The sequence below is a fragment of the Fundulus heteroclitus genome, chromosome 18, assembly GCF_011125445.2.
Source record: "Fundulus heteroclitus isolate FHET01 chromosome 18, MU-UCD_Fhet_4.1, whole genome shotgun sequence".
Lineage (NCBI taxonomy): Eukaryota > Metazoa > Chordata > Actinopteri > Cyprinodontiformes > Fundulidae > Fundulus > Fundulus heteroclitus.
Genome location: NC_046378.1, coordinates 11,024,450 through 11,096,538, shown reverse-complemented (window position 1 = coordinate 11,096,538; position 72,089 = coordinate 11,024,450). Strand labels below are relative to the sequence as shown.

The 72,089-nt window shown below is 41.6% G+C and overlaps 2 protein-coding genes and 1 long non-coding RNA gene across 4 annotated transcripts in view; 2 read left to right on the top strand and 1 right to left on the bottom strand.

The window, feature by feature from the left end:
* Window positions 1–8,011, top strand: part of LOC118566807 — a 10,061-nt gene extending 2,050 nt beyond the window's left edge. Inside the window, exons 4-5 of the long non-coding RNA XR_004933302.1 lie at window positions 6,239–6,360; window positions 7,910–8,011. This is a non-coding gene — a long non-coding RNA (uncharacterized LOC118566807). The remainder of the gene's footprint in view (window positions 1–6,238; window positions 6,361–7,909) is intronic.
* A 15,197-nt stretch (window positions 8,012–23,208) lies between these two features.
* On the bottom strand, window positions 23,209–50,629 carry LOC105915877 (tumor necrosis factor receptor superfamily member 19). 2 transcript variants are annotated; one of them, XM_036149692.1, is made up of 10 exons: window positions 50,438–50,629; window positions 49,524–49,615; window positions 48,270–48,383; window positions 40,621–40,799; window positions 40,409–40,494; window positions 29,661–29,825; window positions 26,800–26,928; window positions 26,617–26,719; window positions 24,740–25,011; window positions 23,209–23,644 (listed from the first exon to the last, which is right to left on the bottom strand). In XM_036149692.1, exons 2-10 carry the CDS (start codon window positions 49,590–49,592, stop codon window positions 23,640–23,642), a joined length of 1,122 nt encoding a protein of 373 aa, XP_036005585.1. In that variant the 5' UTR covers window positions 49,593–49,615; window positions 50,438–50,629; the 3' UTR covers window positions 23,209–23,639. The 2 variants fall into 2 exon arrangements, with proteins under 2 accessions (XP_036005585.1, XP_036005584.1); XM_036149691.1 differs by lacking the exon at window positions 50,438–50,629 and adding an exon at window positions 50,216–50,273.
* A 6,055-nt stretch (window positions 50,630–56,684) lies between these two features.
* LOC118566757 (sacsin-like) overlaps window positions 56,685–72,089 on the top strand; it is a 19,934-nt gene continuing 4,529 nt past the window's right edge. Inside the window, exons 1-9 of the mRNA XM_036150125.1 lie at window positions 56,685–56,743; window positions 56,841–56,905; window positions 57,137–57,245; window positions 61,545–61,695; window positions 63,676–63,766; window positions 63,845–63,930; window positions 66,182–66,293; window positions 66,536–66,682; window positions 69,657–71,142. Of these exons, the coding sequence (XP_036006018.1) occupies window positions 57,223–57,245; window positions 61,545–61,695; window positions 63,676–63,766; window positions 63,845–63,930; window positions 66,182–66,293; window positions 66,536–66,682; window positions 69,657–71,142 (2,096 nt within the window). The 5' untranslated portion in view covers window positions 56,685–56,743; window positions 56,841–56,905; window positions 57,137–57,222. The remainder of the gene's footprint in view (window positions 56,744–56,840; window positions 56,906–57,136; window positions 57,246–61,544; window positions 61,696–63,675; window positions 63,767–63,844; window positions 63,931–66,181; window positions 66,294–66,535; window positions 66,683–69,656; window positions 71,143–72,089) is intronic.

Here is a 72,089-nt window from a genome sequence, read left to right as displayed (position 1 = left end):
CGCTGCTGAAATCACAGAGCACACTCGAGTCTTTCTATGAGCTCTCCTATGGGAAGTATTTTAATGAAAAAAAAAAAAAAAACGACTCCGTTTCCCCAATTCTGCAGCTGTGGGTGAAGGGACGAAGCCAAGAGGCAAAAAGGAATAAAATAAAAGTCATAACTCAGCTGGCGATGGTCCTCATACAGAATTCCCTTGGAGCTATAATTATATGGGGTGCCATCACGAATAGAGATGGCAGAAAAGCTGAATATTCCCTCATAGCGTCAGCGCCCGGGCCTGCGCTTCTCCTCTCAGCGCTGCTGCTTGCTAGTCAGCCTGCAGCTCCTTCCCAGATGGTAGTTTTAGACCGATTGGTCCTTTTTTTTTTACCTTTTGCAAATCGCAGCGAGAAACTTTGTGCAGAGCTGGATCTTGATTCACGTTGCAGCATCTCTCAGTCAGCTCAAGGCAAAGCGGATTTATTTAAACTCTATAATGACTGTTTAGAGCCTGATTTGTTTGTAAAGCTTTTTTCACCTTCTTTTTGATCTAAACATCAGGCTTCCCTTTGACGTGTGTAGTTTTAGAGCGCACGGCCCTCGGTTCCTGCCCGGCCGCAGACCACAGGCCCAGAGAGCGAGACGCCTCTTTTGCCGTTCTTTGTGCGCTTCTTCCTATTTTCAACCGTGATCCTGCGGTTTTAAAAGCGCTAATTACACAACAGCACAGGTCTTGCCCGCTCTTTTGTGGAGTTATGGAGCTGGGATGTAGCGTGATGAAGAAAACACAAGCAGAGCGTGGAAAGGCCGTGCCGTGTCTTTTATCTCCGTACAAGAAGTGAAAAGCCTGCAGTTGCTTTGTGCCTTTTGAAAGTGGGGATCAGAAAGGATATGGCGCTGACGCGTCACCCACATGCCATCTCTTAGAAATGTTGATGCTAATCACCCCTTTGTGATGCAAAGAGATTAAAAACCAAAGAGCAGTTCAGAAGTCTAAAAATCATTTGTGGGGGGAATAGTGTGATGGTTGCTTAAAGGATCTTCAGAAAACACTTAATAACAGCAAACAGCTCTTCAATGGCTGCTCATTTCTAACTAAGACGTGTCACCACCTATTGTTAGGATAAGTGGGTTATACTGCTTTAAAACGTGACTGAAGGTAAGCAGCAGGGTAGTTGTTCTTTTTTCCTACTTTCAGTTGATTTAATTTCAGTTTTTTATTATTTTATTTATCAAGTAAAACACATTTTTCCTAAGGTTTCTATGAGCGCGCATTCATACCCTTGCACTTTTTCACATTTTGTCTTGATACAACCACTAGGGCTGGGCGATAATTCAATAACAATATATATTGACCGATAGACGTATAGCAATGATAGGGTGAAAAAAAGTGTCAATAAAAAGTTCAATAGAATAATAGTTTTCTTTCCTTTTGCATTTTAGCCATGTAGGTTCATTTTACAGTCATTACATCCTCCCAACCAATCACAACGCAGACCCAGGAACCAAGCCCCGCCCCCTTCAAAGACTTCAGAAAGCACGGGTTCTTTTTTTATTGTTTAAAAACTTGCGGTTTTGGTAAAAAGTTGGCTGAATAAAGGGTTGAGTTTGAATTCAGCGTTTGTGTGCTCTGTATCTAATAATAGGTCGCTAAGCAACAGCATAAAATGGCCAGGGCTACACTTAAAATATATGTTTTCAATTTGTTGATAATTATTGATATCAACCAATATGATTTCTATCTGCTTTTTTTTTTTATATCGTCGAGCCCTAACAACCACAAGCTTCTGTGTATTTCACCGGCACGTTTTACGTGAGAGAACAACACAAAGTAGCGTCGCTGTGAAATTGTAGGGAAATGTTACAGGGATTTCAAATTTAATTTTTCCAAATCAAAATCTGAGTGTTGCATAATTGTCTTCAGACCCCTTTACTCTGACACCCCTGCAACTGATTTCATACGGTGCAATCAATTGCCATCAGAATTCACCTTATTAGTAAATGGAGTCCGTCCATGTTTAATTTAATCTCAACATAACTACTACGGTTCTGTGAAGGCCTCGGCCGTCTGTAAGAGATTAGCAGGAAGACCAAGAAACACACCAGGCGGGTCAGCTGTGACATTGTGGAGAAGTTTAAAGTAAGGTTAGGGTTAACCTAAGCTTTAAACAACACTTGTTTCACTTTATTATCAGAAAAATTGAAAGACTATGACACCACTGTAAACCCACCATGGTGCTCTACTACAACTGAGAAGCCAGGGCACAAAAAAAATGAATCAGAGTAGCTGCCTGAACGTCTATGCTAACTCATTTACTTGTGCTGCAGTGGAAGGGCGTATATCAAACTAGTCACATATTTAAATGCCGCAGTCCAAGTCGAGACCAAAACTCCCATAAAAAAACCTGTGTCAAGGCTTAAAAGGTCAAAACACTCTTTATCCCGTATGTCTGCGTATGGCCTCAGAGGAACTGGATCGGATCCCTTCCACTTCGCAGTTATGCACTTCATTGTCTTTATCTGTAATGCAAAATACGTTGAAGTTTGTTCTTGAAATGGGACAAAATGAGAAAAGTTTAAAAGAGCTTGAAAACCTTCGCGAAGCACTTTGCATTTTCCATTTCATGTAAATTAGACGTCAAACGCCTTTAGCAGGCCTCCTGATCTGTGTGATCCACGCTGCTGTATAAATGCTCTACACAGCAAACCTTTCCACGCTACAACGTTATGTGAGCCGTGACGCCTCTCAAGAGTGCTCTTCCCTTTTTTATTAAAGTCCCCTCAGCCCAGAAGAGTCATGTCAGCGTGACACTTTAGAGCCTGAGTACTTTCCCCGCTGCCGGATCGCTCAGAGAAGACCAATCTTCAAAGCCGTTTGACCACAGATGGAGATTTTCAGCCAACTCTTTGGTTTAAACTCTCAAACAGCCGGTTCATAGCTGAGGACACTTTTTACTCAAGTATTCACAGATACTGCCGGCAAACGCTGCAGTCAGCTAAAAGCTCTCATTTCCCTCTTGGCAAATAAAAACTGTTTACAAATAAATTATTATTGATTAGGAAAGAAACTAAATATGGAAAAGTGTGTAAAATATTGTTAATGTTTTAAACCCCGTTTCCTTTTTCTTTTGTGGATTGGTGCGGGGAAATAAAAGTCCCTTTATTAATTATAAGATGGCAAGTTTAAACACACTTTAGAGTGTTTCCTTGCCTATAATACCTAATTTGTATGGGCCAGTATGAGATTTTCCAAGTTTTATATCCTGGAATAAAAATGCATTTCTTAGCAGCTTTGAGGAAAGCAAAATTCATTTCCTGCTGCTAATTATTAGGTTTTGAAATATTATAATATTATAATAATAATGCGATCTTTAAAGTTTTTTATGATTTTGAAACATAACCTTCAGCAATGAAATGGAACATAAACGCGTTAAACTTCATCATATATTATAGTGTTTATACCTTTTTTCATTGTGCTTTACGGTAGCATAAGTGAAATAAGCTGACAGTAGCTGGTTAATTAGTCAGGCTCTCTGCAGTCGGCTGCTTCACGGATAAACTGCTCTCAGCTTATTAATTGTTGATTTAAAACATTGTTACTTTAATAAAAGGAATGAATGGGGCACCCAGAGTTTCCACTTTATGACTGTTTGGGAAACTGGAAACTTTGCAACCCTTTAATCTGTCTTTCCAGTAAGCGAATACATAAACGGATACATACAATTAGTATTGCAGCCCTCGATTTGCGCCACTGCGTAACAACAGGTGGCGAAGCAGCAGCAGCGCTGTTATGCCTTTTAGCTGGAGAAAATAACAGCTCTTTGCCATTTAGCTGCAGGAAGAGAACAGTGGAAACTTTTTTTCCTGCTTTGAATCAGTAGGTTTAAAGCCTGATACCAGTGTCTGACCCATGCCTGATGCATATATCATAGTCCCATTGGAGTCAGAAAGATCCTAAATGTGAAAAATGTTGCCATCGGCTTTGGTCAGAGGCTTCTTTGTAGCATCCATCTCCACCCAGAACTTCACAATAAGTGCCTCTAACATCCTAATTTTATGAGTTTATGTACTGTATGTTTTATGACAACTTATTTATTTAGTATATTAAAGATTTAGGGACTGCTGGTAAAATCACTAATCTCGCTGTGTTCATTCTTATGAATTCATAATATGTCTATCCCCAGTGACAGAATAATCTTTCTAAGCTTTTTTTTTTTGTAGATAAACTTTTTTTTGTGTTTCTCAAATCATTAAAGTTACTGAAGAAGCTTCACCGCACCACGTGAATACATTCAACCAGAAAAGAATATCATCCCTCTGTCATCTTTGTTCCAGTTTCTGTGCTCTCATATCGAAATCCTTTGTTGGCCGGTCAGACGCTCGTAATCCAAGAATATAAAATCCTTAAGAAACATCCACTTCTATTACAAAAGCGTTCAGTCTATCATTGCGTTAACTGTGGCAGTGAATGTTCCTTGCTGGCTCTTTGAATGCCTGCCAGCTGAATTCCCCAGAGAGCACGGATCATAAAAACCTTGCCTTTATAGATATGGCGAGGGGCCCCTTCAGGCATCCGCAGGGCCAACAAGAAAGGAGCAGGAAGGGGCTTTCTGCCTTTTTAGGAATTTCCACGTTTGTCCTTTTTATCCAAGGACCTTGTAAGCTGTAATTCATTTTCTTCTTTTAGGTAGCGTTCTGCTTTTTCATTTTTTTTATTTAATGCGTAAAGTAATAGTACCTGAAGCTTCTAAAACTAAATGGGCATCTGTCATGTTTGATTTCACCCTTTAGGTTGATGGCGTTGGTGTCATATTTAGCAGCAGATATTCCTTCATTGTTCGGCAGCTTCAGACCTAATATCCCGTCGGCTTCTCTGTACAAACTAAATTGAAGATACTTTGGGGTCTTCTGGTCGTGTTTGGTGTCGGGGTTTCCCACTTTTAGTTTACTTTAGTCACGTTTGCTGTGGCGAAGTCAAACAGAGTGACATAAATTAGCCACGACCTGTCTCTGTCTTTTTAAAACTGATCCACTTCAGGAAGTGCAATGCAGCTACAGACTAATAGGATTTGTGGTTTTCTCAAACAAGCTTGGAAGATACAGCATGTACTATATTTATTGGCACCCCTTGTATAGATGTGGATAAAAGCATAAAACACCATAATCTTTTGGGTCTCCATCCAGTCTTATTTATCAGTTTAACCTTTTTAATAATTGCCATATAGAACATGTCTTAATGCATTTCCTGATTTATTTGATTTACGGTTCTTTAAAGAGAACTAAAAATGGCCCCTTCCATATCATATTTATACCCCACAGAAACAAGTGATTCATTACAAATTAACAATTTCCCCAGACAATTAAAATAAATGTTGAAAACTAGCAATAGTTTGAGGTATCAGCAGGTGTAGCAACAGCAGAGAGTTTTTCCTCCGCTGACTAAATTCAAGGTGGTATTTTTCTACAAATCAGGGTGAGACAATGCTGCTTCAGCAAAAGATTTGATTTCATGCTTTTTACACACTTCTGTGCTCTGAATGTATTTGTTGCCTATAAATATATTTGAGGATGACACAATTGTGCTGCGCATTGAAAATTGGGGGTTGCCATCAGTTATGAGTCAGACACTGACAGAAATGTTTTCAGACACAAATGTTCTCCGTTTAATTGCTCCCTCAGGGGCGTGATGTGTGGCGCATGTATTCCTCTTAAATGGTTCACATTTATCATCTCCACCTGCAGGATCATATCTCCCACAGGGCAATTTTAGTTTTTTTTTTTTTTTTTTGATCTGGTCCTTCTGGCAACTCATCAGTGTAATTCAATTTGAGTTAAAACTCTAAAAATATGCTGTGGTATTATTAAAGGAAATCATACATTATCTTCATAATGTATAAGCAGTACTTGGTTCTGACTATAGCAAATAGCGCACACAATATATATATATATATATATATATATATATATATATATATATATATATATATATATATATATATATAATATATATCTATATATATATATATATATATATATATATATATATATATATATAATATACTCTTGCATTGGGTATTTTTGTCAGGATGACATGTAGTTGTATCTTTTTTTTATCCTGAGATTAACTGTTGTGAAATCACTTATGCTATTAATCTTACTTTTTGCTTGATGGCTAATGTTCATAAGCGGTTTATCTTGCCATAACAGTAGCTGCAGCCAAAATGACCTAATTATTTACTTTGGCTGCTCTGTTTCAGGCGTGGCAGCTGAGATTCAGCCACCTGATTGGTTATGGGGCCAAGTACTACTCGTACCTCATGTCGCGGGCCGTGGCCTCCATGGTGTGGAAGCAGTGCTTTGTTCAGGATCCATTAAACAGGTGAGCCTGTGATTATCATGCAGCTGGAAGACCCTGAAAACTGAAGGTTTTTCCTGTTTGTGTATTTTGCACAAGGAGTTAGGAATGTCCTGACCCATGTCATTTGAGAATAGGCATCTCCCAATACCACAAGTCCCCATTCAATGCTTGATTAAAATGTTAAAAAACAAATTATATCTTGGTTCATCCAGAGAAACTATAATGTTCTGAGAAATAAGTCATCTAAAGTTAGCACTGGTTTTCATTTGGTTTCTCAAATGGATCAAAGTCCCAACCCCCTTCCCCCCGGTTTTGAAATGGCAAATTTATGTGGTATAAAAAAAAGAGGACCTGATAAATCATTTCATGTATATTTCCACCTTGAATGGGTTTAATCCTGAGCAATTCAACTGAACAACAGCGTACAGCTGTAAAATAGTCCTAATAACCTGGTAGCATAGGTGTTTAAATTGGTCTGTCAGGCTGAGAGAACGTCTCTGGTCCACAGTCCTCTTCTGGTGACTCCACAGAAAATAAGCTGTGACTGGATACTTGACATCGGATCAGAACATCCCTACAGTAAATTAAAACTAATCACGTATTTAATTTCAAGAAAATAAATCTCTCCGTATCCATCACAGATATGAAATAGTATGGATTTACTTTCTAACAAACCTCATGAGATCAGATATAAACGGTTTAATCAAACCTAAATACCAGGAGCAGAACAGTGAGGGGAAAAAGTAGCTTTAAGTAGTTAATGATCCTATTATTAATTGGGCTGTAAGAGCTTAATAAATCATTAACAAGCAGATAAAGAAAAACAAATTAACTACTTTGTTGCCATGTCAACTCGTACTTCAAATCTTTAGCTTTACTTTGTATAGGTTGATATTTACCAGATTATTACGATTTTTTTTTTATATAATGGGAGTCTTATTGGAAAGGAGCAACAAATTCACGTAACCAACATAAGACTAATATGCGTTTTATTTCTGCTTGATTTTATTAAAAAAAAACAGTGATTGTGTTTTTTTCTGTAGAGTTACAGACCTTGCTCAGCTGCGCTTTAGTTACGTTACGGTCAGCACTTTATTAAAAAGCGCCTGTGCTTTAGAAAGTGAAATAATGGATGCAGGCTCAGTGTTAAGCTGTGTGATGTCTGCGGCTCTGAGACCGATTCTCTCCTCCGGGTTCTGGTTAAGTCTCCAGCCGATGCTGAAGGGGATATGAGGGACATGAAGCTGGAACCAGCAAGCCCCCTGCTGGGAGTCACACATCCACACCTGAATCCAGCAGCTGAACCTGAACAAAGCACAACAGCATTTTGAAAGCCAGACCCTCTGATGTATCTCCAGTTTTTATTTTTGTTTTTTGCTGCATTTTCTTTTTAGGCTTGTTTTTGGCTCGCCCTGTTTTCTGTCACCTCTGTGTCTGTAGCCGGTATCCAGTGGGACCTTAGCCTCGTGCTGCTGCAGCAGTGTTAAAGATCCTAAGGTGCTGACATGTGAGAATAAAGCTCTCCGTAACCATTTCTCCTTCTTCCTCTTTTCCTCACCGTCTCCGTCAGGGACATGGGCGAGCGTTACCGACGGGAGATGCTGGCCCACGGAGGAGCCAAAGAGCCCATGCTGATGGTGGAAGGCAAGTTCATGTTTTTTTTACATAAACACAGAGGGAATGAATCCCCTTTTTAGCTGCCAGGAGTGTTTCAGTCTCATCAATCACATTTAAGCTTCTGCAACATCTCACAAAAGTGATTTCACTGTATCCTGTCTGGGATGAATGTCTAGCTCCTTGTGGCAAGAGTAAATTAAGGCGTGTCTGACGTCTTCACCAATATGCCAGTGAATCTATTTTTAACGCCTAATCTAATCAAATCGGCAGCTCTTTGGGCTTCTTGCTTTGTCTCGTCTCCTTTAAAGCAGAAAAACCACCTTGAAAGCGTACGGGTAGCTGCATCCAGCTGCAGTCTTTTCAGGTGTTCACAGCTGCTGTGGTTTAACACCGTCTGTTCCTCCATGGCATGCATTTAAAAGTTAAACACACATCACATGGTTTCTTATCTTTGTTTACGAGAGCTCTGTTGTCCCACAGACAAAGCCAGCACTCCTCTGTGATATTAGATATAAAGTCTGCTCTCCCAGCCTCCTGTATTTGTTCCCAGACCAAAGCAAAAGGGGAAGGAGAGACGGAAACTGCTGATTATGGGTTTTAGTGTCTGTGTTCTCAACCCTACTGACTTTGCAGGGCTGACAACACAGCGAATGAGTGTTTGACTTCTTTAGATAAACTACGTTGGTTTGGAGCTTGTGAATAATATTTAACTGGGGTTTAGGTGCCTGTCCTGCAACGATGCTCCACTGTATTCCTTAAAAACTTTTTTTTTGTGCTTGAACAAACATGTGGCTGCAGGCACCAAGATTAGAGCTTGTCATTCAGTAAATGAGCAGTGTTTTAAATTCCCATATCACAATAAACCGTTCTTAACAGGTTAGTAATGCGTCACTTGTGCGCTTTTGTCCTAGAAGTGAAAGTTATTTATAGATTTATAGAAGTTTTTTTTCCTTTTTTTTCTAATCACACCCAAAAGTTGAGAATTTCCTGTTTTCTATTTGTTTTTGGAGACTAGACCAAGCCTCACAGATAAGGCGCCGTTGTGAGCTGCTAATGGGTAAAATCAGGGACGGATTATCAGCTTTACATTTCCTGGGCACAAATTAAGCAACGGCCCTTTAGGTGACATGAAAGCCAATCTTCATGCTCAGTACAAACGCTAAAGTCCACTATTTAAACGTCAGCGCATAACTCTGACAACACGTCTGAGCTCCAGTCTAACGTATCTGTATTTGTGCACATATCAGCCAATCAGACTGAGGCTCTGAATCTTGAAGCTGATTTATTTTTTTTTCTCTCCAACAAGCCAACAGATCTTTGTGTTGCTCATTACTCTGCGTTTTTATAGCAATTAAGTGCTTTAAAACATCTCTGCATATATTACAATTATAGAAACGGCATGAAAAATCCCTGGAAACAAATGTTTTGTTAAATATTTGTCAATTTTCCAAATGTGAAATTTCAAAGCTAAGGAAGCCGGTTGTCTCTGCAACCATACCGACACCCGTTAATCACTTTGTTTTTTCGCCTGAGCTGAGTTTACTGTCTGTGCATCATCGTCTCTCTGAGGTTATAGGATTGTTCTCATTCTTGGATAGTTTTCTTCATGGTTTTATGAATGTGTGTGTGAGCTTTGCTGAAAGGAGCAGTTTTCTTTTCCTTTGATGTTTCTAAGCAGGAACAAAAGTAACAAACAGTGGCTTGTAATATCAACCCACTGTTTGTTACTGCATTTGGCAGTATACAATAAATATGTTTCTCAGAGTACTCCAACATCTCTGTGATGTTTTAAAAACGAATGAAAAGTCTTAAATGTACTAATCTAAGTTTAAGGCCTTAAAAAGTCATGAAAACATATTTTTCCATACTAGATCTTAAATTACATGTCTTAGCCTAGTTTTCTAAATCAGGGAACGAGCAAGTTTGGCCTTCCTCTTAGACTCAGTTTAATTTTTGTTGAAAAATGTTGTCCGTGTGTTAGCGAAAGAAAATATAAACGTATAAATGTTTTATTTTTACATTTTCCTCTACCAGCAAGTTTTTATTCATAGATTTTTGCCCTGAAAACAGGAATTTCACACCAGGTGATACCAAAAAAGTCTAATCAATCACCCCAACCCCTGTGGTCACCCCTACGATTTGCTGTCAGATTTAGTAAGGCCTGCTTTACATACAGGTTGACGCCCTGTGTGCAGCGTGGGTAAAACGGCATCTTTATCCCTCTGGCCTGCTTTTCTTTCCATAAATCACTGTAAAAAGAAGACTGTTAAAATGTCTGCAGTGGAAATAACTATGGTAAAAACACACATTTTGTTTTACCCACAGAATCTAAAAGATATTAAACATTTGGATCGCTAGATGGTGAATCCAGATTCAGATGTTTTATGTCCCTCGAACCATAAAGTAATCAAATAATTCAGTCATTCTTGTCTGGAAAAATTATTAAACTGAAGCAAAACAACCCTGCATTTCTCATTCAGCCATCACATTATTTTCATGTTGCGTAAATCTTTAATGCCTTGGAGCTTCTTGATTTATTCAACATCATCATGAGAGCTGAAGTCAGGGTCATATAAAACCATATCAGTGCACACGCTGAAATATTTCCATTTTTATTGTTGATTGGCTCTTACACAGTCTGAAGAAGCATGCAATTGTTCTGGATAGGGAATAAAAAGACAACAGGATACATCATGCAGCTCATTCTCTAATGGACGAACCTGGCCAGCCAAAGTGTAGAGCTCTCCGTTCTGCACATTATCAACATGGGTCTGCTCCCATCGAATCCGTTTGGGGAAAGGAGGGAGATTCAGCAGAACTCTCCGAGCTGATTGGATGAAGTGCCCGCCTACCAAAGATTGGTTTTAGCCAATCACAGTATCAAGTAGCAGGCACCATGAGAAACCATAAGAAGGTAAGCCAGCCAAGGAGCTTCTTGCTGTTCTTCTTTCAAAGGTGAGATAGAAGAGGAACCGTAGCCCACCTAGCAGTGGGACCCAAATGCCGGTCACTATGTGGATGCCTCCTGCCCCAGAACTAGGTGACTCCCATAGAAAGCTGCTGAAAATGAAAACCCATTTTCATCTTTTGCGCTCGCACCCTCGTGTGTTGATCAAGCTCTGCACTGGAGGCAACAATCAGAGCAGCGGTTTCCTTGCAAATGAGACCACGTGAGAATGACTGCAGACTTTTCTTTGGCGGTAACCATCGCTGCTTTTTTAGCAATTAGCCTTCTAATTAGCGTGATAGCGCTACTTGTGCAGATGATCTGGTTAGATTAAAACAAAGTTGGCACACAGGTTTGAGGCCGTCAAAACATTTCCTTCTGCCAAAAGTTGCGATTGCACAGTTTAGTTTGCTGAATTTGAAACAGTTTGTTTTCACAAAACTTGTTTTATTTCTCTTTTCTTTTTCTTTGAGAAAGGGCATATCTTAAGGAAAAAAAAAATGCTTCGCTGTGCAGTGTTTGTCATCACCCTTGTCTTGCTTGTTTTCTGGACCTGTCTGAAGTGAGCGTTTGGAGGAAACGCTTCCTGAACTTCAAAGCTGTAATTACAGAGTCCGTGGGCCTCTGGTTTGCCTCCAGGCCTGACAGAGGCAACTGCTTTTCGCACCTCAACATGTTTTCCACTGGCTGCAGCTACAGCAGCAACGGGCGATGTGTTTTGAAGTGTGGGATCGTATAATCCTGTTAGATCTTGGTAACCTAGAAGATGTGGATAATGCAATTACAGGGAAGATGACACCACAGAGGACTTCAGGCTATGTGCCGGGTTATTGCTTGCTCTAGGATTATTCGCATGTTAAAGCAGAAATGTAACATTATGACTGCTCCAGGTTGTAGGTGTAGGTGACCTACTAAAGAAACCAGTAAGTCACGAACAGCCAAGCCTTCGGAGCAGGGATGAACTAATATTAGACATTTTAACTGGAATAGATTAATATTAAACTTTTTATGAAGTCTTTTTTACCTCAGACTATTTACGGCTGTTATATAGCAACCTATAACTATATGAAACTCTTTAATACTGAAGAGCCCTGCTCTTTATTTAAGCATGTAGGTCATTAAAGTCCTACTAGTTTTTTTTCATTGTTTTTTTTTCTAGGCGTAACGATGAGTTGATGAGTTTTTCCATCAGTAGCTGCAGGCACAAAGCAATTTTGAAGCATTTGTGCAGAATTTCTGTCCCCAGAGCTGTCATTACCGAGACCCAGGCCTGCTAGAGGCTACAAAGTTCTTTAATTTACAGATAGCCATCGTCCCACAGCCCTTTCTGTAAATAAACAAGCTTTTGGATTGTAATGTAAGTTTAATCTCCAAGGGTGCTTTAGGACAGGGTTGTAGCCTGTTTGTGGATCAAATGGCTGCAGACTGGAAAATTTTGCTCTCCACACTGTCTTGTAATTTGGTGATTAGGCCAAATCTTTCATTGCAAGAACCCCCTGAGGAAATGACCAAGTTTTTCAACTACCAACATCTTGACAGACATTTATGCACAGTATTGCAACACAACTTGGACCGTGTTGTCAGATGCCATCCTTACCCAGTAGTACCCTATGATTGTTTGAAGGGTAAAGTATAATGACAGTGGGTCAAAAAAGTAAAAAGTATTCACTGTTTTATGAGTTAAAAGACGTATATTGATAATAACAATCGATTGCGCAATCGAGCAAGTCCAGTTTTGTAGGAATAAGCAACAAAACGGGGACAATCTGGGACAACTTTTCTCTGCCAATGGCACAACAAGATGTGGAGCCGTCGCCCCACATCTTGCTGGAAGAGCAGCAGCTCAGCCTTTTTATGTCAAAGAAAAAGAGGAAACGTCCCTCGATGAAGCCTTGTTACCTCCGGAGGATGGTGCACGAGCTTGAGGCACATGTTTAGTCTTGTGCATGTCGAGGGTTTCTCATGGGGAAAAAAAATGTTTATTCAAACTAAACTGTTCTTCTCATGGTTTGAATTTGGGCACAATCAGGTATAGTTGAAGCATCTTTCAGCATTCAGTCTTCTTCTTTTTACATCTGCCACCAATGAAAGTTAATTTGATTTACCAGAAATAAAGTCCCAGTCTGTCCCAGATGGAATGTCTTGACATTTGATTGTTTTAGCTTAGCCAGACTTTGCAGAGAAGTTGCACATCAAAAATATCTCATTGTAGCAAGGTATCAATCAGGAGTAATTTCTCAGCTTTATGGACATTAGCACAGTAAAGGCAGACGGCAATAATTAGAGAAAATTATTAGAGAAGGCAAGTGTGGCTTTACTAAACCTGGATGTTTCTCCAAAGTTGATGAAAAGACAAGATAGACGCTGGTCTGGAAGCTCTGCATAGAAAGTAACACTGAACGGGCTGCAGGAAAACACAAACTCTTTGTGTTCCACATTTTCCTTTGTTCTCCATATATCTGGACTGAAGAGTAAGATTCTCATCTCCAACAGTGGTGAGACCCACTACAGAGAGGAGGTCCACAATCTCATACAGTGGTGCTCCAGGAACAACCTGATCCTGAACACCAGCAAAACCAGGCAGGTGAACAGCTTGACCTCACAGGCTGAGTAAAAACTGCATCTTTGATGAAATCTTGGCTCCAAAATAAGCACAGTCTGCTGTGTGTGTACCCGGGGACCGTACCCCATCTGAAATTAGGACTAGGCCCTTAAAAAACGCTTCCTGAGAAGAAGAGATACTGTCCTTTAATTAAGCCGATGAAGTGGTTTCCCTTCTACCCTGAGCGTAGTATGCAATATTTCCATACATACAATTTCCATAACGTACAAAGCTTATACAATACACCCTATGTATCGTAGTCCAGCAGCATCCCAGCTAAGCCGTGTGCAAATTACCTTAGCATCTGGGTACAGTGTAAACAATTAATGGCTGCGTCAGAGGCTGTGCAACGATGTAGACATGATGTAGACAATTATCCTAGCATCTCAGAACAGTGTCAACACTAAATGGTTGAATCACAACAAGTTCAAGTTGTATGATTTAAACAGACGTTATGTTTGTTGGAAGCAGCTAAAATGAAATGTGACAAATTCGCAAAGGAGATTATAAAATGAAAATTTTCAAACTTCTATACAAATAAAAACTGTAAAAAGTGTGGCGTGCATTCACATTCAGCAACCTTTACTCTACTATCACTAAATTAAATCCAGTTCAACCAATTATGTTCGTAAGTAACCTAATTAGTGCATAAAGACCACCATTATTACCTCAATAATGGACTTCAGGAGGTCCAGGAAGACCGAACATGCTCCTCTCTGCATACAGGGGGAGGTGGTGGAGTGTGTGGACAGGATTTTATGGGCATCCACATCTTCTCTGACTTCTGGTCCGTAAACACCCCCATGCTTATTGCTCCTTAAAAGAGACCGGACCAAAACGAGTTTCTCTCAGACACACCTGAGAACAGGCTGTGAGGCAACAACAAACCTGAACGAACAAGAAAAACATTTCATCTCTGCTTTGTACAGAACACAACTGAATGATTTCAATGTGAAAAGGAAGAACTGAAAAGCTTGATATGTCCCCTTTCCAGTCTCTCTTCTAACTTTTCTCTCTTTTGATTAGTTTCTGATTATCAAGAGATCTGTGTGCTTTATCAACCTATTTTCTTTACTGTTGATGCTTATTTGCTCTATATTAAATTTATTTTGTTACCGTTTGTCATGTAAATAGCTAATTCCAGGGTATCTGAGTACTAGTAAAGGCAAAGACCAACAAACTTGTTCCAGACATTGAGAACCACGAGAGTAGAAGATTTGACATGTTCAGATTAGCATTAATTGATCATGCAATGTTTGTTTTTCATTTCTTTGCAGTCAAAAAAAAAGCCTTTTTACACAAAGGACAAGGTATTTGTTGCTAAATACAGAGGAGAGCTGGCGATTTGATCATTCTTACACCAGTTTTTACACATTATGAAGGAAAAGGGTTAATATTGCAGTTTTCACTCAGCAAGGGCTCTTAAAGCCCTCTGAGGAAAACAACTCCACCGCCAGTTTCTCTAAAGAGATGTGTCCTTTAGCAGCTGCTGTTTTACCCAGACTCCGTCGGCCAAGCTGGCGTACGACGCTGGCCCTTAGATGACTGTAACGGGTAGAAGCCCTGTTCATCAATGGCAGCGTCAGAGCCATTATGAAAGGAAATGGAAACTCTTAAAAACGAGATGACTCACATGGCAAAGCCTCCGTCCTAAAGCTTTCGCAACAATGGACACAAAGCACAGATTATGTTTAGTTTGGCTCTGGTTTTCTCTCGGTGCCTGGTCAAGAGTCAGTATAGCATTCTGCCAGCGGAAACACTATCTGGCATGCTAAAACACTGTTAGAGTATCTGGCCTTCAGCTGCTGGTGAAGAGCAGAAGTTGCTGGATGGATGACCGACTGTGTGAATCTGCAGATTTCAGCTGTTATTCAAGTGTTTGAGCCAGAACAGACCATAATAACTCAATGGTTTCTGTTTAGTTTGGAAGTCAATTGAAGACTATCTAGCTATCAAAAAAGGCCGTAATACAACTGGTCAGAAAAAGAGGATGACTGTTTCAGACGTAGAGATATAATAGTCTGCCTTTATTAATAATTTTTTTAAAATACAGTGTCTAAGTATTCACACACTGTGACCCATCAAATTTTGTCACTTGGTGGCCACAAAGGTCATTGTATTTTATAGAGATTTTATGTGATAGATTCCCCACAGGATGATGCTGCCAACACCATATTTTATTACTGGGTTCCTGATTTCAGGGTAATTTCCAGTGCCAGCTGCTGACCACGTAGTTTAATCTCAACCAAAACGTTTTATGTCTCATCTAACAAACATGGGAGGACTTTACACAACAGCTGTATTTTTACTGAGATTCTGTTACACACTGGTGGTCTTTATATACTAATTAGGTTACTTACGAACATAATTGGTTGAACTGGATTTAGTTCAACCAATTATGGTTGAACTAAATCTAAATTCAGTTTGTCACATTTAATCTTTGCTGCTCCCAACAAACATAACGTCTGTTTAAATCATACAACTTGTACTTGTTGTGACTCAACCATTTAGTGTTGACACTGTTCTGAGATGCTAGGATAATTGTCTACATCATGCATATCGTTGCACAGCCTCTGACGCAGCCGCGATATGGATTTTTTTAGAAAAGTTTCTTGACAGAAACCGGACTTTTGACGGAATCCAGCGTACCTATTTCCAGTGCAAACTCAGTCGGGTCCTACAGTATATATGTATACACGCGTGTGTGTGTGTGTGTGTGTGTGTGTGTGTGTGTGTGTGCGCGCTCCGCCGCAGCACGGCTTTGCCGGCGCTGCAGCGGAGCTCACACACACACACACACACACACAGCGGAGGAGAGATCGCTGAAGTGACTTAAGTTATATATTTGCCCTCTAGTAAATAGGGCAGGTGGTCATTATTGTATAAATATTAAAATATAAAAGCGTTCCAGCACATGCTGGGGCGGAGGGATACCACATCACATGTGGTATCCCTCCGCCCCTCTGCTCGGTGACCATCCCTGCAAATTCTAAATAAAAAATTCTAAAATAAAAAATAACTTACCGAAAATCCTCGCTCTCATGTCAAAACATTCTTCTTCAAAATGGTTGCTGCATATAACGTGTTTTCTCTCTGGCCAGAAGTTAGATGGCAAATCCGCTCTCTTCAAGTTGGCAATCCAGCAACGAGCCAGGTGGCTCATGAATCGGGAAGTTGAAATAAGCAATGTTTTTTCTACTTTTACCAGTTGTGTTGGAACATCCAATGGCCATGCACGTGAGCATTGTTGTTGTAGCAATAGCTCTTGGGAATGTCAGCGGTGAAGTCCTCTGGAAATCCGAAAAAAATTATTGATGATCGCAGCTGTGTAGAACGGCTCCTATTGACTTTGCATGGAAAGCGGAGAGAAATGCTGTCGCTGCTTTCGCTTTTCCACGCCCCAGGATGTGATGTCAAACGCCCCTTACTGCCCAAATATGGGCAGTAATGTCAGCCCCCATACACAGTGATTCAGACGACAATTTATGTTTTTATTTTCTTATTGATTAAAGATAAGTTCATTAAATAACCACAAACGTATTAGTTTTAGTTATAGCTAGTGATACCCTGATTTTTCCTTGTTGACCGGGACTTCCCCATTAATTGTTTACACTGTACCCAGATGCTAAGGTAATTTGCACACGGCTTAGCTGGGATGCTGCTGGACTACGATACATAGTGTGTATTGTATAAGCTTTGTACGTTATGGAAATTGTATGTATGGAAATATTGCATACTCTGCTCATGGTAGAAGGGAAACCACTTGATCGGCTTAATAAGGACAGTATCTCTTCCCTGGGATCTATAATTCAGATTCTTTTCAGCAGGTGCTCAGGAAGCCTTTTTTAAGTGGTTAGTCTTAGTTTTGGCTGGGGTACGGTCCCCGGGTACACACACAGCAGACTGTGCTTATTTTGGAGCCAAGATTTCATCAAAGATGCTGTTTTTACTCAGCCTGTGAGGTCAAGTTGTTCACCTGCATGTCCCCCCATGCAGCTTTGAGAACTGTGGGTAAAGAGAGAGCGGCTAGGTACCAGGGTTTTGTAGCCCCACAACGTCACAGGGTTCCAGCTGTGAATCCTCCTTCCTGAGAGCTGTGCATGAAAATGGGTTATTTCCGTGCATTCTGGGATTGAGGGTTTTTAAACTCTGTTCTCTGCTGCAGTTCAGTCCTTTTTTTTTCCTGCCATGGCTGATCTCAACATATAAACAAGACTAACATACCACAAGTTCTCTTTGGGCTCTGAAGAGGTAGTATATGAGTAAAAAGAGACCGTTTCATTCTGAAAATGGCTGAATAGACTTGCATAATGCCGTTTTTATAATACATACCACATGGTTGACCAAATAAATGTGCCAAAGCATGCAACAGACAAATGTGTAGCGTCGATTATAATTTTTACTGGAAATGTCTTATATATTTTGCAAAACAAAGGTAAACTACATTTTTACACAGAGTACAACTGCATGCTATTGTTGTAACAGGGACTGTTAAGATGACTTTTCTTCATTTCGGTATATTTACACACTGGAAACATATTCTAAAACAAATAATATAGCCCTTTAATTATTAAGTGGTATTCAAGGACAAATGATTAAACAACAAAATAATCCCAGTTCTTCAATTACCAGCAATGAGAAAGACATGGGTAGGGCTGTCATGTGAAAGTCAAATTTAAAGGGGCGTTGTGCAACTTTTGAAGTTCAATATTTTTACTTTCCCATACACGTCTTTACAATTTCCCAACATGTTATGATCTCTATTTATCGCAGTTGCTTCTATAGGCTGGATTAGTCCATTATGAAGAAGTGAGTTGGGCCGAGTCCTCTGGGCATACGCTTAGGTGTGATGCGCTCTCGTTCACCTGGCTGCTTCGTTGAGTCTCTGCTGTAACCGATGCATTAGCGAGAGAACACGGGCTAACTTCAATATTTATAGCTTTCTTACCTCAGAAGACGTCTGTAAACAAAAGACCTGTGCAGTTGCAGCGGCAGATTTCATTTAAATGTATCACCAGAGGGGGCAGAGGTCTGTAAAAATCCTAGATCTTACACTATGCTCCTTTAATTTGACATAAAACTAAAGCTTCACCCACCGCTCCGTCTAAAAAGCAAACCACACGCAGTCAGAGACCCTTATGAAACCGGAAAACTGGAGCTTAAAGACACAAATTTAACCCCAGGGCTTTTTAAAATTCGGGATGTTTTCACCAAAGTTGTTAATGAAGCTGCTCCTGCTTAATTATGTAAAACGCTTCAGGCCATTTGTAATGTTCATCAGGCTGTAAACAGCTTTCAAGTCTTCAAAGCCTTTTCATTTCTGCCCCCAGTCTGAGCGTAGGTGTAACGTTAGTCTCTGAATTACCCAGTTGTTTCTCAGCACTGGTCTCCTGTTTAAAGCGCTCATAAAGTGGCCGTCTTCAGCCACGGTCACAGCTGTGATTTAGGGTTATCACTGCTGGCTGGATAATCACCGCTTTCATGTGGCCGTCTCGTTCCCAGGGATCCAGGCACCCTGCGGTCGCCGTGTGTTATAGACCCCTGTGCCGTCGGTATCATCTTGTAGCCGGGGGGCAGGGTGTGATGGGTGGGTAAGGGGAGAGGATAATCCCACACACCCGCCTTTTTATGTTCTCATGCAAGATGAGTAGTTTGTACCTGGTGTGTCTGTTTCAGGGGTGGCAGCAGCATAAACTCCCCACAGTGTGCGTCTGTATATTCAGTTCATTTCCAGTCATGCGTGTCCAGGCAGATATGCTGGTGTGTTAGTATATGCGTGTGCGCTCAGTGGAGGTGACCCATGCAGGAAGGGGGTGGGGGGGGGGTGTTATTTACATTGGCAGCTGCACAAGGGGAAATGAACTGACTTCAAAGCAAGTGTGCAGCTGAATTGTAAAACGAGCGAGAGAGTCCTCTACGCATGAGCTGGCAGACGGACTCTGAAATCACACAGACGTTCCCAGAGCTCCGTCTCGCCTGCACAGTTATATATATACTCCACCCCACTGGTTGTATTCTAGGACAGTCGGAAACAGGAAAAGTTCTTTAAGCGGTGTGGACGTAACTATTTAAAAAGTCAAAGTTACAAAGTTGTGAAGAATTGTAATGCAAGGAACTTTTTTTTTTTTTAGAGATAAAAACATGAAAATGATACGGATCTTTTTTCAGATCACTTTACTCTTGATAACCCTAAATGCAATCCAGTGCGACCAATTCACAAAGTTGTCCAGAAAACAAGGTGAAAATTTGAACTTTTGTTGTTCTACATGCAAAATGCTGCCGTGGAGGAAAACAGACATTGCCTATCATCATAACACGGTGGTGGCAGCATCATGCTGTGGGGAGACTTTTCTATAGTGGATGGAGAAGCTGGAAACAAAGCGCAAGGCCGTGGTTCTTAACTGGAAAAAGATCCAGGATACAAGCTGAATGGAGCTTCCTCAACAGGGTGGCTGGGCACTCCCTTAGAGATGGGGTGAGGAGCTCGGCCATTTGGGGGGGGGTTGGAGGAGAGCCACTGCTCCTCCACGTTGAGAGTAGTCAGCTAAGGTGGCGCGAGCATTTGTGCCGAATAAGACCTGGACGCGTCCCTTGGGAGGTGTTTCAGGCATGTGGCACCGGGTCCAGGAGGTAGCCCAGAACACGCTGGAGAGGCTACGTCTCTCTGCTGGCCTGCGAATGTCCTGGGCTTCCCCCAAAGGAGCTGGTGGTGGCGAATAGGGAGAAGGAAGTCTGGGCGTCTCTGCTGAGTGGCTCCCCCTGTGACTCTGTCTCGGATCAGCGAATTAGCGTGAGAAGCTGGAAACATACGGAAAAGTCTAGAATAACCAGCGCAGCATCAAGAGCCAGAGTAAACTCCAGCGGCATTGCAAAGAGCCACACAACAAAATGTCCACACATTTTTAGTAACTCAAATACCTTATACCATAAACCTGATAGACAGCTGAAGCCAAATGAGATGGGATGGATAGGTAGGTCTCTGTAGATGATTTTCCCCATCTTCTTCAGTAAGGGGAGCGGGGTTATGGGGTAGCTGTGCCAACAAGCGAAGATGACTTGTGTTAAGAAGTGAAACGGCTCTCTGGTTTAACTCTGCTCCCCCTAGTGGATCAGTTGTGGTAATTACAACAAAGATGGCTGAAATGTTGACGAGTGTAAAGCATCCTCGCTGGATAAGAGTCGAACCCAGGGGGGAGTTAATATTTGCTCAAAATACTCGTTTTTCAAAATAAAATACTTTGTGATAAACATTTATTCTTACAATATGATGTAAGGTAGGGAGAAGAGCTGATATAGACCAAAGCAATTATAATGCATTATAGTATTATAATGAAGGGGCTGAATATAAATGCATGCCGCACTTTGCAGAGTTTATAAACAAAGTGTATTAAAACACATTTAAATTTGAGGTTGTGAAAAGGTTTGGTGGGGTCGAAACGTTTTTTCCAAGGCACTGTAACCCTTTATTTTTGGTGTTGTGTGGACATTAAAATATGAAACTAGCCTGTTGCTGTGTTTTCTGTGCGAGACAGGCATGCTTCAGAGACAGCCCAGCATCGAGGACTTTGTGGACGCCCTGGTGTCCGAGCTGGACCCGAACTTTGAGACCTTCCTCATGGACTCTGAAAGCTGATGGAAACGACCTTCCTGAGGCCGAGTCGGGACACGGAGAAGCTTTCAGGCCACATCTTCACTTCATCTGTAAATTCATCGTCAACATGTTTTCAATAGTAACACATGGAGTCATATTGACTTGTTTAATGTACCCAGCCCAGTCTCCTGTTTCAATCATTTAATTAAATTAAAGAGTTGTTAATAAAGCAAGCTGTCGGATGGTGTCCTTTCAACTGGTTCAACTCTAACCACTCACTGAAAGCCATGAAAGAGTTTTGGGTTTGTTCATTCTTTTGTCTTTTCTCTTCACCTTTATTGTCATTAATTCATCAACTCCTCTGCAGTAGCCCCGTCAAAAATGAGCGTTGCGCTCACAGGATGGCCGAACATTGTTTTTTCCTGCTCAAATCAGCGTGAGGAAGAATACCTAATCCGCTCTTCCTGTCATGTGCTCATTGTTTAGGCTTTGAATTAATGCCGCTCCATCTGTTTTGTCTGTCAGGGTTTTCAGGGGGAGGGTAGGACGTGGACGAACAGAACTATGGCTCACAGTTTTTTGTTTTTTATCTAATGTGAACCACACAGCTGGAAACCTTTAGGCATGTCCAATCGCATTAACAGCTGCCGCAAAAAGGACATAATTGGTTTCTTTATTCCAGAAAAGAAGCTTTATCTATTTCACATTAAACGAGAAGGATCACAGGCCGTAAAATAAAGGCTTTTGCGATTTTTTTTTTTTTTCTTTCTTTTTTTTTTGACTCACTGTCTGCTCAGTCCTTCTCAGACAGTAATCACACGCTGAGCTGCAGCTGCTCCCTTCAACGTTGTCTCTGCTTGCCTGCCTCACACCTGAGCCTGAGGAGAAGCTCCACATGGCTGCAGAAGGTGTGAGCACGCCATCAGAGAGAACGAGCAAGCTGGGTGGTTCCCACTGCTCAGAGAACGCCGTTTGACTGATAGTCAGGATACAACACGACTGCCTCTATCATCTACTTCCAGTTCTAATCTGCAGAAGGCTGAATTTACACTGAAGTGCTGCACTGACTGTTCTTTTTCTAAGGACTGGGTTAATTAATCCAAACAGGGTCAGGATTACATGTATTGATCCAAACACACAACTCAAAAAATATAAAAGAACACTTTGAAAACATCCAAAAAAAAAACAACCTGCTGGATATGCTTACTGATATGGAATGGGTAATGTGTTTGGGACAAAAAGATGTTACATCCTTTCGTGAAAATAAAAATGATCAACCCATAGATGGTTTAATCTGAAGTCGGCGATAAAGAGAAACTGAAAAACTGATGCGGTGGGTCTTCAATTTGCTGAAACATCATTGCAGCGACTCAGAAGGGCATCACTGAGCTCCTTGGCAGGATCTAAGCAGGAGGTACGGAGGCCAGTCAATGGTTTTCATTCCTTCTTCCGCCAGAAACTGCTTGGCCATGAGGCCGGACATTAAGCAGAACCTTCCAAGCTGATTGGGTGAAGCGACCCCTAGTGCTACCAAAGATAGGTTTTAGCCAATCACGGTATCAAATTAAAATGTAAGCCGCAGGCTGCATGAGAAACCACCAGTTACGCTGGTGAAGACACTTCTTGCTGTTCTTTTCAAAGGTGAAATTGTGTCTTGACCAGCATAACTTGTTGACCAAAAAAATAAATCAGTTTAAAGAGTTTTAAATGCATAATTGAAAAGCTCCAATTTAATAGAGGCAACCATGCTGATGAGTGCATATAAACGTCTAACCCACACTGTAAACAGATGTTATTTTACATACGAGTAAAAAGGGTTCATTTTAAAAATTGTAAACAGATAAAATGTGTTAAAAAAGAGAGCTAATAAAATGCATCATCTTGTTTAAGTGGTTTATTTACAACAATACATGAACTTTCACAACCAACAGCACTATTGGGGGGGGGGGCAGAAAGGCAAACATGCTGTCATCAAGTCTACAGTCTGTAACAAAAATATTGACCTATCGCTTATTTTACAGTATCTACAGGGCATTTATCACTTAGACATTCCTCGTCCCAACCTGCTCCGTACGGTCAAGATTGTCTTCGATGTGCAACTTTTTATTTTTATTTTTTTTACACGTTTCCTCAAACTTCTACACACAAAAGCTTCATAACACCTGCTTCTAGACGAGCGGTACAGTTTAGATTCTCCTACATGTGAAGATGCGAGACATTCTCAGGGTTCGTTTTGCTTCACGGCTTAAAGTCACGCTTCAACTTCATATGACCGAGCCCCGGTGGGCCGTCGAGTTCACATTCTCAGTGTGTTTTAGTGTTTTTAGCCCTCTGCCGCAGTGCTCCTGGGGAGATGCTGGCGCGCCGTCTGACGGAGGGCTCCGAGCTGATCGAGAAGGCGTTTCAAGGAGACGGCGCGGCCGCACTGGGGGGGGGTTTCGTGTGTCTTTGTGTGTGCGGGGGGAGGCTGGGTAGGAATCCGAGACTGGATCCGGCCGCGGCTGGTGTGGAGTCCGGGGTGGTCCGAGCCAAAGAAGGCCGCGTCACCCTGGGTAGAGAGCGGGAAGAGGAGAGCACAGGCGCAGCCATTAGTGACATTTCTGTCCTGATTTAAAGCAGGATCCTGTTGACTGCTTCAAAGAGCCGGAGCAGTCTCCGGTTTCTCTCACTGGCTGCTCATCATGGGCTCACACACAGAGCTGCATATCAGTTTATAAGAAGGCCGGGCTGAGTGTCCACATAATATACCAGGGATTAATGTATTTAGGATAAGCTCCCCTGGTAAAGATGTAAAAAAAAAAAAAAAAAAAAAAAATGCTTAAGATAAATTAATAATCTAATGCAGTAGTTTACTCTCACAGTAAAAAAGGAACAATCCAGTAGTATATTGACTCAATGGGGAAAACACCCTTTGTTGAGGAATAATTGTTTTCATCTGATTAACAATTAGTGCCAGAGTTATACCTAACAACTCCTTTAGGGTAACTTTCCCTTTTGTCAGGAAATAAAAAAACGTATTCAGCTAATCTTGTTCATGTCTAAAGTCACTTTATAGCCACTCCTGTAAACACCTGCATAGTCTAGATCTATGACACAGCATCAGACTGGATTAGGAGAATGGGTCTACAACTTTAAAGCCCTACCTCTCCTCTTGTTTGATGGGAGCCCCCACCCATCCTGCTTGGTTTGTACATGCTACATTTGACTCATGCATCTATGCACCTTCATCACTGATTCACTGATTTCCATTCCTCAAGGTGTTTTTTTTTTTTTAGTGCATTACTTTTCATTACAAGTTAAACTGCTGTGTTAAGACTGTGCTGAGCCGGGTCATGACAGAAACAAAGGTAAGAAGGAAAAAAAAAAAAGAAAAAAGGTAGGAGGATGGCAAATAAAATATTTTAGATTAAAGGGATATTTTTCTAAAAGATGGCGGTAAATGGTCATTTCTACTAAGGATTTCTAGGGGTGGCATTCATTTAAGTGGGAATTGTATACTGGTAATGATAAATGATAAAGAATATATATATATATATATATATATATATATATATATATATATATATATATATATAGATAGATAGATTGAATCCCAAACATTTCTGTCATCCATAGCTGCGTGAGAATAAAAATGGCCGCTCACCTTCCTGCGTTTTCCCTTGTTTTTCAGGAAGAAGTGCATCAGTCAGAGTGTCGCTGCATTCCTCACTCCTCCTTCCTTTTGAAAGCTCCCTCAATCTTTCCCCTTCCTCTCCTCCCTCCTCACTTCCTTCTACAGGGTCTCCCCCGCAGTGAGGATGCTCCACGTATCCAGGAGGCTCGACCCTTCCTGACATCCCGTGGTCTCCCACACACTCAGGCTCTGCGTGGCCTGCCAGCCACATCGGAGCATCTTCTTCATGCGGGTGTGTATTTCTGTGGAGAAAACAAATACTGCCTATAACAGCAAGAATCTCATCTGACAGGCACTTCAGACAGGCGAATCTGCCATTTCTTCGCCTACAGCAGCTGATACGAAAGCCAAGAAGACGACCAGTGGAGCGGTCCAGCGGGTAAACTGGCTGACTGTACCACCTGCAGGTTTTAACAGAAGCCAAGCTTGTAGAGAACCACCCTGCCTCTGAAAGTCAACAATCATGAGGAGAACTATGCAAAACCTATGCAAACTTCAATCGAAGGTTTTAAATAAAACCTTTTTTGTGGCTGTGTCCTGTTTTAAATAGAGATTTGTGCTAATAGTACAGCTAAACTAAGCAATCAAAAAGTGTCTTTAACCAGTTTTCAGCTCTTTATTTGTAATAAAAAAAAAAAAAAAAAAATTTTTTTTTCCCAGTCAGTGAATGCATCACACCCAAGCACAACCTCTTAAGTGTGGTGCTCTTCAGTGCAGAAGTTTTTACCGAGGAGTAAGACTCAATGAAAAGTTCAAAAAGGAAGGCTGAAGCACAGATACTGATGCTAATCATTATAAATGCTAATACAGAAAGCTAAACAGCTTAAAATGCCAACACCATAAATACTTCTACGTTTTAAAAATAGGTGTAAAACCCTGTTTTACAACAACTGTGGCTGACATGTTTTTAAAGTCAAAGCAGCGCAGCTTTATTAACCCAGAGATGAGAAATTACACCCAAAGCTCTGATTGGCGCATCTCCAACTAACATACAAATCGGCTATTATTTGCATATATCCTTTAAAATACTGGTTTAGTGCTCGACTAGAAAGTCAAAAGTAGATGCATTAAAAACTATTTGTTAAAATAATTTTACTTTTCAAAATGCCTCTACATTTCTTGTTTTTTCCCCTTTAAAAACAGCATGTTTATGTCATCCTACAACTTTTCCACTGGGGTAGGGACCAGGAACTGGGTTGGCTGCTCATTAATTCTGTGGTCTGCTTGCTCACTGCCGTGTTTGAGGTCATTGTTTTGTAAAAAAATAAATAAAAAAAAATAAAAAATAAATAAATAAATAATTAAAAAAAAAAAGTTAGAGGCATTTCCCCTTGGTCATAAGGCAACATGAACCCTTCAACTGTTATGATGTTTTCAAACTGATCCATGATCTTTATAATGTCAAAATTAGGCTGAATATTATTGAGAAAAATCCCCACAGCATGCTACCTGAACCGCCATGTTTCACAGCTTACTGTGGCTTGAATTGGGAAACTGAGAAACTAGCATCTGCAGCCCCTAAACACAAAACCAATAGTGTTCCTAGAAAAAAAAAAAAAAATTCTCTTGTTGTAACCTAATCAGCATGTTTTTCCAACAATGTGACATTGAGTTTTATTTTTATTATTGTCAACAGCTTTGCTTGACGTCGTCACCAGCTAATTGTTACAGTTCTCACAGAAGATCTCGCTGAATATCACCCCGGCACGGTCTTTTTTGAATCCTCTCATACACCCGCTGGTGCAACAATATAATTTGTATCAAAAAAATCAATGCATTATATTTACGTTAACACTCTCCTTGTTTATCCCTGACAGGATGCCGCACATGTTCGCAGCTGCGCTTACTTGTCGTTGAGGCTCATCTGCGACTGGAAAGGACTGGTGCTCCGGCTGTGGCCCAGACTGCAGAGCTCGTCGCAGCACAGGGAGGGGATCAGGTGGACCGCACCTAGCAAAGTCACAAATGCACGACGGAGCTTAGAGCCACTGCGTTCGCTTACAGACTTCGTCGGCTGAGCCTGAACGCACCACAGTGGTGTCCGGGGTCCAGGTGACACTGGCAGCAGCTCCTCTGGGGGAAGTCGTGGAGCCAGCGGGCGTCCAGGCAGGACAGCTCCGCCCCGCCGTAGGGACAGTCCTGGGACCTCAGAGAGGCGGCTGAAAATGAAAACCAGCAACAACGTGGTGATCTTCCATGACCAGACAGGCTGCCAAGCTCTAGACCTGCTCAGGGAACACGCCCAGTAGACCACAGGTATGAATTACTACCAACTAATCTACGAAGCATCAGGAAATGTCTGACAAATCATCCGTGAATTTATTACCTCATCCGTTTCTACATCTCTAATCATTATTTCCACAGGACCGAGTTGTCGCGTGATCGGATCGCGCTGACAAGCATCACTAGAACGAGGCTGATAACAACCTTTGTACAACTTTAAATTACAACAGTCAGGGTCCGGTGCCAGGTCTGGTGAAGGGCGTTGTGCTCGTTTTAACAGAGGGGAACTGCAAACAACACGCCGTCTTTGGAAGCTGGGAAAAAAGAGGCGACTAGTAAACGCCTTGATAACTTCTGCTACTTTCGTACTCTTTGTTCCCGACACGCTCGGCGGGGACACATGATGTCATTAATTCGTCGCCCGGGGTTATTTCACAGGCTTAATCACTTCTAGCTTTGCAAATGCAGCTCATTAAAACAAGTTTCCACAGCTATGCAGCGCCGTTTAATAAAGCTTAGCTCGGCACCCGGTTTGGGACGTTAACAAAGGAGACATGAAGTCAAGTTCAGGCAGCAGTAAAGTCTCATTTCAGGGCCTTAACGATTCCTCTGAAGGAAAACTACATTTAAGCACGTTTTTAATCTGACAATTTGATATTTCTGAAATCCGGATAATAATTTAAAGGCAATATTTAGAATGAATATGGGCTTTGTTCTGGATGTCTTTTAAAAAAATAAAATAAATAAATCTTGCACTGAAATGTCACCAATTACTCCGTCTTAATTTCACAGAAATATTCAAAAGTGATTCAAGTCTTATGCCAAAGATTCCTTTCTAGAAGCACCAAGTCCTGAAACTCTGTACCTCACCATTAAAAAGTGACATACTGAGTTCCACAAGGCTCAGTGTTAGGTCCTAATCCTTTTTAAGTCTGTTGGTTATGACCTTTAGAGAAATAAAGCTAAAAAAAACTCAGAAATCTGGCAGAGAACCCTTAGGGTCAAATTACAAATCTTAGCATTATATTTTAATTTAGTTTAAGTTTGTTACCTTTCATTAAAATGTTATCAAGAACCTGTTTTATCACCTAAAGAATGTTGCCAGAATTTCTCTCACTGTCCTTTGCAGAGACTTTAATACTTGCCTGACTCTTAGTAATTACGGTTATTTATTCCTAATTCAACCTGGTCCTAAATTAATAATATATGTGCATTTTTGTTTAACTTTTAAGGAGGCTGATTTTAAATAGGTGTAATTACCATAATTACCATGCTTATGTTGTTTTACTGTCATGATAAATAGACTTTTAACCCGTTGTTAAACTTCACCTTCTTTTTTATTTTAAATACTTATTTTAATAAATGTATCATCATTTAAAATTAGTATTGTCTTTCTTATGTTTATATGGGATCCTTCCTTCTTTTCTATCATCTAACCTTTGTTAGATTTCACCTTTAGTGTCCTATCATCAATCATCATCATCACCATAACTCCATTTCCTAAGTCCTTCAAGCTAACATCAACTCTGTGAACTACATTAGGAAAACATGCAATATACAACAATGTTGGTAGCCTTAAGTCAACAAATACTCAATGAATGCTCAATAAATTCATTATTTCTGTGCCAACAACATGGTTTAAAGTGGAATTTGTCTCTATCTGCCAATAAAGTCATTATTTATATGCCAACTACATGGTTTAAAGTGGAATTTGGTCTATCTGCCAATAAATTTATTATTTCTATGCCAACAACATGGTTTAAAGTTGAATTTGTCACTATCTGCCAATAAATTCATCATTTTTGTGCTAACAACATGGTTTAAAGTTGAATTTATCTGTTGTCCCAGTAAGGAAACAACTTACTTGCAGTTTCTTGATGACTTTACAGGACCATCAGTCTGTGTGTAAATAATCTATATAATGTGTTTCACAGTGAATTGGCATACTAAATAAAATGAAATATACAAATTTATGGAATATGATGGTTTATTGTAAATAGTGATATTGTGATAGCAACAATTTTGTAATACGATGAAATTCCCTGGTTGTATATGAAGGTGCAATATAGCTAAGGACAGGCTGATTGATTATCTGTTTTAAATAGTTAAATACATGCAAGACAAAATTACAAATTAAAAGGAAACCTATATATGGATAGAAAGTGGTCAGAGCAGAGGCAGCATTAAAAAGAAAAACGTACTTTTACAGCGCTTCTACAATTAATGGGACCCCTGTTAAAGGTGCGTAGGAAGCCCGTAACATTGTCATCAAGGTAATCTGGTTATCCCATGATAATTTCCTTTTCATATGCCTTACTTAAATCCCATGTTCCCTGGTTTTATAATCTAGATGTAGACAGTTTTTGTCAGATACTTTTTTTTTCAGAGGAATTGTTTCAGGTACCACTGGTGATTTTATTTAAAAATAATTAATAATTCTCACAACTGGATATTTTGTCACACTAAACAAATGCTATCAAATAAGCTTGTAGTTTTTGAATAAATATTCAGCGCGAGATAATGCTTCTGCAATAAAAGGAGTTTTTTATTTCAAGCCTTTTTTAACACCATGCAGTTTATCAAAGCCACACTCTTTGACAAAAATAAGGGTTTAATAAGAAAACATCAAAAGGTTCCTTTGTGCAATAAAGAAAATAGCGTGACTGACCGCTGGGCTTCTTCTCCAGCAGCTGCCTCTTGCAGTAGATGACGCACAGAACCAGCAGCGCCAGCAGCACCATAGCCAGAGCGCTACAGATGACCGCGGCCAGGGCCACGTCCCGAGGACTGGTCACCACGGAGGGCAGAGGCACCAGGTTCACACGCCCGCTACCTGCAAGGAGACCGCACAGGGGATGAGACTGGCATGCTACAACTATACGCCGGAGAGAGGGGATAAATGCAACTGAAGGCCACACGTGTATATTATCTGATGCAACACTCCTCAGCCAATATGGAAACATGAGATTGGCGCTTTGTGCCTCATGTCAGCCATCTTTTTTTTTATTGTTTTTGTTAAAGCCTAATGAAATAAGCAGAGGATTCCGTGGTGGATTCCCTCTTTAACTGCCTCTGTCTTGTGCTCAGAAGACGATTATTCACATGCATTGCCTCAGACACTGAGAGCCACACAAGCTACGGCAGCTTTTGGGGAAAAAAATAAAAATACACTCAATGTTTGTTATGTATGGCATAAAATGAGAAAATACGGCCCATGTCGACCTGTATGTTGTACAGATTTCATGACGAGGCTCCGCTACGTCTCCCGTCCTGCCTGAGGGGGGAAACAGTGTTTGCTCCTGCCACCGGGGACCCTTAACACACATTCATATAAAGCCTTAAAGTATGCGGCTCGTTTTACATGTCCGCACAGCTACGGAGCGTCGGAGCTTAATGCGGCTTAAGGCTAAACATCACAATGTGAAACTGACGAAACTGTTTGGAAAACAGAACGTGCCTCTGCTCCATCTAATCGTCCTTTAATTAGATGAAGTTGCCCGCACGTTCACAGCCGGCGACTCGTTTGGGGCATTCCTGTGAACGTTTACTGAATCTGTTGTTGGTTTAAACAAAGATCACAGAGCGCCACATCACAGGAACTCCTTCAGAGTCAGGTTTCGCCGTTAACTCTTCTTTCAGGTTGCAGATGAAAGTGCGGAGATTTGAGCGAAAGCTAAACAAAGACGGAGAGCTCAGAGTCACACAGACGTTGTGCGGCTGTGTTTTGAAGAATGAGGTGATAATTAACGGTGGGGAGATCCTAATGTGCACATTAAACACAATGATTTTATCTGTAGTGGAAGGAAAAACTGAAGTTTATCAGCCTGTACCGTGTTTGACTTTAGCTTGATTCATCTGACAGATCTAGTTATAACTCTACCGACGCTGGTCACGGATGGAATATATTGGCAAAAATATTAAGATAAAATGCCCCCCCGTCATCTGAATCCTGCATTTTTGGTGGAAATCACTGCTCCGTCTGATTCTAAGTGCTAGTCTGGTTCTGAATTTTAAAAAAAATCTACAGTATTCATTTTTACTGCTGAATTTATTCACAATACAAAAATTTCTATCAAAAATGAATGCATTTCTTTAATGAAATCTTTACGATAACCCTCGTTTATCCTTGATGGCGCTTCACCATGTCTTCAAATATACAGTATATACAGTATATATATATATATATATATATATATATATATATATATATATATATATATATATATATATATATATCCATTTACTGTACCCGCCCACCCGTGCAGCCATCAATGTGTACAAAATGTGTTCATTTTGTCCAAATGAACACATTTTGGTAAGATAAAGGTGGGTTTTTTGCACAATATTTTCAACCAAGTTAACAGGGTTTAAATTAACTCAACAATGAATCACCCAAGAAGTTAATCAAGAGTTCTTGTAGCAGCAGTTTCTAGGTTTTTCTAATAAAGCGGTATGGATCAGAATTACCTGTTGTTCCTAAATATTTCTTTCTCTTGGGTCCAACCTCTTTTATGGAGAGGAAATGGACTGAGATGAGCAAAGAAGACAGTATTGAAATACTCACGTAAAGAGAATACACTAAAGGTTATCCAGGCACCATGACCACCTGGGCCCATGTGATGCTTGCTCAGGCTGGAGGGCTACTATCTTGGCTATGGCCCCCAAAGGGCTTCTTGTAGGTGACAAACTTGGGTTGATTAAACTTGTATTGAAAACACTACTTGGCTACCTTATGTAGGTCTTAGCTGGGCCATAAATGGACCCAGCTGAACAGATATTAAGAAAATCAGTTTAACTTTGACAAAACATCTAGGACCCATACACACTATATAGCCAAAAGTTAGACTAATCCCTCCAACTCATTGAATTTAAGCTTTCTAATCAATTCTATAAACACAGGTCTATAAAATCCAGAACCTAGGCATGCAGACAGCTTGTACGGCTACGCTGTTGTCTCAGGGGCTCTGTGATTATTTCCAGCCTGGTACGCTGATAAAATGCAACCTGTGCAGTTTAATTTGCTTTCTGGTAAATATTCCACATTCAACTGTTAATGGTGTTGAAGTGGAAGATCACGTAAAATCACAGACCGAGGTCAGCGGATGCGAAAGCAAGCAGTGCAAAGGCCACAGCTACAAAGGTTCCTTCCAGTCTTGTAGCTTTGGGCATGACCGCCTGCTCCTCCGGCATGACTACGCACCAGTGCGTTAAGCAAAGTCCATAAAGACCTGGATGAGTGTGGCTGGAGTAGGGGACCTTGACTGGAGTATGGGAACACTGTGAGAAACACCACTGGGATGAGTTAAACGGCAGACTGCGAGCCATCCCATCCTCCCACATAAACGTCTGACGTCACCAACGTGCTTCTAGGTCAAACTGAGCCTGAAGGAAAGCCTTCCTAAAAGAGCTCAGGCTGTTCAGGCTTCAAAGTTTGTATTTAATCCTATGGATTAAGAAGGGGATGTCGCCCTGTTTCATATATGTGTGTGTGTAGGCAGATGAGTGAATACTACAGGCAGTAAGGTGTAGTTTTCCCTCTGAGTGGTCCTAGGGGCCCACGGACACTGATCTGGTGCTCATTGTTCAGCCCATTCTGCACCCATGTGGACTCCATATGTAAACATTAGCATGTTGGATTCCTTGAGTTTTTGTTCCTACTGTCTGACCAGAGGGAAACTGGAACGCAAAAAGGCGGAGATGGTGTAATCTGCGACTCGTTAGTTTCTCGTTCTGGAGGCAAAGGAACGCAGCAGAACTTCTGGTCTGGACCGACATCCGGCGACTTCGTTGGATGTCCAGTTTGTACTGCTGGCATCGATTGTGAACATGGCAGAGCCCCGCCGCTGCAGTACAGTACTCTTGGATTTTTTAAAAATATTTTTTAACGTTGCTTTTATCATCATTGTAATAAATACCCCAAAAGTGTATCAACCATCCAGACCACCAAGGTCTTCTGGCTCCAGCCTGCTCTGCATACCCAGAACCAGAACTAAACAAGGAGAAGCAGCATTTAGTTCCTATGCTCCACTTATCTGGAACAAACTTCCAGAAAATTGTAAAAGGTGCGGAAAGCCTTAGTTCCTTTAAATCAAGATTAAAGACACATTTGTTTAGGATTGTGTTCAACTGTTCTAGTTAACTGAATCACCACTTTTTTGTTCTTTTTTTTCTATCTACATTTTATTCCTACTTGCTTTTATTCTGTTTTAATTTGCTATATTTTAATCATGCAAAGCACTTTGCATTGTCCCTGTACTGAATTGTGCTATATAAATAAATTTGCCTTGCCTTGCCTTGCCAAAAGATCACAAAATATTTTAAGTGCACACATCCAGGGCCTACCAGCAATTATTTGTTCATTGAATAAAGTCCCTGGAGATAGTATTAGGGCTGAAGACAACATAGAGCAACCTTGAGTCCTTTCAGTTTTACTAGCGCACCTTTACAGTCAGTTTATAATTACTAAAACGTAAAGCTTTTCTGCTCCGTGTGCCGTTATGAACAGCGACAGCATGTTGCGACGCAATTAGTCGAGGAAAGACAGTAGCATGGTTAAACTCTGGCTCTCTCTCCGAGGCCATGTACAAATAGCTCCATACAATTCACTCTGATCTGATAGAGAAATCAAACACAGCTTCCTGTGTGCGCACGATATTTAGGGCGTGGGTTAATACAGAGCAAACAGTGATGTGAGACGGATCGAGCCGTTAGCAACGAGAATGGCAGCCAGAATGAATGACTTCTTGTTTGAGAAGATCTTTTTTTTGTCCAGCCAACTTCGCTCTTTGCTTTTCATTATATTAATCATAAAGGTGATGCGTATCAGCCCTTTTACCTTCAAGAGCTCTTTGTTTTGCCGTGTAAACATTGCTTTAACTCTGGCCAGTCCCCCCCCCCCTCCCTCCTCCTTTCAGACAGATAGGGGATAAGGGTATTTTAACATTCCTTCTGAAAGGAAAAAAAAATGATGAACTGCTCAAAGCAGATCTTAGGATCTGCGAGAAGGGAAAGCAAAGGATCGGTTTGATAGGAGCAGGGAGCAGTACGTGATGTCGGAGGCATGGGACATTCCAGAGAGGGATATTTGAAAGCGGTGCGACGCAGACGTCGTGGCACGGCCTAAACCATGCCGGTTTATATAAGTTCCTGTTTATACAGGCATGTTTGTATAGAAAGGCTTCAGCTGCAGGGAAGCCGATAAGTTCTTGTTTGCTCTCAATCCTCCTGGTCAAACTGAGGAATAAAGTATAAACCGCCGTGGCAAAAACATTCAATCACAGTAAATCAGGACAAGGACTGCTTCAGTCTAAAGTATGAAAACGCTGTATATTAAATGTCCCCCTAAAGCTAAGTGTTGCTCCTCGCCGTGTTAGGGTCCAGTTTTATAGACTCTTAACCAGCGCATGATGCCTGTGGGATGTTTGACATCTGACCACGGTGTTTAAACTTGGTCTTCATTGTGAAGGTCAGATCCAGCCCCTCCGAGGTGAGCATCAACACAAAGGCAGCCTGTTATCGGAGCGCCGGCAGCTGCAGCACACACAGATAAACACTGCTCCATTGAACAGACCTCACCTGCTGATATTATCTCCACCCAAAGCAGACTAATAAACTGCAGCCTTTCACAGACTCCCCCGGCCTGTGCTGCCTTTATGGAACGGCACTTATTGCCCAAATAAAAGCAGCACTTCTTTGCACCTCGGAGGGATCTTTGACTTGTGTCTGTACAGACGCTTTTAAAGTTCGTCTTTGATGGGGCTGAGCACTGGCTCTGGAAAGTCCCATTTGGTATACACAACCGCCGTGATTTATGCATAAACCGTAGAGATATTTGGCTCCAAGTTTCACTGCAGCAAAAAAAATAAATGTAACTCACTAAATTTGACTTGATAGGTTCAAGATCTGAAATAACGGTTTCAAAATAAGACATTTTTAAGAAAAATAATTAAGCATACAGTATGTTTTAAAGTATTTTTTTTCCCCATTGAGATGCAAGTGGGACAGGAGTAATGCAGCAGTGGCCCACCCCCACCTGTTGCTGCACACTGCTGTCAGGTGGCTGACACAAAGCTACGACATTTATCCCTAACTTACAAGAACGACAACTTGGAAATGTCTTCTGCCACATAAATATTTAAAGGTATAGAAAATGGGCATAGCTGGAATGAGATTCCCATACTACAACCACAACATGTGTAGTGGGATATATTTAGATTTTTATAAAGCAAAGCAAAAGGCATTGCTACTGCTACTCAAATAATACATCATGCTGATTATTAAAGCTAGGCTAATATCCCGTATAGCATCTATTTTTTATCTTAAAACACACACACATATAAATCTGGGTATATATATATATATATATATATATTTATTAACAACCTCTTTACACAAAACACAAAAAGAGAAGTGCAACATGCTGATATTGGCTGGTTATGGAGACTGCCTGCTAAGGTCCTGCATCACCTAATTATAGCCCTGCTACTGTATGAAGAGCATACATGCTTAAATCTGTATAAAACTCAAAATAACAAATAAATGTTATACATAGTAAATATAACTGTAATCGATATACCGTGTTTTAACAGCAGGAGTGTTGTTTTTTCCTTTTTAATAACAGCAAATTGGTCCAGTTTTAAATTGTTGCATAAACCCCCTAAAACTACAAAATTCTTACTCATGATTATCATACCGTAAAAACGTTATGCACCTCCAGACTTGTTCCTAACACAGATTATTACCATGTAAACACTGCCTCCTTCAATATCCTGAAGTATTCACAAAGAAGTCTACTTTTCCAAATAACGCATAAATAACAACAGGGGGTAAAAAAAAAAAAAAAAATCTCTGCAGCTTTGCTTGAACTTTCTGCTGACTCGTTTTGGACCGATTTGCGTGCACGTACTCATCTCTTCTGCAGCAAAACCAAACATGATTATCGCTGTAAGGTGGTGCTTTGACAGTTTTCTTGTAGTTTGACTAAGGCAGCAATCAGGACAAAGTGTTCTGCGATCGGCGGCTATCATGATCCCACACGCCTGCATCTGAGAGTCTTCGATGACTGTGGGTTTAAATCCTGGAGCCTGTGGTATGAGCTGCTGGTAGGCTGGAGGGTTTCCTGTTTCTCTGGGATCTGACTTTACAAACTTGAATGGAACAACCATATCGGAGGATTTCTGAGCGGTGTCTAGGGCTTTAGAAAAGCCTTTTTTGCCGACTGGGCCCTATTGAAATCTAGGAAGTCGTTTTTTTTTTTTTAAATGTATCAGGTTTTCCTACAGAGTTTTGAAATGTCTGCAAAAGTATAAAATGGTTTCCAGATTTGAGTATGTGTGTGTCAGGGGGGGAAAACATACTGAAAATTGTTTTACCTTCAAGACTTTATTCCTTTTTTCATAAGGTAGATAATTAAAAAAAGTTAGTTTTACAGTATTTTATGTCTAAATGTTATTCTTTCTCTTTGATTTAACACATCTAAACTCCGTTTTACAGAATTTGTAAAGTCCATCACAGGGCAACATAAAGATACACACAAACAAACAACTGTGCATGCACACAGACAATTTGGAGAAACAGTCATGCTTTTGGACTGTCGGGGAAAGCCAGAGTACCCAGAGAGAACCCATGTATGCACAGGGAGAACATGCATACTCCATGCACAAAGAACCCAGGCCAGGATTTGAACCCAGGACCTTCTTGCTCCAAGGCACCAGCCACTCCCCGCGCCACTGCACGGATATGAGAGTATAGGCAATGGCAGGATGTATATAGTGCAGGATAATTCAGTCCAGATGGGAAAGCTCTGCATGTTGTACATACATTTTAAACAGAGTTGATCTGCATTAGTCCAGGTGGCAAAAAAGGAAACTGGCATTAATGCTCTCCTTAATTGGAAGCTAGCTTCAGCAGTATTTAATAAAGGTGAACCAAAAAGGTTTTTCCTGTTGAATACCAATTTTCTGCTTCCCCCCCCCCCCAGGTCTGACCTGCCCATTCCAATTTTGATTGTTTATACACATAAAAAGCTAAACGTACTGCAGGTTTCCTGATAAAAGAATTACGTGCATCTATGACCTGCATCTGCATTTTCATTCAAATCCAAAACAGGCTGTATGCTGGTGCATTTATGGGCCGGAAATGGTGGGAGTTCTTAGTTTTGATGCATTTAATGACAAGGTAAAATAAGACAGTTTTTTTCAAGATTTAAAATACAGATCTTTGAACACAGCCAAACCAGCTGATTTCAAGTCTCTCTGATCATAATGTGCAATGTTAAGAATCAACGACTTAAATGTCCTTAGTCCTATAAATTTAACTGAGAAAAAGATTAAAGTCTTGAAAAGTAGGGGGGTTTTAATGTGTAGGAAACCACATACGTACATGGTAAAAAAAATAATTGCCATTCTGATACTGGATTTAATGGGAAACAAACATGCATACTACATCAACCTAGTGTGACATTTCACAACTAATTTGGTTAACTGGCAGCAGTTTGGGTATAATACGAGCGTCCCATTAATCTCGTTAGGAGCGAAGATTTAGGTTAGGTCACTAACTTATTTCCAGAGAGTTTCCAACTTTTCCATCTTAGGGATTACATAAATCATATTTAAGCGGTTGAATTTAAACACCTTTGTCTCCGTTGGATAAACTGGACAACATTTAACGTTGCTGGCTGGCTAATTTATGAGGCCGGCGGTAATAAAGGGCAGCACAGGAAGGAGCTAGCAGAGCACACGTACGGGTCTGACTCCACCAGGACGGTGAAGCATTTCAGCAGATGAAACACATTAAAAGACGTGAGAGGAATCCATAAAACACAACCTCATTTTAACTCTGCTCCAGAAAGCCACTGGGGAAAAGGGGAAGGAGAGAAAGGGGGGCGGGGGTGGTTAAGATTTACAGTCCAGCCCAGACTACAACCGCCTCCCCCCTGCACAGCTGCACCACTGCCCCGGGCCTGTGTGGCCCATTAGAACGATCTGCCCTTTAAGTTTTCACCGTCCTCCTGGAGATAACAGCCGTGCATGGGAGTGGGGGGGGGGGGGGGGGGGGGGGGGGGCGTGGCGTGACTTTCAAACATTTGGAAATACTCCACCAAGACTCCCTGTAGGAGCTAACTACCGGCTATGTTCCCAGACACAATGGCCATTTTGTTTCACGGGCCTCCTCCGGTATCAAAACGGGAAGCGGCACAGATGGACAAATGAGCGGACAGAGGGAGGCCTGTTGTCTCAAGGTCACTGCACACATGCAGGTTTTCGTTTTCTAATCCACGTCGATAAAAGAGAGGCGAGATTAAAAGAACCGAACCAAGAGCGGCCGGCCCAGTGATGCCTCCGCGCCTCCTGTGCAGAGACTGCACATGTGGTTTGCCTCCGACGCTCACGTCAGCCAGAAAGCGCTCCCCAGAAACAGCCGCAGCACACTTTAATTGCCAAAAGGTAAAAGTTTATTTGCTTGTTGGTTTAATTTGGAAACCCAAAACCCTGCGTCTGCACTTGGCCAGGAGGAAGAGGTTACTCGGTTGCGCAGCCTACTGGAATGTGAGCTTTGTGGATGTACTGTAACACATGGGCAGCTCCTTTTGTTTATATAAGGGCCATAAATCAAACCAGCAAACTCACTGATCTGTTGCAGTTGGTGTTGGATAAAAAAAGAAACTAAAAACTAAAGAAACATGCAGCCTTTTTTATCCAAGACCCATCTACAGAGTGTTGCAAAAGTATTCACTCCTCTTGAACCTTCTGACTTCTGCCTCATTACAACCAGCAACATGTGCTGGACCAGCAAATGGCGGTGCACGAAGTCAAAGAAAAGTGGAACATGGTTTTAAACCGTTCCATACTAATAAAAATCTGGGAACTGTGGTGTGGATTTTATTCAGCCCCCCCCCCTCCAAGTCAGTACTCTCTGGAATCGTCATTCACCAGAACTACAGCTGCTCTTTTGAGGATCTCTATCAGTTTTCCACGTCTAAAGACTGAAATATCTGCCATTCGCCTCTGAAATAAAGCCCAAGCCCAGTCAGACTGGCATTCAGGTCTTTTCACAGATTCCAAATTGAATTCAGGTCTGGACTTTGACTAGGCCATTCTAATGGCCAATATCAATATACTGGCTGTATGATTAGGGTTGTAGTCCTGCTGCAAGGTGAACATTCACCCCAACCTGAAGCCTTTTGCTGCCTCTTAAAAAGGTTTGCATCCAGGTCTTTGCCTTGTATTGAAATCATCCACCTTCCTAAAACCGCTGACCAGGTTCCCTGACCCTGCTAAAAATATTACCCTACACTACAGCATGATGTTGTTCAGGTATGACCTGGAGATTTAGTTTTCCAGCACACACAGCGTTTTTCATGTAGTCCAGAAAGTTTAATTCTGGGTCTCATTATTGACAATCATCAAGGCTAGATCTGTGAAGTCCACAGCTGATTGCTGTCCTGTAGCCAGATTCTTCCACCTGAGCTGTGAATCTCTGCAGCTCCTCCAGAACGACCGCGGCCTCTTGGCTGCTCCTCTGATTAATGCCCTCCTCCCCTTGTCTGTCCGGTCAGTTCAGGTGGATGACCATGTCTCGGTGGGGTTACAGTGCCAAACTATTTCCATGTGGACACGATTGATAGAACAGAGTTCTGGGAGATGCTTAAAGGCTCGTAAGATTGCTTTCTAACCTAACCCTGCTTCAAAATGACCCTGCAACCTTCTCTCTGACCTCTCTGCTGTGTTCCTTGGACTTTGTAATGCTCTTTGTTCACTGATGTGATATAAACGCACGCTTTTAAGCTCGTCTTGTGCGCAAACATTTGAAAAACCTTCACATGATGTGACAAAATACTTTCACGTCTGTGGCTCCAAAGTCACAAGACGGGAAACAGCGCCAGGGGAGTGAATACTTTTGCAAAATGTTCTGTTCAAGGAGGATTTCTCATTTAACCCTAACTGAGCACTGAAACTGAGGGACATGTTCTGTATATCCAGTATAATCCAGTCCTGGCAAATCTTGTGCTTTTTGTGTCGTTTTCAGCTCTTAACCTCCCCACTCAGTTATTTATCTGCGGAGAATAGCTGGCTGCCTCAGTTTGGTCTTAGTGAGTCAAGCACTAAGTCACTCCACCCTTCAAAAGTTGTGGTTCTGGTTGCTCTTGAAGGCCTTGTGCTGGCATGTTGAATGTGTGCGTCTCTGCGAGTGTGTCGGCTTTGTTGTGGCTCTGGGTTTTTGGTTCTACGGTTTGGCAACGAGCTCAGTGGCGTTCTTGTGATGGCGGTGTTTGCGCTAAGGCTTTTTTTTTTTTTTTTTTTGCGTCCCTGTTGTTTCATGTTCAAACGTCTCCCGCTGTGGATTGGCGAGTCTGCTTTAAGGGAACATTTCTGGACACATCTGTTAGTGGGGATCAAATGAAGCAAAAGTGCTTACAATTGGGCTCAAATGGAGGCGGAGGGTTCCCACAAGGTATGCACTCCATGTCCTGGAATCCACTTAATTTTGTCTTCCTGTAAAATCTGTTGCAGACACAAGGTTACATGTTTAGTAAACAAAACAAACTTTTCTTTTGGGGGGGGGGGGGGTTACTGTAAAATTAGACAGGCTGGATGGGTGCTGCAGTGCTCTCTCTCTCTCTCTCTCACCCCGGCAGACAGTCGCCACACACGGCATTGCTGGTGGTGGAGCAGTTGCCCTTCTGGAAGCGGTTGATGAGGCCACAGTCCAGACAGGGTTTGCACTTCTGCAGGCTCCGGTCCTCTTTGAAGCGGCTGCTCCGGCAAGGCACGCACCGGGCATCCTCTCCATAACCAAAGCCACATTCCTGGGAGGATTAACAGGGAAAAATACACCGAGTGAGAGGCGGGTGGTGGTGGGTGGGGGGGACTTTGTTGATTTGGGCTGATGTGCAGATGGTGAAAAGGGGAGCTTGAATATGAACTACTGGGGGTCCTGAAATTAAAGAATGATCTTAGCCTGCTGGGTTAGAGGCCAACAATGGCCTGCCTCTTTTGAGAGTCCATTTTACACAGGCAATAATCTCCCTGACTCCCCCCAGTATGAATGAGTCGCCTTCCGCTGCAAGACCCAGAGAGGCCATGCATTTAAATGACAAAGGCTTCGGGGGGCACCCACTGTTGTATTATCGCAGGTTTATTGCTGCGTTTTTTTCTTTTCTTTTTTTTTTTAAACTACTCCCACTCTGAGCTCGCGCGGCGAGGGTCCTGTTGATTGAGAGGCCAGCAAGCAAAAGGAAATGCTTCAGGAAGAGGGCAGGGATTATAAAGAAGTGGATGGAGAAAAGCACATGAATGCTTGTTTTGTGCTCAACAACCGAAAGTGCAGGTATAAAGGCCGGCGTCTCCGTGTGGATGATCTAATGCTAAACACTCGCCCTGCGTTAGTTCACCTGAGCAAACGTTTTAAATATACAGCCCCCTCTGCAGTTTTGGTAATCTTAGTTAAGATGGTTTAAAAAAAAAGAAAAGTACATCTTTATTTATTCAGTGGGTAAAAAAAAGAATGTCAGGTATTGTCAAATTATTGCTTCTTACAAAACATGGTGCATAACTGCATCAGAATTTTTATATTTTTTTAACTTTACTGTATTTTTAAGTGGGGTTTTGTTTTGCCTGGTGTTTTTCTGTCTGGAGTTCGTATGTTCTCCCTGTGCATGCGTGCGTCTCTCTCTGGACACTCCGCCTTGCTCCCACAGTCCAAAAACTAGGCTGCTAGGTTAACCGAGCTCTTAAAATGACCCTTAGGACTGAGCGTGTCCTTTTTGTGTCTGTCCTGCATGTCTCTTTGTTGCTCTTTGTTGCAGGTGTACCCTGCCCCACGCTCAGGGACCAGACGCACAAGAACCCCTGGAACTGTGACAAACATGGCCCCGAGGTTTTTCCATGCATCCATTTACAGTAACTGGGACTGCATGCGTTGACTGAATGAGACTAAAGCCTGGTTCTTACTTCCCACTCTGCTGTTTGCTCCATTTCTTCATCTGTACCGACCCACTAGGGTCCGCTAAGTAGGCCGGTTGAGTTTTTAACACCATTCTGGATGTACACGCCAGAAATAACAATACCAACGTCTGGCAAACAAACGCCAGATAAAGAAGATAAGACTTCATATGGAGAGCAGTAAAAGAAAAGCAAACAGCCAAGCACATTTAAAAAAAAAAAAGAAAAATCTACTTTTTTCTCTCCTGGGTCGACAGTGCATAGACCAGCGCCTTTTCGCCCCCTATGAGGCTGTCAAAAACTGTATCTCTGGGTGAAACAAGGTTGTGGAGCTAAGTTAAAAGGAGAAAAGTAGGAGCACATGTTTGTCCTACCAGCTCCTGTGAGTAGACTGGTATGACTCCAAGTATAGGTATTGCTTTTCATGGGCTTCACTTGTATATAATGCATAGAGATCCGGGATGTGGAAGCGGTCTGCTGTGTCAAGACAAGGTACATAACTTTTGCAGTGACATGATTTTTTTTTTTCCCACAATTAAGGACAATTTAGGAATGAAATTTGAATGTTTTGAGTATCCCCAAGTAGACACATAACTTTTACCTGAATTAATATAATAGTACATCCAAGACAACAGTTTAGGCATGCAGCTCGCTGAGGAAAGTGAATCTTTTTCTCCTGCTGGGAAGTTTTTCAATATGTTGAAAAACCCTGTGGTGGACTGACTTAGCTGGTGATCCATTTGTGCTGCAGTACTACCTGTGTAGCAAGGTGATTTAGGTGCATTATTTACCTATCACATAGTGCCTTCCTATGCCAGTGCCATTAAAACAAACGAGTGGCACACCTTAGTTTGACAGGGGGATTAAAATATAAAAAAAAAAAAACCTCAAGGTTGGTTTGTTGTGTTAAAAAAAAAAAATGTAGAAAAGCACCTCGTTAGCACTGTTCAGTATGGTGGATGGTGGAAGATCTGTGATGCTGTGGGCCAGCGTGTCTCTTCCAAAGATATCTGAAACTCCGTCAGGGTTTCACGACATCAGGAACTCTTTGACGTACCACAAAACATAGCCAATGGTCCTCAGACACAGCGCCAACCTTTTTTTTTTTTTTTTCAAGGTCCCATCAGTCCCCAGGCCTGAATCCTATAGAAAATCTGTGAGTTGGGTAGGACCAGAGCAAAGACAAGAAGGGCGAGATAAAAGAGGACCCAAAACAACGTTTTTTTGGTATAAATTTACCAAGGTCACACTTGTTGATCACATCGATCATAGGGGTCGGGGAAAAAAAAGTGGTTGGGAATAAAAATGTAGTATTTTGAAGAGAAGGATACAATCGGTTCACTGCGCGTCCCTCTTCCCAAACATTCACAGCTCTAAAACCCGCGTTGAAAGCCTGACCTTGATAAGAGACATTTACTTGACAGCTGATATCACTGTACATTGCACAGAATGAGAAGACCCCGCAGACGTGACGTCATAAATTGTCCGTTCATTATGGGCTCTGTGGCAGCTGTGCTTCTGTAATCCAGGATCACCGCGCTGCCATCCAAATCCTGGAGGACAGGCGTAGATCATTAAAGCGAATGTCAACTTCAAAAAGGACTTCTCTGCTCTCGTCTCTCTGCGCCTGTGTCCCGTTTCACTGGCCTGGCATGCACTCCGCTAGGAATGTGGGCAGGAGACTCTGATACGGCGGGGTTGGGTTTAGGGGAAACAAAAATGGAGGTCGGAGGCAAAGACGCGATCGTGCTCCGGCACTGCCGGGGGAGGATCCGGCATTCGGTCCATCGAGCCAAAACACATGTGAGCCTGACACTGAAACCTTGAGCCGCGCTTGGCCAGGTGGTCCCGGCTTGGATGGGGCTATTGCAGCTGTTCCTCTGAACTTCCCATATAAGGCCGTACAATGCAGCGGGGGCAGAGCAGGACACCGAGGAAGGGAGAGCGGCGCGGCGGCTTATGAAGCGGCAAAAAGGGGATTAAATGAGACTCATACTCGCATGTCCCAACGTTGATGTCCTCAGGAGGGTCGATTACATGAAAATGACTTGTAAGAAGGCAGAGGACAGAGACCGCGGGACTGGGCTCTGGTGACCCGTTTCCACATGAAGGAATGGGGCCTCAGGGTTATTCATGCCCAACAGGCCTGGCGTGGGCACAGGGACTGCTCATGGGGCACCACATGGCAGGATGGGACACAAGCGAGTGGCAGCACTGAAACAAAGAGAAACCGAGCCAAGTCCTGCTCCTCGTGCAGGAACAGGACAGATTGCTAGGGAGCAGTGTCTTGTTGTTTCTCATTCAAAGTAAGAGATTTAAACTCAAATTAGGAAAAGGAAACATATCTGATCTCCTGAATTTTCTGTTGGATAAGCAAGATAAAGTGTAGAGGGTCCTTTTTCAGCAGGCTGACTGGCAGTACGCAGCAACAGGTAGGGCAGGGACAGCATTGTGTTACTCAATGCTCTGAGAAACCCTGACAAACAAAGTCGCTCTTTCATTTTTTTCCTGGCATTTCATGAACAGGATGTTAAACTGTAGGACCGGTATGGCGGAAATCTGGAGCAGCTTTGACGCCGTATCCTCTTAAAACCTCGGTGTGCTTTGATATTAGTTACTAGCCCGTGTCTAATGTCAGCGATGACATTAGACACTGAATAATACCATAAAAACTAAATGGAAAAGGTGGTAGCACATAACAGCTACTTTTCACAACTTGAAAGTCCACAAACCAACCAGCCTCATAACTTATAAAGAAAAGAAAAGTTTGAAAATCAAATTATTAACCGTCACTGTCTCTGTCCTATATCAGAGACGCGGGGACAGACGCCTTTAGCATGAACAACTTGACAGAACATCATTTTGACGGTCCTACAACATGACATTTTGAGAGAGCAACTCATTATTTTGAGTAAGTCCCTTTATTTTGGCTAAATCAACAGCTGGAGCCAACAGGGGAGCACGGGGCCTTTGGAGATTAAAGGTCAAAATTTAAAAAACGACGTTTTTTCATATTCAGTTCATCAGCTGCCTTACTCTCTCTAATCATCTCCATTTAAAAAAAAAAAAAAAAAAAAAAAAAAAAAAAAAAAGAGAGGGCACTATAGCACAAAACTACTAACAATGTGATCAAGTGAGGCATCCACAATCAACAGATACGGATGGAAACGAACCATCAGCGTTCATTCCCTACTTAGACACGGCATCGCAGCCCCTCCAGAAAAACCACGAAAACGGAACAAAATAAGCAGACGCCTGACATCACGTTCCCCTGCATGTCTCTATCTCCCCATCTTGTTTGGCTGAGACTGCCAAGCATAACAGCCGCGCGGAGGGGAGCGAGGGGCCGAGCTGCCTGGGACCTAATGCGTGTTCAGACGCACAGATATTCCTGAGATTAAGAGGGAATCACAGGAGGAGAAGGGAGGGAGGAGTGGCCGGTTATATGATCCCGTGATGAAACAACGCTGAGAAACGCTGCCAAGTCGGTTGGAGCAAGGCTCTGTTCAGCTCATAACGCACATTAAAAATGTTCCTTTTAGCTTGGGAAGTTTTCTGAAAACATCTTGAAACTGAAGAATCCTGCACCAAACGGAGTGAATTTAACCTTCCTGTTGCTTATTGAAACATCTGTGGGTTGTTTCTTTTTTTAGGATTGTTGTTGGAGGGGGAAACCCTCTTGCTTACATGCTGCATATTGTTAACACGTCAAAAACATATTTTCCTAACTTTTTTTTTGTTTGTTTGTTTGTCACTGGCTTTTTTTCCCCCTAGAATCCACTGGAAGGGCGTTGATTAAGCCTTTCTACCAAAACCGACTGAGCAACAAGCTCTGAGCGAAAGCCGCGATGAAACATGTGTCAGGAGGGAGAGAGAGAAAGAGTAACTGGTTCTAATGGATTAGGTGTGGGTGGCTCCTCGAGCAACAGTTAGCGCGGCGGCGCTAATTGATGTTTGTCAGGGCAGCTACCAGAGGCAAACTTCCAGAGCAAACTGGGCCACATTCCTCTGAAATCTCTATAGCAGCTGCACAGAGGGACTCCAGAAGTCTGCTTCCCTCCCCACCGGGTCAAACCCCCATCGTTTTTCAGGGTTACTCAGATCTCTGATCACAAGATGTTTTTTTTTTTTTTTATCTGAGAGTCTTTCCCCCACCGGTCCCAGGCTCTGGTCTTCTCTTTGAGCCGGCATCCCGCTACCTTCAGAGAAAGAGTGAGGCGGCCAATTATTAACCAGGACCCCAGGGTGGCGGGCACCGCTCACGCCTGTTGAGCAGACGGACCGCTGAAGCATACACGGGGCATGTTTGTGCGCTCGCAGATTAAAGGCGACTGGGTTCGAATGTGTTCAACAGATGTAAAACTAAGGGTAGAGAGCGTTTCATCTGCAATTTGCCTGTTGCTAATCTATTTTTGTCAGAACCATATTCCCTGGTATGCCACCAGACATTCATCCTGCAACTTATACATTGATATGCGGCTCTGATGCCCATTTAGTCTTTAAGTTCATTTTTGAGTCCGTTTAATTATCTGATGTCACGCACACTACAGCTGCTTAGGTATCTAATTTGCATACATCTTTTTGAACATCAAAACCAGAAAAAGTGCACATCTGACGGTTTAGAAATATCCTTTTGCTGAAGGATATACCTTTTTTTTTTGTGGGGAGTTCTTGATCTTTGCCACTTTTAATGAGCTAAAGGTGCCTTGCACAAGTAGTGATAACCCTTGAGGTTTATATTTTGTTTCGATACTACCGCAGAATTCATCACACAGCCTGACACAAGTCGTGTTTAAAGATTTTACTAATATAAATCTGAAAAGTGCGGAGTGCATTTGTTTTTCAGTCCCATTCAACGATCTTTCACTGCATTTACAGCTGCGGGTCTCTTTGGGGTCGGCCAAAACCAGCTTTCCTCATCAAGAGGACTAACATTTCTGTTCATTCTTCACTTCAAAGCAGCTGAAGCTCAGTCAGATTAGATGAAGAGTGTCTGTGAACTTTCAGGTTTTCAGGTTTTGCCAAATCAGACGCCTGTTTAGGGTTCCTTCCCAGCTTTAAATCTTTCTGCAGACTAACAGGTTTGCTTCCACAACTCCTGCATTCTGTTTCATCCATCTTCCCACTAACTCTGACCGGCTTCCCAATCTCTGCTGCCACCGATATCTTTAAGGTGGGTCTAACAACTTTCATAAAACAGTTTCACAGACTTAAAATTACACTGCAAAAAGGGAACTGAAAGTAAGTACAATTTTCTTGAAATGAGTGTATTTTTCCTTGATTTGAACAGCTAAATAAGACCATTTGCCAATGGAATGAGTAGTTTTACCCCTAAAATAAGATCATTAGATATATTGCACTTGAAATAAGATGATGGAGATTAATTGTTCTTATTTTGAGCGCAAAAAATCCTATTCCATTGGCAAATGGTCTTATTTACCTGCTCAAATCGAGGAAAAATACTTACTTTGAGTTCCCTTTTTGCAGTGTACACACAGAGGTAGATTACATTACCTACCCAGTTGCATTCTGAAAACAAATGCACTGGACTTTTAAAGGGATATCGGGTCAAAGCACCTTAATGCAAGTGCACGCCACACTTTTCCGGGTTTTATTTCCAAAAATAAGCTGAAAAGCATGAATCCTTTATTCTTCCACTTGACTATTGTGCTGGTCTACCCTATAAAACACATTGCTGTCTGTGTGCTGTAATGTGATGTGAATGTTTAAAGGTATGATGGCTATCCGTGTCTTGGAGAAGAACAAAAAATTGAATTTTTTTGGCTTGCCATCGCCGCCTCCACTTGCAAAGGCGGGTAGGCGCTGTAACCGCCGCGGCTGGAGAGGAAAAAAGGCTTTCTGCTCGCCAGCCTCAACTGACACTGCGGAGGCCTGTTTGTACAAGGCTCACAGAAAGCTGGGGCTCAGGGGGTGGAAAAGACTGTATTCTCAGTTGAGAGCGCAGCAAGCTTAGGCATGGCTTGCTTCAGAGGGTGAAGACAATGAGTTGGACCGGGCACGATGGGGAAAGACAATGGAAGCCATTCAGCGGGAGGAGGTCAAAAGCATGGGTGTGACCGATTAAAGAAGGGCTGGCGCTGTTGGACAGAAGTTAATAACGGTATGGCTGTTCTCTGCATGAAAGAGAGGAAGCAATAAATATTGTCGCTGCTTGTCCCCCCTTACCCCCAACATGTCTTGTTAAAACTCCAACTCGTTTTGATCGAGTCCAAAGATCCGTTCTGGATCTTGTGTCATCTGTTCTTATAGCTGGACGCACACGGCATTGGGACACGTCTGTCAAACAAAGGAGGCGATTTTAAAAAGGTAGAAACCTTAGAAAGCTCCTGTCCCGCGTCGCACTGTTTGCACGGTTTGCAGTTCCCGGAGCGGTCCTTGTACTCCTGCTCTCTGCACTCTCTGCTCCCCTCCACGGCTCCCACGTGAATCTGAAAGGGAGCAGACATGCGGTGGAAGTTAGGGATTCCTGCATTTCATCACTGCTCCCCATCCGCAGCAGATAAAGAGAGCCCCCTTAGGCAGCTACACGTCACGTTGTCTCATAATGCTTTCAGGAGGATCTGCCGCCTTACAATGGACTCCTTTTGATGGGCGACATCTGAAACAGATGGGATGTGATGAGATCAAACCTTAACGAGCCCCGTGGGAGAACGTCGTAGCTGGGAACGATGCGGGGACGAAGAACAGGGAGTCTGGGCAGCGGATATAATCATAAAAGTGCAGCGGATAGGGGAAATAAATGACAGCGTGCGCTCAGATGGGAATGCTCAGTCTCTTTTTTTTTTTTTTAACACTGGAGGACACGCACGTCAAGCCAACATCTGCGGTTAATGCAAGCCGGTCAGGTTTTAAAAAGCCATGCACATTGGTTTCAGAGGTGGCCACGCATTTCTTCTGTCAGAAATGCTTGTAACGACATGTCAGAGAAAGCTTTAATTATACAGTAAAGTGTTTCCCCTCCCCCACCTGTTGTTGCAGCTAGCTGGAAAAAAGGCTGATTTTCTTTTCCACTTACAAGAAAGAGGGTTTCAAGAAATGTTTTGAAATAATTCAGAAATGCAACGAAACGCAGGAGCCATATGGAGCAGAAACTATGATGACCACCGTTCTGCCAACCTCCTCATATACCCTGGTCAGCTGGCTGATTGAACCCCACTAGATGTTTCCCATGCTTCCGAGAAAGATAAATTCTGCTGTTTGGAAACAAAAAGAGCAGCTCCCATCACTCCTTTTAACGTAAAGTGGCTGAAACGGTCCAGCTCTTGACTGTAAGGCAGTTGACTGCAGGCTAGCTACCCGAGAAGGCAGCCCAACTAATTAATGTTTTCCTAATTCTACTTCTCTTAAACATTATGTTGCAGATAACATCATTATAACTGTAATAATCTATATTTTATACACAATTTTAGCAGAAGAACCAATTGTTTTTTAGATTAAAACAAAATTGGCTCTTTTTTGTTTGTACCATAAAGCAGTGCTGTTTTTAACTCAAGATGACCCTACTGTGAGAAACTCATGCTGACCCACATCTAATCAAAAGTAACCAAAACAAGTAAAAGCGTTCCTACCACAGCTGAGTAGATGACATGTGCAGTTAGCAGGAGAGAGAGTCTGTGCTGAAGCCTCCAGACCATCATGATGGGCCACTCAATGCTTCCAGCTGAAAGAAGGACACAGCGGTCAAATCTTTACATCCTCCTGATAAGAAGCAAACATATATGGTCGCAAAAACTGTTTTTTTTATGGACTATGAAAAACTGATTTGATGATTTCCACCAAAAAAAAAAAGGTAAAAATTTGTTTTCCCCTTTAAGGTGAAATTATCACTGCAAGAGCTGGTAATCCTAACTTAAAGACGCAGCGTTTGTGAGAAAAATAAAAGTCGAATACTGAAGGAGGACTTTTCTGTTAATTTACTTTGAGTGGACCAACACTTGCACAAAGCATTTCTATTTGAAAACATGCAAATAACTGTAATCTGGAGCTACGAGCCCTAAATCATCAAATGAGCTTTAGTTATTCTAATAGTTATGTCCTAAAATGGGATCAAATATAGAAATTTGTGGAAAATGAGAGAAAGAAAATCTGGTGCAGCATAAAAAAAAATATACTCAAACGTATAATAAGACCGAATATTTCTTAAAGCCATATTTATGTGTGCGATATCTTAAACAGAGATATTTTTAAACACTTGCAGCATCTGTTTACTTAAAAAAAAAAAATACTTTCTTTACTATCGATCTATTAAAACAAATCTCACTTGGTTTTGTACAAAATGCCGCCGACCCAAATGTAAGCAACATTTATAAAATGTAAGCTGCTGAAAAATGTCGCCATAGAAAACAGACAGAAGCAAACTGAATTCAGCAGGAGAAACGGTGCAGGTTTGGCGTCTTCTGCTGTGATCTACTAAAATCCAACTCTTTTTTTCGTCAGTGAACGAAGCATGAACGCCCCAAGCTGAACTCAGCGCGTTTCTTACCTGGTTAAAAAAAAAAAAAAAACGAGCAGGCTGGACCTGGTGGTCAGAGATCCTAAGAAGTGAACAGCAGACCGGCGAAAGGAGGGTTTCCCGCACCGGTCCGCTCACCATGTCAGCGCGGCAGCCTCTGCACCGCACCGCCCGCACCGCACCGCACAGCTCCGAGCTGCAGCAGCAGCTCAGGCTCAGATCAAAGGCGGGGAGAGGGGGCCGGCTTTATGGATCTGATCTGTGATCAGCCAGCCTACATCAAAGACATCTCTCTCTCTCTCTCTCTCTCTCTCTCTCTCTCTCTCTCTCTCTCTCTCTCTCTCTCTCTCTCTCTCTCACACACACACACACACACACACACACAGAGGTCTGTGATCAGTTTTCCCAGCCTGCTGCTGCTTCCTGTATAACATTGAATAAATAAAATATTAATTTCAGACACTGACCTGGACTTGTGTTTCCTTTCTCCAGGGGCGTTGCTAGACTCAAATCCGGTCTGGGGCCCATAATAGGAATCTAACTCAAATTTGCACACATAGGCTACAGCAGATTGTTCTCATAGGTGTACACATCCTGGCGGAATCGGCTATTTCGCCTTTGGACCATTTTCAAAGACTATAAATAATGAAATAAAAACTTTTCTTTAGAGGAAGAAGTTCATTTTCTAATAATCTTTTTTCTTTTTTTTCCAACCAGTTGTGACTGCAGTTTTTGAAGACTCTTCTGTAACATTCCCTGTTTATTGGATGTATCTTTTAATGTTTCCAGTTGTAAAAAGTTTAGCCTCCTTCTCTTGTAGATCCCTTTTATAATTCTTTTGCTTTTCCCATAACTCTGAATCCAGCCATGCCCATGCAGGGACGAAACATGCACATCTGTCAGGCGTCCAGAAGCTTTTACACTTTTAAACTTACACTAATTACAAGCTAACAGATGACGCTGGTTACCTTTACTAGCCATTTTAACCCATATTTGTCCTGTTGTGTTTCTGTTGTCGAGCCAAAACCTCCAGGTTATGCAACAATGTTAACCAGGGTTGTTATGGCGGCTTCAGTTATCGCCATATTTTAAAATGAGAAAATGCAATCGTTTGATGATGAGGGACTTCACCCAGTTCCTAACCAGAACTCAAAGAAAATGTATTTGTATTGGCCGAAGTACTTCAGCTTTTCTTATTTCCATGCACAACTCTCCTTGCATTTCTCCTTGCAGTTTCCTTACACACTTGCTCCCCAAGACTGGATAATAAGGGATTTACAGAAAAATCTTGCTTGGGTCTTTTGAGTCTTGACTCCAGCTGCAGCATCCCTGGTTCTGAAGGAGGGCACGGATCCACCCTGCCTGAATGAACAGATCACCGTGGACCCACAGTCTGCCTCAGTACTGCATCTCAACATGTCCGTCTCTTTATGACCACAGCGTCCTCTTCTTCTGATGGCTTCTTCCAGCAAGATGATCCACCATGCCACAAAGCTCAAATCACGGAGCTCATTGCTGGTTTCTTGAACATGACAATGAGCTCAACTACCCTTAATGTGATGTTATCCCCTTAATGTAGACATTTTTGTAAGCCTTTTTAAACAATTTGTTCCTAAACCGAAGTCCAACAGGCTTATCGCTTATTACCCCCAAAGGTTTCCTGATATGAGAGTTTATTTATGGCTTCAGTGCCACCAAAGCAAGTGCAAAAAAAAAAAAAAAAAAAAAAGGTAGAAAAAAAAGCTTAAACTAATTTCTTGGGCAAGAACTTGTGCATACATGCGCGCGCATGCCTCTATGTGTGAGTGTCAACCAAGGCAAAGACACAAAGGACAAAAGTTCAGCCCTGCAGTAAAGTGGCCAATTATACAGTACAAGCCTGGACATGTCGTGGCCTGTAACAGTCCTGGGAAATCAGCGTCTACTCATAGATGTCATAAATTGCACTTTAAATTCAAACGAGTTTACATTTGATTTATTTTTATTTGCAATGCAGGCTTTAATGGATACAATTTGTCACTTCCATAAAGTTTTGTGTGAATTACTTTGAGTCACTGTGTCACGACGCTCGTTTAATTGACCGAATCCATTTTACAAGGAGTTATATGCGACAGCTGCATATCTCTGTAGTTTATCAGTAAGAAAGAATAATATTTTGTTCATGTTCGTACTGAATATATTCATGCTGTGTGATTGTAGCTGTGGAGTGGTGACCTGACTGATAATGGCGTGTGCCATCTAGTGGTGACAGAAGAGTACTACAATCAAACCTTTGTTGGGTGCGTCAGAAGACTACAGCTGTCCTTTTGACGCCATCTACCTGTGTTAAAGTGCAAAAGCAGCCTTTTATCACAGTTTTCAAAAAAAAAAAAAAATCATGCTATGGTAATAAATAAGATTTATGTATAAAAAATAGAATATTCTCCGGAAACTAGTGGACTAATAAAAAAGCAAATAAGTAATACAACAGCAAATGAATGCCACTGACGCTGTGCGCGTTGTGTTTTAAATATTTTACAATAAAACCAATATTCATTATCCTCTGTTTTGTTGCATTCAACATCGATTTGCACGCTGTCTAATCCTGTCAAAGAGCGATGAGTCAGCCTTTCGCTGGCGCGGTATGTGCGTGTGTCCCACCGGAACTTTATCAGAAGCTGTCTCTTTAAGGGATCCCTGCGATGGAGGCTGCAGTGTGAGAAGATCATGAGGCGTCCACGGCTCCTGGAAATTGCACTTTAAACCAGGATCCCCGCCAGGTCCGGGCCAGTTACCGAGGAGTTCATGCGGCCATCGGTGGGAACGCGTGGCCTCCTCCGCGGTGCAGCAGGCAGCACAGAGATGCGGTGCTGGAGCTGCTCCCTCCCCAGCTGTGAGTATCCATCTCTCTCTTTCCAATGCGGCACCAAGATCAGCTGGGACTGGGAGGATAGGACACCAGATGCTGTGACTTAGCTCAGGACATTCACAGATCAGTCAGCAATGCCTATGTGGTACAATAATTAAGGGGAAATACGTCTGCGTATTGGGGAGGGTCCTCCAGAATATACTCTGGGGACTGAAATCCTGCACTCTGGTAAGTTTGACGTAGGCTATTCTACTGCACCCCATTTATACCGCAGCCTTTGGAAACCTATAGCTGCGTATGGCACCGAACATACAGTAGGCTGGATCTGCGTCCTCTGGAAATCAACATGATGTCATTGTGAGCAGACTGGTGATGCCGGGAGTCCTTGACTTTCATGTGATGATGTCACTTTCACATTGCAGATTTGATTATTTTACCAATTATATTTCTGGTTGTATTTTGAAGGGGAAAAAAAATCATCTAGGGGTACAGTATATCCGATCGATCTTCTCAGCGACCAACCATTAAACTAAAATGAGGTGGATTCTGTGTTTATATGTGTTACTCAGAGTTGTGATTAGAATAGAGAAATTTGACTCAGTTCACGGTTTAGAAATGCGTCATGTTGGACACAGGCCCACCTCTCAGTCACTGGAGCTCAGCTACAAAGTTGGTGTGCGCATCTTTTTGACTGCAGTGCTCTGGCGACCGATTCCTCTATATTGCCTACAACTCCCATCATGCAGCAGCATAAGAAACTCCTGCTAATGTGTATGCTCCAGCATTACTTTGCATAAAAAGGAACATGCTGATTTAAAAGCTTTAAAATAGAAAAATTTTAGGTCAGTTTCCAAACACAATTTTCAAGAGATAAGGGGGGTCAGATCTTTATTCTGTATTACCTTTCTCACCCTTTTCTTTAAACTACATTTTATTGTATGCATAGACACAACTATAAATTATTTTTTGCAATCAAATTTTTTTATACAACGATATTGGCTGTTATGTTTAGAGAGGAGACACATGTGCCTTTACCCATTCTTGAAAGACAAATAGTGATCTGGGCCCAAACTGTTGTTCCCTTATGATGAAAGTCATTATGTTGGGGGAACCCAAAGTTGGTGTCGGAACCCCTCTTGGTGTTGTAAATCAGCAAATGTGGGATCTTGGGGTCTTTTGCAGAAATAAACCAAACTAACAGTAATGATGGTAAACAGATCTATTCTAGAAATGCCAGAATAAATATAACCATGTTTGTAAGACTTAAACAAACACAGTAAAATGCCTGCTTCTGAACATGTCATCAGCAAAAATAGATACATGAGGAAAACAACAAGCTCTATTACAAGACAAAGATAATAATGAGAAGTTGTAAGCTTAAAATTGATCAAGTCAAATGCATGGAGTTTAAACTACAAATGATTACAAGTATGATAATCCCTTTGAGGTGTCCATCAGGTAACAGACATATTTAAGTGCGTAGGATCTCTCAAAAACGTTAAACTATGTATAAAGTTGTTTGACATCCAGCAAGATCTCTATGTAATATTATATTATTTCTTGCAAAACAGTTAATATTTTGGTTATTTGCCAGAGTTGCTCAACTGAGGTACTTTTAGGGCTGGTTTAGGTTATGATGCATAATTACAGATTGCGGAAGAGTTATTGCACTTTTACACATTAACCCGTTGGAGTTTATTACTCTGTCAATGCTTGTTTTTCATTTTTTTAGCAGCTAGGCCTACAATGCGTTATATATCCTGCCTGTATTACCATTTAAAACAACCCTCCTTCCATAAACGTCTCCTCCTAGCGTCTCTCCAGGGCCGTGAATTGAGTGTTTATTTTACATCTCAGCCTGGTGCTCCAGTGCAAAGTGGCACCCATCCCTGCTGAGGGGAGCGGAGGGTGTTATTGCGGTGTCCCTACATGCTCTCTCCAGGGTCTATAACAGAGAAACAGAGCTCTGAACATTGTCAGAGACTCCTCACATCCTCTCCATGGACTGTTTGAACTGCTGCCGTGTGGACATGACACAACATAAAGAGCAGAGCCAAACCACACAACTTCCTGCCACAAGCTTAGGATTGTGTACTCATTGTATGTACTTTTTAATATCTTATTTGTTTTGTGCTTTTATCCATTTATTGACTTTTCACACCTTTCTAGATCCAGGACAAATGCAGGCTGGATTTTGTTGTTTGCTGCTGTAATTAAATGGTGATAAACTGGTATGAATTTAAATTCATCCAAATATATTCAGCCGCATGTAGAATTTCACTTGTAAACCTGTTCCTAATAGATGTATACCATTTACAAAGACCCCCCCCCCCCCCCCCCCACACACACACACACACATACACAATAAATAAATAAATAAATAAATAAATAATAATAAATAAATAAATAGATAAAAGCCAAAGTGAGAGCTCTTGAATCTTTGTTGACTATACAATACCTGTAATTTTTTTTTCAAATTTAGCCACAGAATATCTTCATGGTATGTAGGCTGACGTTAAAAAAGATAGGATGTTGCCATTCTCCAATTATTTAAAAAAAAAATGAAAAGAAATGTTGACCATTCTATGTAATTTATCTTGTAAGCAACTAAATGTTTCTGAATATATTATGGATGCTTGTAAACCTTTTTATGCTGATGACACTGTGCTTTACTGCCATTACAAATGCTGTTACAGCTGTGCTTAGGTGTCTGCAGTCCGCATCTGACTTTGGTCAACCTGGCTTGCTTCATCTGAGACTAGCACTAAATGATGACAAGACAGATGTCCTGCTGTCTGCTAACAAAAATAAATCTCCACAAACTCTCCCTTCCATAAACACAATGACAAGTAGCTAAACCAATATTTTGTTGACACTTAAATATACATATCTTGGCATAGGGTCAATAAGCTTTCAATGAATTGACATATGGAACATGTTGTAATGAAGATCAAACTAGGGGTTTTCTTCAGAAATAGATGTTGCTTTTCTTTCAGTGCAAAAAAAACATCTTGTTTTAATGACCTTCCTGCCTCAGTCAGATTAGGGTGATGTTGTTTATATGAGCATTTTCTTATTCTGTGCCCCATTAACTTGAACGCTGCAGGAGGATCTAAAGCGATCCAGACTGATTCATCTGGGACAATTTCTATTTATTTTGATAAAGAATAGAGAAATATTCGATCGAAACGTTCTGTTTATGTCATGTTTTATTAGCCTATTTAATTTGAATCAAATATTTGAACTACTTGTAGCCCATTGTTGCTGCGTTTGTAGCCTTTTATGTTTTATTAAAACAGGTCTCTCTTAGACGAGATCTTGGATCTCAATGTGATCATCTGAATACAATTAAAGCTGAATAGAAAAACGTGGAGAAATGTACCCAATGTAAATAAACATCTCAGTGAGCGGATTTGAGACGACGCGGAAGTGACGGGGGGTGAATCATCTTGCTCCATCTCCGGTCCCGCTGCTCTCCGCCGCGCTGTGTAATTCATTATTATTAGAACATGGCCTTTGAAGGAGTTACGGTGCCGCTGAAGGGGAATTAACTATGTCGCCTGCTATTGTTGCTGTTGTTTCTAGGAAGTCGCGGGGCTTTCAGGTGTGTGAGCAGGCCGGGAGACGGACCGCAAACGGCGCAGAAACAAGTGAGTGAGTGGGGTTTGTCGGGATAAAGAGGGACTAAACGCAACACCGGCAGGTTTTTTTTTTATCGCTGGTAAACAAGTTGGTGTCTCCTAGAAATAAATTATCATTAGAAGTGTCTTTTTTTTAAATGAAAACTCTGTCTAAAGAAGACCCTTGATGGGTTTCACAGTGTTGTTTTTGAATAAAGAGCGTTGTTTTGGTAAATAACGGGTTTCCTCGCCTCACCACAGCCGCCCCCCCGGTGCTGTATCCCTGCGCCCGGCGGAGAAGATAGTCCAATGAAAGTTTCTGAGCTGGGACACAACACAGCAGCGACATGGCAAGCTGTCCAGACCCGTGGTGAGTTCACTAAAAAAAAATGCACTCAAGTACAGGATGCTCCGAGCAACTACAAGCAGGTTGTCAGTGTTTCATTTTATTTTATTTTTTGGGGGGTATGGTGCCTGTGTGGGATTCATCGATCTGCAGTGTACTCATGTGCAGTGGGTGTAATGCAAGCCAAGGAGGATGTGAACCATCCTCTGCTGAAGCTGCTGCCTGCCCCACCCACCCTCCTCCAGCCAATGCACCACTGTGCACTTGGCTGCCGGGGCCCTGCAGCCTGCTGCTGGATAAGCAGGAATATTGACTTTCTTTTTTGCTGTTTCAAACTTCTAGGTTTGTCTTGTATAAATGAAACGCCTTTCCTTACGTAACATAGCAGCTGTGGCATGAAGTAACAATGTGTTCAGGTATGGAAATAACTTCCCAATGGTGCCAAGGCATTTCCATCCCTTTTCTTTCTCCACATTCTTGTCGACTTACACCCACAAACGTTGATGTGTTTTATTGTGATTGCATGCGATAGACCAGCTCAAAGCAGTGCTTAACTGTGACACGGAAAGAAGAAAGAACACATTGTTTTCAGCTCTTCTGGTACCCCTGAAGAAAATTCACTGCTGGGTTGTAAAAATGTTTTCCACGTTAAAAAGAGAACCTCAACATCTTCATCTCTGCTATATCCCCAGCTCTGCCTCCTGTCTCTTCCTCGGTGCCGCTGTCAAAAACCAGACAGCATCGCTGCTCTCGCCACGCTGCTCTCGCCACGTCTTATACACCTTTCCTTTCGTTCTTACGGAAACGTTTTTATCACACAACACACCTGAAACTTTCCTCTATCCGTTCCAACCTGCTTGGACCACTGAGCTATATAATACACTGGAGTGCTAATAGCCCGCTGTTAGAACGAGTCGCTTTGAAGCCACCAGCCGCCATATTGGTACTCCCTGTTTTCCCCCAGTAACTATGGAATATGTGCGCTACAGAATCGAATAACGAGGATTTTCTCATGTTCAGGGGGGGCTTAAAACTTTTAAAATGTCAAATGCCATATACGTTTATGTTATATTCTAAAACTATCAAGTACTGAGAAAGTCATGTGCTGAAATATTTAGTATTTTATTTATTTAAATATATATATAACATTTATAAATATATAAATAATGTAACTGCCATCAAGAGCAGTTATGTTGTTTAAGTTAATTTCATAGTTTTAATTTGCAATAAATGTTAAAAAACAATGTTGATTTAATAAAATCAACAATTGAAGGTAAAAATGCACATTTGGAATATATGTTAACTTTCCAGGGTGGAACCAATGTTCAGTGTGTTTTTTCTGGTCGGATCGATGGTTTAAATGCACGCTAGATTCAGTAGAGGGCAGCACGCTGGATTTTTCCCTGTCCATTACGTTTGCAAGGAAGATTTTTGGTTTTGCTGAAGTTTTCCTGAAGAAGATGGTGCTGTAAGATGCATTTTTATTAACCCCTTCAACTTAATAAGGCCAATGAGGTAAACAAAGTTTATTTTGTGTTTCTATAAAGGAATATGTTTGTTTGTGATATCTGTTAAGTTAATTAGTCACATGTCTCTAAATGTTACACAAGGGTGTCGACCTACTAATTCAGAAAAGTTTATATTGTTACAATTACTCTGTCAATTACTCTGTTTATTCTCCATGAGAATGCCTTATTGTATGTTGATTATTTTATGTTTTTGTACAGTTCTCACGGCATAATTGATGACACCTGTGTCTGATTAAATGCCAGTAAAACGCAAAGAACGCCTTGTGTCCATTATTCGAATTGGAGGGAGTTACAAATAATAATATACAAAAACATACATTTACATATATGTATATATATATATATATATATATATATATATATATATATATATATATATATATATAATATGAATAACATGTCAAATATTTCAGCACATAATTTCCTAGTAGTTGATAGTGTTAGTACTTCCACTGACTGTAGAATTACCTGTGGAACATTTTCACACAACCAGAAAACTGCTTGTTGTTGCAACCAAATCCTATGGGACTCTGTAAGAGTAGGGAGTAGCAAGATGGCGGCCAGTGACTTCAGTTTTTCGGCAAAATCAGCACTCCAGTGTATTATATAGCTCAGTGGCTTGGACACGTTTCCTCACCTCTTTTCCACATTTGCTGTTGCTCTGACCTTAAGTACTTAAAATCCTCCACCTTCTTTATCTCGGCTCACCTCACACCTCCACTTGGCTCCTTCTCATTCACACACGTGTGTTCTGCCTTGCTACAGCTATCCTTCACTCCTCTCCTTTCCAGGGCAAACCTCCATCTCAATAGATTGTCCTCCACTTGTTCCTTGCTCTCACCGGAGATCACAATGTCATCTACAAACATTATAGTCCAGGAGATTCCTGTCTAATGTCTTCAGTCAGCCTGTCCAACACCACAACAAACAAGAAGGGGCTCAGAGCCGATCCTTGATGCCGGCCCACTTCCACCTTGAACTTCTCTGTCACACCCGCAGCACACCTCAACACTGTCTTATTACCGTCATACATGTCTTACACCACTCAAACATACTTCTCTGCTACTCCAGACCTCCTCACAGACTACCACTACTCCTTTTTCAGCACCGTTTGTTCTCTCTAGATCTACAAAAACAGTTACAGTGTCTAATGCCTTGGGGTATGTGTCTAGCAGCTGAACTTTTTGCACATTGTGCTTTGGGAAATGGCTTAAGCTCAGTTAGATTGGACGGAGATTCTCTGTGAACAGCAGTTTTCAAGACTTACCACAGATTCTGCATTGGGTTTTACGTTTGTCCTTTGACTAGGCCAGTCTAACACATACATATGCTTTGATCTAAACTAGTAAAGCTGCAGCAGAATGTATCAAAGTGCAGTCATCATCACAAAACCAATGTTAGTAAAACTGCAATCAAAAATGGCTCCCTAGGCCCAGAATTTCATTGGATATCCCATTTCAAACGCCGTGCATGGACACTCTGCATAGGAATCATGTATTTGGCCTTGAGGCCCACTCAGGATGTATATTTATACTGGCTGAGGTGCTGACGCTTACAGAAAGTGGTAGGGATATTGCGATGGTACAAAAGAAAGAAAGAAGTCAAGGAAATGTGACTTAAACAATCAAATTCTCCATCACTATATCCTGCATGGTACTTCCTTTACACCTTCCCCTTATATTTTGGGCTGCTGCTATTATTCCACTGACATTTGTTTTCTCCTATAATGTTTTCCCTCCGTCTCTGTAATGTTTTATTTTTGTTTCCTCTGCCTTGTTTTCTTTCTTTGTTTTCATTAACAGCACTTTGAATCGTCTTGTTCCTGAAATGTGCTTTATAAATAAACTTGCCTTGCCTTATATTGTGCAGCCCTAATCTAAACCATTCCATTTTACCTCTGGCTTGGTGCTTTAGGGTCGTTGTCCTGCTAGAAAGTGAAGCTTGGACTCCTCTGTGTTTTGTTCTGTCCATTTTAAGGCATACATGCTGACCAGACTTCCTGTCCCAGCTGAAGCCTCCCACAGCATAATCCTGCCGCCACCATGTTTCAATGTGTGGACGGTGTGTTCAGGGTGATTCCAGTTTCGCTCCCCTCGTTGTGTGAGAAAATAAATAACAAAATAAAATAAAATAGTCTGATCAGAACACCTGCATCCACGTGTTTTTCCCTTACATAGATTGTGGGAAACCTTAAAAGTGACTTCTTGTAGCTTTATTTCAATAGTTGCTTCTCGCCGTTCTTCCATAAAAGCAATTATCGTGGAGCGAACGACTAATAGTTGTCCTTTCTACAGATTCTTCCACCTGAGCTGGGATTCTTTACAGCACCTCCTGGCTGCTTCTCTGATTAATGCTCTCCTTGCCCAGCGTTTCATTTTAGGTGGACAGCCACGTCTTGCTAGGTCTGCAGCTGTGCCAGACTCCCTCCATTCGGTGTTGATGGTGTGAACATCTTTTGTGTGGTGTTCAAAGCTTTGGATTGGGGGAGGGGGAGTACTTTTGTACTGTACACCATTTCTAAGCACTTGAAAAGCCAGTAACAGTAGCTTCAGTCGGCTTTCATGCTCATGTTGCTTCCAACCTTTTAGGTTTAATCAATATTGATTGTAACCAAGACTCTCACGTCCTCCACTGCAGGGATCAAATGTGGCAACTCATTTTCCTCTGCTTTGGGCATCCGGTTCATTTTCTACAAATGTGGACTAGATCTGGGTCACAATTATTTCAGATTGGTCAATACCTTTGAGTAATGCCCTGCACTTTTATCTGAATAATGTACGTCTGTTGCTTCCAGGGCACCATGGGTGACAGTGCGTCATGAGTGCATCGGGCCCAGGTCTTACCGGGTGTCCCCCTCCACATCCGTCCAAGATGTCAAACAGATGCTGTACGAGGAGACGGACCTGCCGGTCAAAGAGCAGCGGCTGTTTCACAATGGGAGGATGGTGAGGGACTTTCTTTCTGCTTCTGAACCTTTTTTTTTTTAACTAAAGCAGCATTCGGGACACAGGTTTTTCACTTTAACCGTCCTTTTTTATTAAATATTTTCATTGTTGACCCATGATCCTACCATTATTATACTAATAATATTAACAAAACCACCAGAAGAACTGTTGGTTTTATTTTCTAAGACGCCTAGTTAAAATCATCAGACAAGGATCCTAATTCAATGATCCCACGCTGTAACTAAAGCACAGATGCTGTGATGGTTGCATACGCTTCACATAGCGTCTTGAGATTTCCCCGAGGAATCATTTGTTGTTTCTACCAACCATTAGTCAAGTTCTTTTAATGGTATTGATCCCATGACTGACTGCAGCGTGGCAAAGGTCCGCATGCATCTTTATCTATTGATCTGTTGCCAGCTATTGACTGAGATAGGAACAGAAATGCATATGCTGTGCACCATTAAATCTGCCCAGTTCCACGTTCCTGATACGCAAAAAGAACCAAAGCTTTAAACCCAGCCTACCAGCTACAACTGGACTCACAATCTGGCCGTTTTAGTTCATAATTAACATCTCTGTACCCAATTGCTTCCTGTTTGTGCTTCTCACCATAACCGTTCCATTACATAATTTTTATAGTAGTAAATAATTGGGATATGGAAAGGATGCCTGCTTTTAAAGTTTTTCGAAAGAAAAACTTGAGAAAATATTCCATGTATTTGTATTTAGCTTTTCTGAGACAGTCCTCTGTAGAACCGTCCGGCTTTAAACCTCTCCACAACGTTCTCCCAGACCTGTCTGCTGTGCTCCTCGGCCTACATGATGCTTTTTGTTCTCTAATGTTCTCAAACAAACCTCTGAGGCCTTCACGGAGCTGGGTACTGGGAAAAAAATTACTCGCAGGTTGAGTCTATTTACTAATTTAGTGAATTCTTAGGACAATTTGTTTATAATAAAGGTGACTGACTAGCTTTGTCGGTGTTAACGTTTTATATAAGTAGCACTTTACCACAAACGAGTTGATAAAAACATGCAGAAGACGTAGATATAATAATATGCACACCATCCTTTTCAGATTTTTAATTGTGGGAAAACAGTTCAAACAGTATTTATTCGTATAATTTCACTTCACAACTGTGCACCACTTTTTATGTTTCACTTTATGTCCAGATGAAATAAATTTATGGTTTGTGGAAATGTTCAATAAATCTTTATCCAAGGGACAATATTTAGGGCTTATAGCAGGATCTAAGTTTTTTTTTCATTACATTTGCAAAGACTATCTGTTTTATTATGATTATTTTAAACAAGGGGGGCATTGATGAGGAGAAAACATTGTAGCTTAGCCTCTCACAGGCATTTGGATGTCTATTATAACCATTATCCATCAGCCCTCTAAACAATGCACTTTACACTGGCCCCATTTTAAGTATTTATCTGTGTTGGTCCCGAATTATACAGTAATTATTATTGCGCGCAGTCACCACGGTCAGGGTGCTAAGCGAGGATTTTTCCTGTGTGCAGCTGAGTTTGCCTCGCAGCACGTTACAGCTACAGAGTGCTGAGCGCAGCGGCTCGCTGTGTCACCTTGAACAGAAGCGCTGGGCCGCTGCATGGTGCCCTGATACTGACTCTCTGCCACACATTGATCCTGAAACGCGCACCAGGAAAAGATTGTTTATCACCCAGTTTGCAATAATCACTAGGAATGATTTGTCCGTAGCTGTGCTTAGGAGACAAATACCAAAAGGGGTGTTGCTGCTTAAAGTCAAATAAACAGAATGCTTTTGACCTGTCATTTCTTTAATCAACCTAATAGTCCTAATTGTCCTATTTCTTTTTTGTTTAAATAAGTCAGTTTGATCTAAATTGAACATTACTACATTAAGTTGCCATTGCTTTCTACAATTTAGACTTATCAGACTGCGCACTCTATTAAAATGAAAATTGTTCTGTTTTTAACTTAATCTTTCCCAGCTGGATGACAAAGTGCAAATTGGCAGCTTGGTCCCTGCAGGAAGCCCAGAAGTACCTATGACCCTAGAGGGAAGGGGCCTTAAGGGAGGAGGTAGGATTAAAATACTTTCATCGCTGCAATAAACCTCCCATTATATCAGCGCGGCCTACAAACTCTGGTCTGTTACAGGGAGATTCGGACAGACTACACCTCCCCTAGTGGAGTTTTTGAAGGATATTCTCAGAAGATACCCGGAAGGAGGGCAGATTCTAAAGGTAAGCGTGTTTTTACTTAAATTGTTTGTTGAGTAACTGCTGAACATAATCATAAGCACCCTTTAAACTTATTGGCCTCTCTGGGGGGGGGGGGGAAAGGTGTAAGAAAAGACAAAAAGAAGCACTTTGTTATAGCAGTGCTGTAATCTCAGACTGGGAAAAATGGCTTTGGAAAAACATTGAGTTTGTGTCTATTTACCATTTGTTTAGGGATCTGGATTTAGCTTGGATTATTACCAGGTTGGCAGACCAATTAATAGCCTGTTTTTTAATTTCAAACAGGAAATCAGACCCACAGCATCCCAAACCCTCCACCATACTTAACAGTGGCCATGTGATCACTCATTTCTGACAACATTCAACCACAGTGTATGTTCAGTCATGAGTCCCCTACAGATAAACAGACAACATAACCAACAGCTGGCATGCCTCAGTCGTTTTAAACCTATAATCTTTGCTCTGACTCTCTAGGCAGGGTAGGTTCAGGTAAGTAGCTACTTCCTAGCAGCCGTTTCCTGTCGTGCAAATTAACACATACCTGTCTTAATGGAAAGGTATGTTGAAAGGTTCAGTTATGAAACAATATTGCAAGAGTTTAACCTTCCACAGAGCACTGTTAAATACATTCTCGGAGACTGCCACCGTCTGGCTGTCCTATGAAACGGATCAACTCTGGGGGAGCTGCAGAGATTCACAGCCCGGGTGAGGGCCTCTGTTGACAGCAGGGGCGGACACAACGCCGTTCATGTGGCTCACTCCGGTTACCGCCTGTCTGAAACAACCACAGATTGAAGTTGCGAAGGGGAAAAGACAGACAACCCTGCCCCCCCAACCCCTCCTGTCATTTTCTGAGGAGGCTGATGCTCCCTGTCACAGCAGCGATGTTGCCAGCAACTTTTCATACCTCTGCTCCACCAGTTTTTATTTAATAATTTTTTTTCTGTTATTTTCTATGTTATTTCTGTTATCTTCTAATGTGATACTTCAAAACGCGCGTTAAAAAAACATTGATGGAAACGCAACTATTGCCCGACTTCACCTGAAGCACCATTCGTTCTGCAGAAATCAGAATACCCAACTCCATTTGCACTTTGTAAAAATTTATCAAATGCAGTGCAGAGATACACATCAAGTTGTGCACCGGACCTCTTATAGACCATATAAAATGGAGCGAAGAAGTTCAATAAAGAAGGGGAGCAGAGAGGGAGAGGGTGAAGAAGGAACAAGCACTGACCACTGATGCAGAAAAGTGCACTAAAATGAATTTTTTGTTTCATAAAGGAGCGGCCAAGATATAAACACTAGAGGCTAACAGTGAAACGGTCTATCCAGCACAATAGTTTAATAAGGAGGTTAGTCTCACTGTGAGGAACCAAGGGTTTAAAAACTGACTCAATTAAACAAAGGCTTTATTGAAAATGTTCAAATATGGTTAATAAAGAGCCAATGGAAAACAAATGTAATGCTAAAATGTCCTCAATTCAGATTTAGTGTACCCTGCATAAACTCTAATTATAAATTCTTTAATTATTGAAATCATTGTTATGTATTTAACTTTATTTAACCAGGAAAAATCCCATTGAGATTAAGAAAATATAGCCTAGGCATCAAATAGTCAATTAGTAAATTTAAATAGATGGAAAATGATGTGGGTTTAAATTATCATTATTTTTTACAGCAAAGCAGTGTCAATTCAGTGAGGAGCAGTAGTGCTGCAATAGCTCCTGCTGGCATGAAGGTGGTGAACAGCAGCAATAAGGAGCCAGAGCAGGAACCTTGTAAGAGCACAAAACACACTTACAGGTTGTAAGGTTATGCTGGTGGTCTGAGATGGTATGAAATTCCCGGCCTGAAATATTGTCCCAGTCCGTCTCTGGTTGACAGGACAACCATTAGTCACGTACTGCACAGATCTAGCCTTTATGCTGGAGAGGCAGGAAAAAGAAACGTATGCTCACCAAACAGCTCTGACAGCTGTTGTTGAGACTTCCATGATTCGGGGACTAGTGATGAGGAAGATGCTCCATCTTGGTCAAAAAGAAAAACAGGACTTTTGTTTTAACTTTTAGATAATATATAAAATCTAATAGCATTAGCAAAATGAAGGCATGATGTCCTAAATGGAGCCATCCACTCCAATTTTCTAACTGCAAAGTTTTTTTGGATAAAAGCAATGCTGAAAAAGTTTGTTTGTTCTCCTTAATGCTCCTTTGTTCAATAACACTCAGTGTTTCTCTGCTTCATTGTGAAGGAGCTGATTCAAAATGCAGAGGATGCCGGAGCCACAGAAGTGAAGTTCTTATACGACGAGACCGAGTATGGCGTGGAGTCACTGTGGTCACCTGACATGGCTCAGCATCAAGGTTAGCAGCGTTTAGTCAAGTGATCAGGGCAGCTGAGTGATCCGTGGAATCACTCTTTAACAGGAACTCGTACCGCTGAGCTTCCATTTTAGCACTCTTTCCTGCTTTAGTAGTTTTTTATGGCTTTTGTAGCTAATCCACTCACAGTTAAAGAAATGAGCTGCAAACTTGTTCCATACACCAAACATTTATTATTTGCCTATTTCTAAATCTGCTAAGTTTGTTTGCGCTGTGACCGGCAGGGACAGCGCTGTATGTCTACAACGACGCTGTGTTCACTGTGGAGGACTGGAACGGCATCCAGGAGATCGCAAGGAGCAGGAAGAGAGACGACCCGCTGAAAGTCGGACGATTCGGGATCGGCTTCAATTCTGTCTATCACATTACAGGTGAGAGTTTGCCTGAAAATGAAGGAATATGTGTCATATTTCCAAATGTTAGTTTCTTTTTTTCTACACACAAGATTAGTCTTGAAAAAAAAAACAGAAGTTCCATTTTTTCTCCTGTGAATTAAGGTATTTTTCTTACATTTCTTTGTAGGATGTTTATGTAAGAGTCAGTACTGAAACAATGCAGTTTGGCTTATAAAACACAACAGGGACATACAGCACAAATTTCCACAGATAAAACAGACAGTATTTATTAAGGCATTATTTGGATGCTCACACACTGCAAAAACGGAACTAAATATTAGTAAATTTTTCTTGAAATTAGTGTATTTGTACTTTATTTGAGCAGGTAAATAAGATAACCTGCCAATGAAATAAGATTTTTGCACTTAAAATAGGAAGAACTCATCTCCATCAACTTATTTCAAGTGAGTTATATCCAATTATCTTATTTTAGGGGTAAAAATACTTATTCCGTTGGCAGATAATCTTATTTACCTGCTCAAATCAAGGACAAATGCACTAATTTTGAGAACATTTTACTTATTTTTAGTTCTGTTTTTGCAGTGCACAAGAAAAGTACATTAATTACAGTTCTTTGCAAAAGTCTTAACACCCCTTGAACCTTTTCAAACTGCTGCAACTTTGCAACTACATACTTCAATAAAAAGGTAGCTCTAACTGTGAAGTTGAAGGAAAAAGGATGTTTTTTGTAATTCTTTACTAATAAAAATGGAAAAGTGCAGCATACATGTGTGTTCAGGCTTTTTGCTCCGATAAAATCCAGTGCGACTTATTGACAACGTTAATGAGCAAAAAACATGATAACCAAAGAAGACAGCAGCGTAGTCAGGGATGAGGTTGTAAAGAAATTTAAAGCTGGGTTGCATAATGAAACCTAAGATTTGAGCATCTCAGGAAGAACTGTTCAGTCCTTCATCTGATAATGGAAAGATTATAAAACTGTGACCCTGACAAGACATGAACATCTACTTTAACTCACAGGTTGGGCAGAAATATCATCATTTAGAGAAGCAGCCTAGGTGGGTGAGAAACTCCTTAAAGGGGCCTAGTCACGTAATGTGACTTTACAAATTTCGACGCCTAAAGGTTTTCCAATTCGATTATTTGTTTTATTCAGATCTCTGAGTTCAATACATCACATTTCTGTGTTTTATACTTAGTTTTTGCTCTATGTGTAAGTAAGCAAAGGGATTTTGTGTATATTCACAATAACAAGACCAATGACTAAACAGGGAAAACCAATGGAGCCCACAGACATATACATGACATTATAGGGACATTATAATGAATAAATACAATTATACGTATATGTTCTTTCTTAACGGTGAAAAGTGATGCATTATATGTATTGTTGCCAGAGCTACAATGGAATAGTTTAGATCGAGGTATGTTCATGTGTTAGAATGGCCCAGTCAAGTCCAGCTCTAACTTCACTTGAGAATCTGTCATAATAGTTGAATTTGGCTCTTCACCGATGCTCTCTATCCAATCTGAGCTTGAGCAATTAGGCAAAGATGTCCGCCTCTAGAACTGCAACGCTGGTTTAGACGTAGCCAAAAAAAAAAAAACCTCCCGCTATAATAGGGCTTGGGCGTCATGACGTATTACTTTGTGTGGCCGCCATATTGAATGCCCCGCCGCCGCTACTCAGACTACTGCCTATGACTACCGCATACTGTACTCCCTCTCTCACCCGTGTTTTAATTTGATTAATTTTACCTTAACTTCATTTCAACCACGGTAAACCGTTGCTGTGTTGTGGGCTGTAACAGCGCAACACATGATTGCCATGGGAAAAACATAGAAAATGGGTTAACGTTCCACCGCTTTCCTACCTGGAGGCGCAACCACGGAGAACAAGTGTCAGAGATAACAAAGAGTCGTCGGCTCGCTTGGATCGCGGCTTTAAGACGACCGATCATAACTTTCCACAGTATCCCGATGTCAATGAGAGTGTGTTCCCTGCATTTTCATTCTGATAAGTTAAAGATGCACGGTTTTATTTTATAGCCTACATTGTTTCTTTCCTTCAGCCGCACACCACATACATGCACATAAATACTAAAACGGCAGCGGTAAAAGGCTCAAATACGTGAGAAACCAGGAGGGTTTAGGGAGGGTTGACAGTTAACGTTACTAACTAAACGTTTGAAACACATAGCAGCTAGTTAAAAGTACATTACATGCGTGAGTGGTTGTTAGCACTAACGGTTAGCAGGTGCCAGAGCCCATCTGAGCACAGCTTACCTTTGTACGAGTTACTGTGTTCCCACTGTTTGCTGGCTTTATAATCTGCCGCTCCTGAACCCATCCATTCGTGAACTGCACATGAGACTCCAAGGACTTGTAGCTTTGGAACTTTTATGAAGTATAGGCGCTCACACAACAAACTAGGTAGCCGAAGACGTCCGATATGCAAAACAGTAGCAACAAGTGGTCGTCGGCGCTCTATAATAATGCTGATTTTGTCAACATACCGGTCCCTGATTTCTCTATTTAATGTGTCCCGGTAAATTTCAGATCCTTTTCGGGATTTTAACATACTTTTTCTATCTATTCTTTCTCAACTCTACTTCTACGTCTCTTCGTTCAACAACGTTATGTCAGAGGTATTTTAACGTTGCGTTGCCATCAACATGGCCGCCACGTCCCACAATGCAACGCGGATCCCAAGCCCTATTGCTGCAAAAGGTGTTTCAGTCAGGTTTTTGAATACAAATGCATGCCACACTTTTCAGATTTTTAAAGATAATTAAAACCGTGTAACTTTTGCCTTCTGCTTCACAACCATGCAAAACTTTGTGTTTGTCTCTCACATGAGCAGATTGCTTTGGTAAAGCAAATGATGTCCGCAGTTAAATCCTTTTTTAAACATATTTCAATTGCGTTGAGTTCCAAAATCTCACTGATAAAGAATTTTTATGATTATAAGTTTGTTGTTGTGTTTCAGATGTTCCCAGTATATTCAGTGGGGAGCAGATTGCCATGCTGGACCCCCATCAGACCCTCTTCGGGGTGAACGAGTCGGGGCAGTGTTGGAACCTGAAGACGGACATTAAGGAGATCACAGAGCTGAGCGATCAGTTCGCACCTTACACGGGGATCTTTGGCATTTCTGAGAAAACCGTCTGGGACGGCAGCTTTCCAGGGACCCTGTTCCGCTTCCCGCTGCGCGTGAGACCTTCCCAGCTCAGTGGCAACATTTACAACAAGGAAAAGGTTTTGGAGCTGTTTGAATCGTTCAAAGCGGACGCAGACACGGTGCTCCTCTTCCTGAAGAGTGTCCAGAAGATCTCGCTGCACGTGCGAGAGTGCGACGGTACGGAGCGAGTGTTGTTTGAGGTCACGGCCGCGGAGAACCCCGACGATAAACTGGAAAAGCCAAATGCCCTGAAGACGCTGTGTCAGGCAGTGGACAGCTACAGCAACGGGGTTCCCAGCTCCGTCGTCACGTGTGTCACGTACCAACTTCACATGGAGACTCAGGATGAAACATCCAAAGAGACTCAGAGGACCACATGGCTGGTTTGCAACGGCGTTGGGGGCAGAGGGATGTGCGCAGAGCTGGACTCTCTGGCCGACGACTTGAAGTTCATGCCAACAATTGGCATCGCCTTGCCGCTGACTGTCATAGACCAGGAGGACAGAGGCGCCACGCCCGGTTTCTCAGGACGGGCCTTCTGCTTTCTCCCTCTTCCGCCAGGCGAGGAGAGTGAAACGGGGCTTCCAGTGCATGTCAGCGGCTTCTTTGGCCTCACCGACAACCGCAGGAGCATCAAGTGGCGAGAAGTGGACCAGTGGAGGGACCCAGCCGCCCTGTGGAATGAGCTGCTTATAATATCTGTCATCCCCAAGGCTTATTTCACTCTCATAGTGGAGGCTATAAAGAGGGTGCAGGCGAAAAAGGACCAAGACTTTCCTTTGTCCCCAACAGGGACTTACGGGGCATGGCCAGACCCTAAGCAGGTCAAGACGCGTTGGACGCCCATTCTCCAGCCGCTCTTTCATGAACTGCTGCAGCAGCAAGTCATCTATTCCCTCAGTGAGAGCTGGGTCGGAGTGGACCAGGCTGTCTTCTCAGAGCTGGACACAGACGATGATATCTCAGAGACGATCATCGGCTACCTCCAAAGCTCAGGAATACAGGTAGCAAAGGTGCCGGCTGCAGTGGACTGTGTCTTGGCTTCCTACGTGGCCGAGTCCGCTGAGGTGAAGAAGGTTACTCCGTCTTTACTGCGGCAGACGATCAGGAAGTGCAAACACAAAGGTCCCTCGCAGGAGAAGCTGCTGCTGCTGGAGTTTGCGCTCAGCGACGCCAATTACAGCGACCTTATAGGCCTGGAGCTCCTGCCACTTCAGGATGAGACCTTTGCATCATTTTCATCTTCTGTCAGTGAAAAGGATGCCATTTACATCGCATCTGAAGCGTTCCCCAGGTAAAACTTCAGTATAATACTTTAAATTAGGTTGTTTTATATATTTTTAAAGGGTCAGTGTCACTGAGGGGCAAAAATTAGGAAAATATCAGTTTACTATCCACAGATTAACCCGTGTTTTTCATTTCATTGTGCTTTTCTTTATTTCTATGATTTTTTTTTTTTACAAGATTCACAAACCATGACATGTTTAACAGATGGTTATAGACTCACACTTATTGCACCTTACTCCTGATCCATGGTAAATACCAAAATACACTATTAAAAGACACACAACCTTTTTCTTCTTACTATCAGACATTAAATACGAGTTTCCCATTTTAGTTTGTTTTGGAGTACCAAAATATTTTCTCTTTTATAAGTGTCTGAATTATTAAAATGTGTTTTATCTTTCTTAAACTTGAAGTTGATATACATCTGCTTAGTATTTCATAGAACTGCTATTAAACACATCTTTTCAGATTTGCTTACAGATTTTTCCATGACTGAGATCAGAGCTTTTTCATTACCACAATAAAATACTGACTTTGTTGTCCTTAAGCCCCTTTGGTACTAGTTTGGCAGCTAATTAGGCTCATTTGACCCAAGCCTTACCTTCCTGTCTGATCTCTTAACATGTTACTTCATTACTTTCATATAATGTTTCCTCTTGATGTCTTCTGTTTCGCGAAAATCACTAGTCTATCATAGACACAGCATGATACAGCCACCTCCATACTTCACATTTTGTCAAAACCTCTTGCTTTGAGGCACGTCTCCAGTTAAAATAAATGTTTTGAAGGAACCCATCAGAAGCATTAAAAACCATCACATCACCATCTGGGATTTCCCAAATCATTTGAAGGCAGTAAACGTAGTGTATGTGTGGATAATTTTTCTGCCGTTCAACAAAAATGAAATAATTTTAATGATCCTAATTGACACAAAACAGTAAAAGCTTAACCTGA

Bases quoted from the DNA above. Each gene is read 5' to 3' on its own strand.
- LOC105915877 (XM_036149691.1), bottom strand. From the start codon at position 50,258: ATGTTGCTTACATTTGGGTCGGCGGCATTTTGTACAAAACCAA. The intron at 29,826-40,408 runs GTAAGCACTTTT...GTCTCCTTGCAG, and splicing joins GCCTCCATTTGAGCCCAATT to GTAGCGGGCGTGTGAACCTG. The intron at 26,720-26,799 runs GTGCGTTCAGGC...TGACTTTGCTAG, and splicing joins GGACCCCGGACACCACTGTG to GTGCGGTCCACCTGATCCCC.